Here is a 72,089-nt window from a genome sequence, read left to right on the forward strand (position 1 = left end):
AGCAGAGTCGTTGTTTCCCTCCTGCCTTTTTCTCTGACTTCCTTTAAAATCTCTAAAGCTGTACATTGTGATGGACGTCCACGCTGCTGAAATCCTCAGCAAACACAGGATGTGTCTCCAGACACTGAGGGGAAAGCCTAGCAAAAGGTGTCATTTATTTTGGATACTGTGAAAAGAAAACATGGTATATATGGAAATGCGTCTCACATTAACCCTTTCAGAAACAAAGTCTTTAAAATACTTATTTAAAAAAATATATATTACTTCCTTTTGTGCAATTGTTTTTACTTTGCTTTAAATAGCATTAAATAGTCATGTAAACTGAGAGATATTAAAAGAAAGGCTGTTTTTTTTCCCCAGTAGCCAAACAAAGGGTTAAAATTAAGAGCCAAAAATTTAAGTTTATTTGTTTATTAGTTTGTTTGTTTATAATATTTACAGTCGAGCTTAATTTTGTGACCTGCACAGATGGCACTGACAATCATCAAGCATCCTGCTATAAATGTAGAGGAATAGCACAAAGATAATGAAGAAAAAATCATACTGAAATGTTTGAATATTTTTAATATTATCCTACAGCACTTCTGAAATATATACATATAAATATATCATGCAAAAATCAAACAGCACATATAGCTAAGTGATTATAAATGTGTTTAAAGATATATTTTAGCAGTAATTTTCCTTATATTTCCTTATTTTTCCTAATTTGTCTTATATGGCATTGAATGTCATTCTCTTTACAAACTGTGATTCTGTAATAAGGTCATGTGATATATGGAAAATCATATTATTCAGTATATACTCTGATTTTTAATTTTTGCATCATTCCACCTCAACCTATAATACATTTTGAGACTGTCCTATTTTACAAATGCAGATTTAAGAAACGAAACAAAAAAGGTTCAGTTAGAAAACCCAATAATGTTAACCCACTCCCATTTTTCTCTTTTAGGTCAATCACAAGGCCGCGATCATCTTCGACAACAATTGGCTACAAAACACACATCTTCCCCCCTATCCGCCCCTGGCATGGCCTCTCTCTTTCTCCTTCTCACAACCTATCACAATCCATTACCACAAATTAGGGCTCAATAAAATTGCTATTCAGAGATAATTAGCGGCTGGTTTTGTGTCCCGTGCTTCCACAGGGGTTGTTGTGCTCGGGGTCACAGGGCCTCAGCAGCTGGGGTAAGCGAAGGGTGACTCGAGCCATTCGGGCTGACCCTGCTATCCCGTGATCCCCCGCAGTGCTCGCACACACCAGACCCTCACCTGCCCAGACACCCAGCAGCTCCAAATTAAACAAATTATTTCAACCTTCTCCCCTCTGCTCCTCTCACACTTCCTCCCTCCTCTCTCAAAGGAGCACAAAAAAGCAGAGCAGCAGTGAAAGGCGGCACAATGAGCCGAGGACCGGCGATCATTAACGGGGTGAGCTCGTCTTTCGTTAATTAACACTTTCAGGATAACGCAAGGCTCCTATCTGCATGTTGGTGAAGGAGTGAAAATTTATTTTTTATTTATTTTTTTTTTTCAGCAAGACATTTGAGGATTTGCCTGTGTGCAGCCATGTCTAATTTGGAACAAATTGTCAATTTGTTCTGTATTTATTTGCTGACCAGCTGAATAGAGTGCTGGTTATATTCACAGAATTTCTCCTCAGTTGTTTCAATAACACTCAGCATTCCTGGAACAAGAAAATTTTAATTACATATTGTACTATAATCGTAAAGACCCAGTAAATGATGTCTAAATTACATATTCACGTCTAAAATAATTACACATTCACAATTAAAATCTTAAAAGTATTAGCCATTAAAGAAATTAATGTAATAATTATGAACATATAGCAATTATATAATGACCATAATAATAATAATAATAATAATAATAATAATAAATTATTATTATTATTATTATTATTATTATTAAGAAATGTATTTCTGAATTATTTCATTTTCTTTAAGTATAACAGTATAATAGTAATACAAATAACATGCACTATTATTATTATTATTATTATTATTATTGTTATTTATGAGTGTGTCTTTTTCAAAGCAGGTAATAATTATATAACAATTATATATTTTAATTTCTGAATTATTAGCAATTTCATATTATTTGTTTAACAATAATGGTCAAAACTGAAGGGCATATTGCTGGGCATAAAAAACAATAACAACAACAGCAACAACAACAACAACAACAAAAACAACAACAACCACAATGCTACAGAGATTTCACAAGCTGTAATTTCGTAGCATGAGCTAGGAAAAAACCATGAGGTAGGTTTGAGGGGGAAAGGGGGAGAGAGGAGGCTCCACTTCATTAACAGAATCCATATCTGTGCTCCGCTGAGAGAAACAGGCCAATGAGAGTGTGTCAGGTATAACAGGATATCTTACCTGTAATGTTAGCGCATGACAGTGTTAAATCATTGTATAAAGGAAAAATGAGAGGAAGTAATCTGATACACAAGATCGGTCTCTCTCTGTCTCTTGTTGCGGTTTGTGTGGCTTTTGCCCTCATGTACCCTCATTCTAGACGACACCACACACAGTGGTCATTCTGCATCAGTGCCTCACAGGAATGGTTGCCCTGAACACAGCGTGAGAGGAGACATTGGTGGTCAATAGGGCACAGTGCCACCCACAATCTAGCTCTCCTGCCCGAGGGACACAGACTCAAAGCACTATGGGTAATGTGAGGACCTCACACTACAACAGACAGCACATAGAGAAAGGTAGAAATAGAAAGAAAGAGAGATGCGGGGCTTCTGGAGGGCAGCAAACAAACAAGTCACATTTTATAGCCGATGAAAAGAAACCCCACACTGCTTTGAGAAGCTAGTAGCTACATTCAAGGACAAATGTATGCATCTACAATAACAGTAAGCTTTCATTTTGCCTCGCTGACTGAGGTCTCTCTGACTTGCAAACAGAACAGCATGAGCATGCTGATCAGTAATTACACACTCACGAGCTTTCACACACACCGCCGAACTAAAGGAACTCTCCAGAGAGCCTCAGCCACCCCGGGATCACACTTTCCTTTGGTAAGCCGGTGCAGGCGCAGGCCGCTTATGGACATTATTCATATGTTAAATGCCATCCACACAATGGCAATGTACGCTACTCCATAGGGCTGCTTCTGTTCTCCATGTCACCCGTCATTCCAGTGCTCCCTCCATTACTTATTTAAAAATGCATAAAGCACTTCGACTGCCTTCTCCTCAGTGAGGGTCAATCAATTTTGGGAACTTATTTTGGCATGGAGCGTTAATTATCCTGCCAAATTAAAGTGTGTTGCATTTTAGCTAATTATGAGTGCACTTTAAAGTTCGAAATATGCAAATTGCTATTCATCTTGCTCACCAATGTACTAATTTATGGCTTTTTAAAAATGTATATTCATACGGATAAAATCTCTTTCGGTGTCTCCCTGGGTTGTGGGCCACATCAAAAATTATACATTCAGAATATTAAGATTCATATTTATTGGCAAGTCAAATCAACACAGTGTAATTTAGCAGGATGTAAAGTGTGATCAAATCAAGCACGATGTCCAAATGTGTGCTTTTTCAAATTTATCTAAAGTATGAAGAATTAATTTCACATTAATTTAACATGTGATACTAATGTTTTTTTTTTCACTGCACCTGTCATATTATGTCTATTAGCAAAGACTTGTCAAATTAAGCAGTGTCAGATAAAGATGCAAACATGTTTTTCCATTTTCCTCATCATGCTACCCAGTTGTCCCATTTTCCTCATCATGCTACCCAGTTGTCCCATTTTCCTCATCATGCTACCCAGTTGTCCCATTCAGTTACTTAGATGTCAGAAATTACTGATACACTGCTAAAATCAATATTATGTTCCTAGCTAGTTCAACTGCCTGTGCCACTGGTCTTTTCCACTATTTGTCTTTAACTTCTTAACTTTAATAACAAAAATTAAAACTAGGTGTAGCAATGTTGGCAGTATGCTGCTCAGATCCAGGGTAAGAATGCATGTGAGCAAATTTATTTAGACTTCTGACTTTGGCACAATAGTTAGTCAGTAATGTAAACCTATTCCAAATAGGAAGCTTTGGAAGCTTATCAGCTTGCTTGATACTTTCTGCTTTGCTGTCTTACAGCCACACACATTCTCAGCTCACTTCTCAAGGAAAGAGAGAAAGAGAGTGATTACATAAATATATGTGGACCAACAGGGCTCAGGTAAGCTATGTTAGTCATTACCTCTCTTGCTTGTCCCCACACACCTCCCTCCCAGTGCAGAGTCATGCTAAACCACTCCCTCACCTGCTACATACCCTCCACCGCTTGATAAAGGCCTGAGAACCATCCAACATGTGATAAACTCCCCTTCCTGAAGAGAGATGAAGTCAGTTATTACCATCTGCGACCCTGGACTGTGGACTACTGTGAACTTCAAAGGCTGTAACACTAATTACCAACAAGTGAGCCACATGTTGGAATCCTTCACATGGTGGCATCACTGCAGGGGAGCTTGATCCAAACAGGTAGTGCCCCACGATGTAGTACCACCCACTTGATGGCCAGACACTGCTTTTTGGTAGTGCTGTACTTAGATTCTCAAAGGTAGAGCTTTCACCTGATGTACAGCACAGGGCAGTCCTCTTAATCACCTGAGACAGGGCCTCCAATGCTCTGTCAGACGTACTGGTCTGCAACACAAAAGCGAGCAAAAAGGGAAAAGAGTGAAGTGATGGAGGGAGCACTCACAGAGACCCACTGGCATTGCTCCAACCACTGGACCTGATCAGGCACTCACTTATTAGTGAAATCAGTCCACAAGTTTGTCAGGTCCAAATAGTTAGGTACAAAATGTACAACAGTATCTTGACATTCCCAGGAACTGTCTCACCACCTTTTGGGTCTTAGATCATGGGCTGACCACAATCACAGCAGTCTTAACAATTTGGGACATGCATGCCCATAGCCCAAGTGGAAACTCAGATCCAGTACCTCCACCCATCCAATTGCACACTTTTGCCATGAAGACAGATTGTTTGAAGGACTTTATAACTGTCCTCACATGACAATTATCATTATAGATTATGTCATCTAAATAATGAATGGCATTTGCACTGTGTGGCCAAAGCACCCTATCCATTAGCTGTTGAAATGTATCCAATTGGGATCAGAGTGGGATTGGATGATTTCGCACACACGTTTTGTCCTAGCTGAGCTCTCTCTCACCAGAGACACCAGAGCAGCAGGGACCACTTCTAACTGTCTCAGGAGATTGATTGGTAAATCTGCCGTGTTTTTCCCATCTCCTTTTGAAACACCTCATATTCATATCCATACCTGGGTGTTGGACCACCCTTTATTTATGTCAAGCACTCTCCTGGGCTTCCACATACATGTGAAGTTCTCCACTAACCCATCATTTTAGGGTGGTATATGCTGAATTGGACTGCTTAAATTCTCAACAAGTCATAAAGTGTATGTGACATACATAAATGTGCCCTGATCAGTTCAGTGTGCCCTGATCAGTTCTCGTTCGGGACTTGGAAGATTATGTAAAACAGTGCCTCGGCCATGCTTTTTGTAGAGAGCCATCCTCAGAGGCACTACTTTGGTATACCATGTCACATAGTCCAGGAGGACTAATATGAAGCAATATCCCCATATTGACCAGTCTAATGGCTTGATGAGATCCATATTAAAGGTGTCTGTGGGACTGTTTGTGTCATTTCTGCACACTTCAGAAGGAATTTTGTCCAATCCCATCTGATCTTGCAGACACCACAGCATGACACACACCACTGACATACATCACTGTGAATGCCTGGCCAATAGAAATGAGAAAATAAGTAGTGTTTTTCCACCCCTGGTGTCCAGCAATGGGATTATAATGAACCATACTGAAAAGCATTTGTGTCATTAATAATATTTGGAGAAATGTCAGTCTGAACCCAGCTCAAACATTAATCACAGTGACCTGGTCAAAAACATTCAAAATGTCATCATGTGACTTCTCCAGAGGGACATCCGAAAGGGGTACAAGGCAGATGTCCACCTACCCTGTGAGTCACTCCTACTCGGTCACAGTAATGAGATGTACCAGAAAGAGCATATACTGACAAGGCCATGCACACCTCACACCTACTTGTTGGAACCCACCCAGTCCTAAGTCTGCTGCTAACTGAACAAACATCAACCAATCTGTTACCACCCATGTTTTGTGCTAACACCTTTCCAGTGCTTGAATCTTGAATCTGAGCATGGCCTGAATGCACCAAGTCTGATGTATACCCCCTTGAGTACTGGTCAACAATTTTGCTTCTGGATTGGTGGAGGACCGAGGAGACCCAGAGCATCTGGGCAACTTATTGAGCATGTGCCTGTGGCACACCAAATCCATCCTTGTTCCCTCAGACAGCTCCTGCTGGGCAACAGCAGGGGCACAGGTTCACTGGCTACAGTGTCTTCTTCTTCTTCAGGCACAAGGCTTGACCCAAAGCAACCACTGACCTTCTCTGGAATGACTCAAATTGTCCTCTGACAGCCAGATAATCCAGTTGGATCTAGAGCTGCAGACTACAGGCAGCCAGCTGGGCCTCCCCAGTTAGAAGAGCCTACATTTTGGAGCCATTCTCTTTTTTAGCCAGCCACACACCAAGGGTATAATCCTGGTGAGGGACAGGCAGCTTATTGGTGGAATTGGGCAGGGAGGGTGTTGGGGGATTCAGGCTATGATGACTTGCTAGTGCGGTTGCAGACTGAGGAGAGCCTGATGTTGCTGGAGTCTGGCCAGGACTGAATTCACATTACATCTTTTCTGAACAGCTCCCAAGTTTTGGAACCAGTGTAACAATGTCAACAATACATTACTCAGAGAACACAGCAGACCCAGCGTAAGAACACACATGAGTATTTTATTTGGGCTCATGCAATTAGAGCCATGCTAAGCTATGCCCCACCTGCTACACTAGGCTAAAATATAACACAATTTGAGACAACCATTTTGAAACAGGAGAAATAAGGCTTCCTTGTGCTTCCAGATTACAACCTTCAGCTCTATATTTCACAAGCAGATAGGAGTGATAAACACATGTGTTGGATGACTGTCATTTTAGTGCTCAAGAATCCATCTATTTTCTATAAGGACATGCTGCCATCAGACCATTCAAATCATTAACATCAATGTTAAGTAGAGTAGAAAATACTTAACTATTTAGCCACAAATTAACAAATTATAATCTACTGAAGATATATTTGAGGGACTTACATAATAAACTATTCTAAAATGCGTGAAACAAACAGCAAATAATTACAGACAACCTGATCTACAGACAACATGATCTCTTGGAATTAGTTAGAATGGTTTCCTTGGATTTGATATGACTTAAGTTGCAAGAAAATCAACAAGCACTAACCACATCCCTAATCTTAAACTTCAGTACCTTCAGCAGCCATTCAGTACTGCTTATATGAGTTGACTATATGAATTTATGTTTGTGATACCATGTTGTCTGTTTCAATCTGAAATGTACACTGAATTTACATAGACACCATATAGTCTTATGATAACAAGTACAAAGCTGCAAAGCTTGTAGTTCAACACAGTATTCCCCATGAACTGATAGCTTAACATGGCATATTTCCAACATGGCTAACACTATAGTAACTATATTTGTATTACTCAATTTGTACAACTTAATTTGTATTTTATTCATACAAAATTAAATAAAATCCAGTTACGTCATTCTTTTTTTTTTTGCTTGAATTCATTCATGTTTTCATTAGATATGGTTCCGTATTTCACACTGTGTGATGAGTCCTTTATCAAATATAAGATCAAGCCTTTCTTGCTCGGTAGGTACTACTTTCAGGCTCCTTAAAATAAGCCAAAGTCAAGTACAGTCTCACATTAGGAGACACTGACAAGAATGAATGATGGTCGACATTTGTCACACCTGTCAAAAAGTCTTCTGCCATCCTTTCCCAAGATCTCTCACACTCATATTAGAAGCAAAAGTGCCAAACGTGCCCAGTGTGGTGTGATGCAGAGCCATTCACAGCTCTCAGCTTCTTACACAAAAAAACCCTGCCTAGATTTCCATATGGAAAGGTCGCAAATACCCTTCAGGCTCTGCTTTAATTAGTGACTGAATTAAATAAGAGAGAGACAGAGAGATAGGTAGAGTTATCAAGAAAAGAAAGAGTTACATAAGTTAACAGAAACTGCACAGTGCTTTAGTCTTCAGGATGTTCTCCTGGGGAGAAGGTGAAAAAGAGAACAGGATGACAGGACGAGTCTGGAAAAGTGTGTAATGTTAACAAAAGCCCCAGTGTGTGAAATGTCCTCAGATTTTATAGCATTACTCTTTTTTTCTGAGACCTCACAGTATCTCTTTAGCTTCTACAGCCTCTCAAAGACCATTCAGTTGTGCCAAGTCTGTCTCGATCTCTCTGGGGATGTTCACCATATGATGCTCTTCAGATGACCGAACTCCCATGATCTTCTTTACCCAAACAAACAAATCAACCTTTATAATTCAATGTGACAAGCTGACATGGAAAATGAGTGCAACATTTTATACTTATATGAATTTTTGTGTCAGATCGCTGTCTGCTTGCTTGTTTTGCTCTCGCTCCATAGCCGAGGGCTTCAAAGTGCATATGCGAGTGCACTTTCTTTCCACGCCTTCAGACAGATCGCCCTTCGCCCTAGTGAATTTGGTGATTAATTTTGGATGCTTTCCCTAATTAGCCGCCCAAAGGAAGGGGACACAAGCACAGGAAAAACAAGCAAGGCAGAGGAAAGATGACCCCGAGGAAACAGACCGGCTGATGTCCGAAATGACATTACAGGAGCAATCTGACTCTCTCTATCTCTCATTTGGGATATTTGAAGATAGATGCTGGTGATGCCCGAGGACCTCCAAGGCCTTTTAATCAGTGACTGGAAACAAGCTTCCTATTAGTCTAATTTCATTCTCATTCCTGTTGACAAAGAACAGGCCACAGAACACACCACACTGATGCCTGGACGTGTCTGTGCCAAGGCTGGTGCCACTGGGCAGTAATTGGTGGCACTTGGCAGATTATCAAATGACAGACATGGATGAACTGAAAATGTGATTTGTTTTCAGAATCAAGAGGAATTTTGGTAATTAGGTTTGCTGAACCACCTTCTTTTCCTCTGACAACCAGCTCAAGTATATATACAGCTTTGGGCAACATAGACTGCAGCTTAACCCTGGCACCAAATTCTGAATTTTATAGAAAGTGGAGAGACAGAAGTGGACAAAAATGGCCATAAAAGAATTACTATATATTAAATCAAGAAGAGCTATCATTTTTAATACTTAACCTTTTTACTGACTTGAGAGTGAAAATGAAGTCCATGGCACAAAACAGCATGCAGACTCTAATTACATGTCTTAAGGCATCATATAAGTCTTCGATCATGCTACAATAAACAACAGTCAAGATGTTTATCAATTTTTTTCACTAAAAAAAGCAATAGGAGTCAAATCAAATTGCATATTGGAGCTGATATGCCTAATATTCTATTATTATTCTAATAGTACAGTTGTAGTTATGGTGTACTGTATGAGGTAATATGTCTGCACCTGTGCTCAGGCCATTTTGTGATACACTAAAAGACTACATACAACAAGGTAGCTAATGTGATACACATTCTACAAGTGCACAATACATCAAAGACACTGACTGGACTGCAACTAGTACTGCCAGCGAATCGGATCTTACACGAAAGCCAGTAAAGAACAGCACACAGGCAGCCATATAAATGACACTTTACATATCTCTGGGTCCATTACCGGCCTCAACTGGGGGCCATTAAAAGCTTGAGGTAATTATCCACACATGCGATCCCTTCGGTTTCCTGTAAGAACAGACATGGCTGTTTGAGTCACCAGTGTGACACAATCATTCTCTTTGTGCTTGTGAGGGGGAAAGTAAGCAAAATCCAGCCACAAAAGAACATGAAGTGCCAGTGTAATTGGGATATTTGGGGGCTTCCTGTTTCAGTAGCTGAAATTAAGACTGTAAGAGTAGAGGAGGCAGCTCACCTGGGTGACTCGCGTCCTTTGGAGTGGCCACTGGCCTGGTCCAGGTTCATGAGCGATAGTGACCATGATCGGGAGGTATGAGTAACAAATGAGGTCAATTAAGGAGTCGAAGAGGGGCACCTGGCTCGAGCTCTGGTTGCACTAAACCGATCTGCCTTCTTTGTTTCATCCTAAAGGATTCCATTTTCAGGCCCATCACTTCAGAGTCTAACAATGGCCTCGATTGTTTGTCATGGAGGGAGAGGTTTAGCAAGGTGGCCTCTTTCCCTGGACCTGAGTATCACTGGCATCAGAGCTCCCAGGGCCAAGACAAGTTCAGATACACTCTTTCTGAATCTCTCGCGCCCCGTCTGTGGCCCATGGCCCCACAGTTCAGGAGCTTGATGAGCTGAATTTGCAACAAATTTGTAACTTCAACTTGCTTTAATTGAGGCAATGTGAACCAAACAAGGGGCTGATTGAGGTGAGTAATAGCACCTTTGGGGATTTCTGAAAGGACCAAGAGAGAAAGAGAGGGAGGCAAGAAAGAGATACAGAGAAAGAGAGCGAAAGACTGGATCATAGGCTGACCTGTCCATCTACATCCTGCTCACTGACCTGAGACTCAACATGGATAGAAAACAGAGATACACACACAGCTGAACACTCAAATGTACCTCTAGAGTAAATCAAAAAAGCAGCCATGATATCTGATGCCAACCATCACCACAGTCTATTTTTTACATGTAAAAAATGTAAAAAAAGGGTGTAAAATTCCACAAAAGATATAATACAAAAAAATAGGAAACCATTTTTTCACTTGCCTTAACTGAACTTTGTCAACATGGTAAGTTAGTGGTTTACTAGTCACTAATGCTTTAACATGTGCTCCATATTCTAAAGTAGAATTTTCACTAACTAGCGACTAAAAAGGGCTACGATTCTCAAATCTCTCAGATTCTAAGATAAGGGTTACGCTCTCAATAAGTCAATTTAAGTCCCATAGTCAAGATCGAGATCAATTAATATGTTGTTCCGCAAACCGCTAAAAAAAAAGAAAGAGAAAAAAAATGAGCATGAATTCATCTTATCTAACCTTCTCTATTTATGATAAGGAATAATGCCAGTGTGCTAGAGTTTACACAGAATTGTGTGAAAACAAAAAAACAAAAAAATTTGCAATTTTGTGGGTGGAAACGCCTTGTTAATGACTGAGGACAGAACAGAATGGCCAGACTGGTTTGAGCTGACAGGAAGGCTACAATAACTCAAATAACCACTCGTTACAACCCTGATGAGCAGAAAAGCATCTCAGAATGTATAACACGTTATACCTTGAGGAGGATGGACTACAGCAGAAGGCCATATCGGGTTCCACTCCTGTCAGCCAAGAACAGGAATCTGAGGGTACGGAGGGCACAGGCTCATCAAAACTGGACATATAAATATTAGAAAAAGATTTAACAGTCTTCAAATGTTCTACAATTACACTATAATTCTACTAGATAAAGAAACAACACAAGTTAGGGTGCTATAGGAAAAAAAAAGCAGCTACATGTGCGGTTTTGAGATGAGATGAACAGCCTGGTAAAATTTCTCCTTGATTAGTACTACTCATTTTTACACTGTTGTCTACACTGTATAATCATGTAGATGGCCCACCTGACCATTTACTATTGCCCATGGAAGCAGAGCCCAAAGAGAGCAAACTGGGCTCAGCTCGCCCTCGTCAAGCTGATTTGTTACTGATGGAGTGCTGTCCTGTTATCTTTTGGGCCATAATTTGGTTTCAAGAACTGTGATTTACATTTCAGTTGGCCAAATCCTTTTTAATGTATACACCACTGTGAAGTGCACCAAACAGAAAAGGCCCACCTCCTTCCTCCCACGATCCCCCCCCCCCACCCTCCCCGCTCCCTGTTTTTCGGCCTGGATTTCAAACGGTGCATTTGCAGTCCTTGAGTGGAGAGGATTACAATGACAATTAAAAATCAAAAGCGCCAGCGTCCATGTAACGACTGGACATCACGCTTTGAGCCTTTCTAAAGAGGAGGAGGGAGGAGGAGGAGGAGGGAGAGGAGAGCGACACATCCAGATGCACCGCAGCGTCGTTTCATCATTAGGATGCTGCTCATCAGAATATTACGCAAGGAGTGTTATTTTAGATGAAAGTAGGAACGGTGAATGACATGTAAATGAAAATCATTTGGCAGCAGGTTAAAAAGAACACAGAGCCTGTTAACACAATACGGGACAGCTTGTTATTATTGATACTTGGTTACTTAAATAAAATAAAGTTAATGAATTAAATTACATTTTAAAATAAATATCTTAGTAAGCTAAATTAATATAAATGTTTACTATTTTGTTGATTTAATTATTATGTTGATTATTTCCACATTTATCACCCTTTAGTAAACTTATACTTTTTATCATTCATAGTGTTCAAAGTAGTAACTGTATGTACAGTACATAATATAGCTTCTGTTATTTAACTGTTTCATGTATCTGTTATCTGTTTATCTCTCCTTCCTTTGGGATCCCATGTTCTGTTTCACTTTCTGCTTCAGAGATCATATAAATAAAATACAGTACACACAGGATCTCCCTCTCTATCTCTTGCTCTCTCTCTCTCTCTTTTAGCTTTATCTCTTTCTCTTTAAATCGACAAATTGTATGAAGTTTCAATCACTCTAAAGTCTGTAATGTATGTACAGTATGTAATATGTATGTGTATGTATATATGTAGTACCTATATTCCAGTACTACTATGTATGATTTCTCCTATAAAACAATTATTTTGCATCATTTTGCAAAACTACTGAAAGTTGACAGCTCAAAACAATTTAAAAATAATTTTCTAGGAGTTTCCCTAAATAAATAATTTAACTCTACTATTGCACTATACTGCTGCAGTGTTAAGCTTCATTTGCTGTGCAATTTGAAAATGAGCTGTAAGCAGATACTGTCATATATCATAAATCTTTATGTCTGGTTGTATGCTTATCATACCATGAATGTTTCATCCCATTCAGCCAGTAATAAAGTACTTAGAGTCAGAAAAAAGGAGGAGGAATGAAAAAAAAAGTTTGTATGCACTGCTTAGGAGTGCAACATCAAAAAGAAAAGGGAAAAAAAATGTGCTTAACTGTATGTGCATCACTCTCATAACAAAGATAACAAAGCTGAAATGTCATGTTGAACTGATGTAAAGATTTTCCTCTTCCGTTCGTTCCATGGGCTGCTTAAGATTCAGCACATCACCTTCTGAGGGGACCACACGGCAACTTCATATGCAGCAATAACCTATGATGGAAATCATGATATTTACACTGCCTGCTGATTATTCATGATCATTTTTTGCAGTTACTAATTTCATTAAAAACAAAATGTCATTGAAAACAAAATGGGTGATAACATTAACATAATATTCAAATATGATATTACTCTAAGGCTATTTCAATTAAGTATGAAATTAGCTAAGGCTTTTATTAAACTGAGACAATATACACTACAGTATTTGTTAGATTAAAGAAAGTCAGTACATATTGTTCTGACAAACAGTTTTGCTCTTTTATTGGTTGAGGGAATAAGTCACGTTTCTTCTGTTGCATGAAATACAGTTCAGAAAAGTAGTTTAAAGTGTATTCCTATATCGCAATGTTAGACGGCCAGCAGAGCTAAGCAGAAGAGGGGTTTTCTTCTCCATACAGCAAGTGATGACAGAGTAAGTATAAAATGTGGAGGCTTTGGCCTTAATTGAATACAATGGATTTAACAATTTAATAAACTGATATAATACGCAGTGCCGCACAGTGCATTCAGTTTAAAAAAAATTAATTTAATGAATAGAATTAATCTAGAATTAAAATGGAAACAGGAAAGGTGATACTTGAGGGAGATAATGCTGCTTTATATTGCAACATAGATTATTTTGTTTATTTAATGAAATTAACAGAATAAATAAATAAATAAATAAAAAGGTCTGTTAATTTGTTTGACTGTTTTATTGCTATTTTGTGTCTTTTTTTTCCCAAATTTATAAAGTGACCTTGGCACTATATAAATTATATGAAATTATTATTATTATTATTATTATTATTATTATTATTATTATTATTATTATTACTATTGTTGTTGTTGTTGTTGTTGTTGTTTATTAGACATAGTAATAGTAGTAGTAATAAGAAGGAGAAGAAGAAGATTAAGAAAATTTTATATAATTTGCAAAAGCACCTTTCTTAAACCCGAGGTCACTGGAAAATCTGGGAAAAGAAACAAAAAACCCACAAAATAGTAATACAGCAAATAAACAGTAAAACAAACTAATAGACTGATTTACATAGTACTTCAAATAATAATAATAATAATAATAATAATAATAATAATGATAATAATAATAATGTTTTTGCTGTTAAATGAATAAATCAATAAATTGCTTACAAAAAAAGGGGGAAGGGTAGACTATATATTAAAAACATGTCATAAATGTCATGGTACATGGTACAACTGAAATGAGGGATATAAAGAAGTATTTACACTCAGAGCTTGATGTTAGTTCCCAGGTCTCACTCCCTTTCAATTCTGCACAGGTGAGGCAATGTTCATTAGTGATTCTTTACAGTATTATATTATATAGACATGTTACTAAAGTTTGCACCACATTCCCGTGTGTGTGTGTGTGTGTGTGTGTGTGTGTGTGTGTGTGTGTGTGTGTGTGTGTTTGATAAATGCTCTGTCTCAGTAGCAGTATCAGACTGACACTGGTGTTAATGTTGTGCTGTTACAGGTTCTGTCCACAAGAGGGCGCCTCCTTTAATTTTACACATTAACACATGGTTTATGAATTAATAATCTCAAATATATATATATATATATATATATATATATATATATATATATATATATATATATATATATATATATATATATATATATATATATATACACAAAAAAGCTAATAATGACCAGGGCTTGGCTCTTTCTTTATTCAAAACTTTACAGATCATTTGCAGATCAACAGTGTTCAAAATAAATACATTTTATTAATATTTTATGTTAATAATTGTTTTAATATTGATTTGTACTTGTTTTGTTTTGTTTTATTAGTGTAGCATTTTAACAGTGGCTAAAAGTGTCACATTCTTCAAGTCAGGATCAAATTCAAATCAGACTTATGTTTTAGAACCATCTAGGTTGGTTTGAAAATCTCTGGTCACCACTATTTGAATAAAATTCATATAAATAAATAAAATTCATTTATCCTCAAGGGGGCAGTTAGTGGCTGGACATTTTGACCATCATAATCACAGAAAGATATGTAATTTAGCATTAGACAATTAAAGCAGCAATAGCGTAAGTAATGGTCAGTACAACACTCTTTATATTTCCTCTAACAAAAATTATGCTCATAAGAACTTCTTATTTTCATTTTTTATTTTTTAATATTTAAATAAATACACACATTGTTATTTTATTTATTCCAGTTCCAACTGGCTAAGAGTTTGAAATTATGTTGAAAATGTATCTATTGTCATTCATGTGTATCTGTTAAACTCAACGTCTTATTTTTAAGACAGCCAACACCGTGTTTTATTGGTTTATTTTTAATTGTTTCTTTGCCCTAGACAGAAAAATACATGGTTTGAATAAACTAGCAGCCATCTCTAAGATCCAGATGACCAGGCCTGAATCCCTGAAACCAGCCAGATAATAAAAGTGGGTATGGATACAGATTCAAGAACAGAGCTACCTCCAGCCACATCCTGCTCCTGGATGATATGAAACTGTACATCAAGACTGAAAGAGCTAATGAGTCACTCTTTCACCTGACCAGAATGTACAGCAACGACATTAGGATGTCATTCAAGCAAGAGATGGAAACTGAACTATACGGCAAGGCCTTCGTACAAGTACATGGAAATCGTCTAATGCAGTGCGTCCCAAAATTTTGAGGCAAATGACCCCAAATGGACATTATGAATTTTCTGCAACCCCAAGCCTTGACCACCTACTACTGTAACACTTGAACATTTTATTTTGTCAGAAAATAGAATACTTTGAGACCTCCAAACATGGCCGCCATGGACTACATTCCCGAGCATTCACTAGCAGGTTCACAGTCACCTGATTACTGATTGCACACACCTGGACTTAATCACTCACACACTACTTAAACACACACCAAACGCCCACTCGCTGCTCTATATATGCTCTGTGTTCTTTATATCAGTTGTTACCAAGCCTTGCTTTTGGCACAGCCTTTCTGGTTTTGGATCTTGTTTCCAGTTTCCCGATTTGCTCTTTTGCCTAGCCCAGTTTATGCTGACCATAGCCTGTTCTCTTATTGTTGCCTCATGTTTTGGATCCATCTGCAAGCTTTCGAAATAAAGCTTTTGTGTACCTTTTACGATTGTGACACTTTTTGTGACACAATTTTCTGTATTTCTGCATAAATTGAACTCCTAATCCTAGAGGTTCACATACTTTTTCTGTCAAACATAGTCAATATTGGATCATTTTGCTCAATAAATAAATGTAAAAACTATAATGTTTTTGCCTCATTTGTTTAATTGGGTTTGCTTTACCTAGTTTTAGGACTTACATGAAGATCTGATCACATTTCAGGTCAAATTTATGCAAAAATACAGAATATTGTAAAGGGTTCACAAACTTTCTAGCATCACTGTATGTATATGTAATGTCAGTGAATTAAAAACCAAAGTAATATGAACTGACTTACCAGTCTAGTGGGATGTATTGTGCTCTAATTGGAAAACAATTCACTCCGCGGTGGTGTGATAGAGACCGATGTCATGAGTTGTGTCTCAAAATGAAAACTCCAGAAGAATCCAGAAGTACCTTCATGGTACGCAAAACAGATCTTTTGATACATTTGAAGGCTGCATGACAGATTTTTAAAGCTCAAACACTAACTATAATAGGAAAACCGGTTAGTGTTAATACTCAATAATGGTCTAGAAGAGTACATAGCCCATAGCACATAGAGTACATAGCAAAAGTATACAATTTGAGAGTCAATGCTCGTTTGTTTAGCAGATGGAGTAGATGGATGGGGAAATTTTCACTGCTGTTGTTTATCAGGATAGTGAAAAAGACTAAAATAACATGTACCCTGTTAATTTAAATGTGGCTTGTCTGAATGTGACTCCCAAAATATTAGTACAACATTCGTTCTCAATATTTCTAATATTAATTAGCAAAATAAATGAATTTTTGAGCTTCTCTCATGACCCCATTTGTAAATCAAGTGACCCCTGTGGGGTCATGAGCCCTAGTTTGTGAACTCCTTCTCTGATCACAGGAATTATGAGGCAGGAACCAGAAGGATGTGTCTTTATTGGTTATTTTTATTACATAGTTTTATCACGGGCAGTATGGTAGCGCAGTTAGTAGCATTGCCACCTCACAGCTCCAGGAAACTGTGTTTGATTCTGAGCTCAGGTTACTGAGACTAAGAACACCAACAACTCAAAGACTATCTTGTATTTGTATTGTGTGAGTTGAATTCCTGAAAAACTTAACATAACCTATCTCTTAACTCTGAAGAACCTCGAGTCAGTCTCTCACTCACGAGGATAAGGAGCTGTTTGCATTCATCTCCACATTCCCTGTCATCACAATGCCAGTTCGTGTTGACTTAGAATAACATTCGCTCACAACGAGGGTTTTAGGGAAAACGAGAGGACAAAGCTCCTGCGGCTGGAGACGTACGCGTTAATTAAGGCTTTTTGTTACACACTTGCAGAAGACCAGGTTCAAAGAGACGCTTTATGACGGCATCGTTTGATGAGGAAGCACCGCTGCTTTGATGTCTGCCACTTGTGCATCACTTGTAGCTTTGATAGAGATGAGCACATGAAGAGGTGGAAGTGTGTATGTGTGTGTGTGCATGTGTGTGTGTGTGTAAAGATGGAAAGAGCAAAGCAGCTGAATAGCATATTCCAAAGCTCTTAAAAACTCCTATACATTGCTTCTTAAATTATTATTAATTAAATTAATCAATTATTATTATTATTATTATTATTATTGTTGATAAATTTAATATTAATTAAATGAATCAATTATTATTATTATTATTATTATTATTATTATTATTATTATTTCTGTCAATGGTGTATAGTACTGTAAATATCTAAAAGTAATTTTTTGCAAATTTTTGTTATTAAATTAATATGTATACATATTTAATACAAGTTTTTAAAAAAATATCCATGTAAAAATCTATAGAGTTTGTTATATTATTACGTCTCCACCGCTAGGTGTTCTCAGGGTGTTTGTGTATCTGTCCGTTTGACCTAGATTCTTGTTATCTTAAGAATGAGTGGTTGAATGTTTGCAGGATTTATATGAAATTATCATTGTAACCAGCAAAAGAACTGATTAGGTATTGATCCAGATAGGCTCAATGGTCACAGTAAGGTCAAAAGTCTGAATTAGTTTTTCTTCAATAGCTTCCTTCCTGTTTAAAGTATATTTTAAGGGTATTTAAGGCTTACAAATTAGTGACAAGAAGGACTAGACTTCGCAGTGTATGTCCCAAAAGTCTCCATACATAGGGGAAATGAACACTTTTTAGCAAAACGTCTGAATTTTTCATACTTAGTTTATACAATGTGTATATATATATATATATGGACTTGAACAGGAAACACTGCAAGCACATCACACACAACACTGTCGCCGAACTTATTAACAAATTCAAAAAGACTGGAAGTGTTGTGGCCCAACCGAGAAGTGGACGTCCACGAACATCTACTGACGAAGGCACAACCTACGTGGTGCTGGTGTGTGTAGTCCCCTATGTATGGAGACTTTTGGGACACCCTGTAGCAATCTATCAATGCACAGCTATAGTAATATCTATCATAGTATCACTGTGCACTGTATCACTGTACTGTACATCACAAGTCTGTCAGTAAAAAAATAAACGATATTTAAATTATTCATTTCTGTGCAGTGAATTGACCATGCTTAGGTTCCTGTGGCCACAACGATCTAATTCAATTGATTTCCCTGTCCTACTCATTTTAAAATATAATAAATGCCATGAGTTAAGTACTTCTTGGCAACAAAATAGATCCTGAGAAACTTATGGCCTCTTTAAATTCATTTGTAGCCACACCTCGTTATTAAACATTGTCACCATATCACTTTGCGGCTCCAAACAAAAATTTTGTGGAACAGAGTGACAGCAGAGTGATACGTGTGGGATACGTTTTGTGCCACATAAAGCCTATATGTGGACCTAAGGAAATATGATCCACAAAATAAAGTTTTGTCATCACCATTTTGAGACGTTTCTTTGTTTATACAGTACACAAAAATGAATCATTTTGATTCTCTGCACAACATAATGCATTCAGTTAACATTCTTTTATTAATTCATCTTCTGTAACCTCTTTATCCTGGTCAGGGTCGTGCTGAATGCAGAGCGCTTCACAGATTTGCGTGTCATTCTTTCACAGGGGTCATGCTAATCTTCTCTGTATCGATCCAGTTTTAGTACATGTGCTGTCGTGAATGCAGAGCCTATCCTGGGAATACTGGGCATGAGGCGGGAGTGCAACATGGATGGGACACCAGTCCATCACAGGTCACCATACACACCCACATTCACACACAGAGGCAACTTAGTATAGCCAATCAACCAAGCTGACAATGGTGACAATGCTGCCACTCTGCTGCCCTATTCACTTCATATATATATATATATATATATATATATATATATATATATATATATATATGCATATATTTTTCCCACTATCTATGAACAAGGTGAAGCAAGGCATTATTTGGGTTTGTCATCTGGCAAAAGTATTTATCATGTGCATTAAAAAGGTCATGTTACATATGACACCACATAAGTAAAAATGCATAATGGTAGAGCAGTATTATTGGATATCTGTCATTGAACATTAGTAGTATCACTGCATAACAGCAGCAGAGTCAAAGCTCCCACTAGTTTCCACATCTTCATACCTCACTACTGGCAAGTCTCTGTGTTTTGTTTTGTTTTGTTTGTCTTTTGGAGAATGTCGTAACTATTTCACAAAGAGGTTTTCCTGTTTTTTCACCTAGGTAGCCTTTCGGTAGATAATAATCAGATGAGGATATTAATAAAATCTTGAGTTGGCGCAGCCAGACCCTGATTCCATCCTGAGCTCAGGTTACTGTCTGTTTGCAGTTTTGCATGTTTTCCCTGTGGGTCTGCATAGCTTTTCTACAGGTTATCCAGTTTCCTCCTATCTCCCAAAAACATGTCGGTAGGTGGATTGGCTATACAAAAATGCCCTTAGATGTGAATAAGTATGCGAATGCATGTGTGGTGCACTGTGAGTCCTATCCAGGGTGTATTCCTGACTTGTGCCCTGTGTTCCGGGGGTAGGCTCCAGATCCACTGCAAGCCTGAATAATATATACTAAATGCACTAAATATGAATGAATGGATGATCTGTGTGTAATGTAATCTGGTATCACACAGTAATGATTAGCTAATTTATGAAAAGGTCCAGTGCGAGTTCATTATTTTACCTATTCATCGTACATGTTTTGTACTTGTCGTACATTGTGCAATGTTATGGTAGCGAAGGTGTGTACTGTAATTAGAGCTAAACCAGCATCACCACCCACTCTCTCTTCTCTGTGGTGATGAGCCACGCTGCTGGGTTTGTCTGTTATTGCCTAATTCCTGCTAACAGCAGCCGGTGTAATCACACACCCCAATTAGGCGTCCCTGCTCCCTGCTTACCCCAATTGCTTCCTCTCCTCACCTCTCCTCACCACACTGCCTAATGAGCTTTCATCTGTGGCACTGAGCCCAAAAGAGCACCTCAGCCACTGAGCAGACACTCATAACCCAGCAAGAGCTTGATGAAACCCCAAGTCCTCGCTTGCTCTCTGCTAACTGCTTATCTCTTCCTCGTATCCAAAGTGTATGACAAGAAAGAGTTTGCTGTGTGTCAGGAAGCTGTAACAGGAACATCAAGTGCAAAGGAGAAATTGGGAGAAATAAAAAAAAAAAAAATCTGTAGTAGTTCTGAAAGTATTTTGCTTGCTGTTTGTGAAATGCAAATCACTGCTTTGGCTCAGCAGTAGTGCAATGAGGAATAGTTTGCTGTGGAGGTTTGGGAAGTTGCCATCAGTAGTGTATCTGTGCCATGATTTGCCACCTCTCCTTGCATTTCACCCTCTCTGTAACCTCAAGAGATATCTGAAGCTGAAGTTTCTGGAAATATTTTTGCTTGTTTTTTTGATAAGTACAAATATCTGCTTTGTCTCAGTACTTCTTGTATGAGGAGTACTTTAATATACAAGGTGTCTGACCTTTGGGTGGATAAGATGTTGGTTTAGCATATACTGAAGGTTTGGGGTCAGGAGTGGGATTTGACATGCGCCATGGGGACTGACGTGGCTCATTCTGGAAATTTCTTGCCTGGTATTTCCACAGCCAATGTTTGCTTCATACTGGCCAGTGAGGAAGAGTTTTTATACTATGTGTAAGACTATAACATGTTTGTGGAGGGTGGTACTAATACGAAGGTCTCCAATTGCTTCTGTATAACATGCTGCTTTTTATTTGAATAAGGTAATAAGATAAAGTATTAGTGCTGTAAAACATCTTTCACATCCAGTGCTGTATTGCCCTCCGCTTTCGGGGTTATATTGGTCAAGAAAGCATAATGAAATGAATCACAAGTAACATCCCACTGAGATTTCGCTGAGATTTTGGTAGGCTCTACAAACTGACAGACAATACACACTTTCTCCACCTGATGCCTCTCTGATCTAGAACAAACCCCTGGTAGTTCTTTACTTGGTAAAATGGGATACATCATGGTAATTAATGATGTATTGTTTACTCAAATTCAACGATATTCAATTAATAGTTGTTATAAATGAATAAATTAACTATTTAAAATCTTTCAGGGCAGGCTTTGGACACCCAATGCCATGAGAGACCACTTGTAGATGTTATGAGATCACAGTCTATAGCCTCACCAGCACACTACACAAATCCAAAACATTCAGTCAGTGCACTGATTTTCACATATGATGTGAGGCAAATTTTGAGACATCATTTAACTTTTTAAAAAAAGGCAATTCAGAATTATTTCAGACTGCCTCACTCACTTTTTGATCGTCCTATCATACCCAGATCCCTAATTACCACGATTAGCTTTTTGAAACAGTAGAAATATGATGCAATAGCTCTGTTGTCTGATGACAAAAGCCAATTTAGCTTAATATTTTAATGAAACACTATTAAACTATTAATAGTTTAATAGTTTAAGTTTAAGAATTTCTAAGGGAAAAAAAAACGTTCTCTCAGAAAACCAATTTTCTTCTTGAATCTCTGTTGTGAAAAAAAGTATCTCAAAATCTAAACAGCATTATAATCTGGGGAAAAATAGTTAGCAAAAACATCTCAGCACCCTCTGAACCAGTTAAAACTGTTACTATGTTCTCATTTCTTCAGTTTTGGCATCTTCATTTCATGATTAACTGAGCCCGAAAGACATTACTGTGTCAAGAGCAAGCTGTTTGAGTGGTGGTCTGGGAAAAACTATTGGACGTCAAACTTTCTGAATTCTGGCAATCATCCAGAGAAGACAAAAATGTGTGTTTTCACCAAAAAATGTTTTTTTCTGCCTACATCATAGTTTGACTTTTAAGAAGTCACATATATGTTTCACTCAAACATTGTGGAAATGTTTCATTTTTTTTACCTTGCCTTGGTTATCTATCCTGCAAATGGTAAAAACAGTGCCTAAAGAAGTCAAAACCTTTCTAAATAAGTGTGATTTCCTCATACAGTGAATAGCCATAATGCTTTGATCAAGTTTTTGGATAGCTATATGCAACAGTGGACCAGACATTCAATTCAGACAAATCAATTCAGTTCGTAACCAGATGTTCAAAATGTCCATCTCCACAGTCAGAATGGAATCAGAAATAAAATTTTCTCCTTTTTCACTTCTGGATGTAACAAGATAGACTCAGCAACTCCATGTGCAAGGAGTTTTATTAGGCAGACAAAGTGAAATCCAAAACATGGCAAGGCAGTCAGATATAACAAAGGTTCAGAACATACACAAACATTAAGTATGGCAAGGCTTCATAATGAGACTGAGAACTAGGGCTGCCTAAATATCTAAAAACAGGAAGTAGTTTTAAGAGGTCACACTAATGCTGCATTCGTGGTGCATTGCAACTGGTCGTTTGCAAGTTGTAATGACATCATTTCCCAACTTGGGACGTTTGATGTGCAAAGTGGGGAAAAAAAAACATGGACGCATGAAAGTCTGTCTTTTGTGTGAGCTTGTAAAGCTCATAAAAAGCTACTTGAACCTCACTTTTATAATTACAGGCCTGAGTGTTTGGTGGTACTGTTCTGCTACAGTGAACTTCAAACATTCATGCTCACAAATATTTTGGACTGAAATTGCAGTACAGCAACAACACCGTTGATGATTACCTTCTCAAAACAGTGATTAGTATGGTCAGTGTTATAGATTTAACCAAGTACTGTGTCTGTATTTTAACTGATATACAGTATATTGTAGGAAATATCAAAAATTCGCCATGTAAAGAGTTTTCCCAGGCCACCAGAATTCAGCAAGTTTTTCTCATCTGGGAACAGGGGTCATAAACAGGCAAACTCCTCATATCACCTCTTCTGATATTGGATTTTTCGGTGTTTTCATGCTTGGACCACATTAGATGAACCATGCTTATGCAGGGCTTACCACAATTTTCTACTACTTACTGGTTCTCTCAGCCTATCTAGTGCTCTCCTCACCATTCAGTGAAAATCACAGAGTCTGATGTTTTGTTTTTGGTTTTGTTTTTTGTCAGTGCCATCATTTCCATCGCCATTAGTAACAGGGGATTTATATGGTACAGTATCAACTTCAAACACTACATAATGAGCAATGTGGAGCCTGTTTTGGAATTAATAATACATACAGCATTAATAATTGATCTTATGTACAGTAGATCTGCTTATATGTATATTGGTTTGTCAGAATATGAAAATAAAGAATGCAAAAGACATTGTAAATAATAATAATATAGTGTTATATAGTTTTTTATAAACATTACAATTCACTATAAAACCCATAAACTGTAACACATTGGCCTAATAACACATAATTGGTCTAATAATCACATGCCCCTAAGTATTATTATTATTATTATTATTATTATTGATATAGAAAAATAATCCTGATGAGCATCACAGCTTTGTTATTAGATGTATCTGTTAATCTAATATATATAAATTAAATATAAATTTATAAATATAAATAATTGCAGATATTATTATTATTATTATTATTATTATTATTATTATTATAAACTTGAGGCATCATGGTCTATTATTAGAAGTACTTATTGATTGTCTTATGTAGCTTGTTTTATTATCTGTATAGTTTTTTGTTTGTTTATTTTTAAAACCTGTAGTGCTTTGGGTCTAGAAAAGCACATTACAAATATTTTTGTTATTATTAATATTATCTATTTACCATATATTATGTGTAAAAAAGTATTTTTATTATAACTTCTTATTGTTGTTGTTGATGATGTTGTTATTGTTATTATTCTATACGAGATTATATAAAATCTAGGCATACAGTGAGTTGATGCTTCAATGAGTTGATAACTTTTTGTTTTCGTCAAAACCCCATGTCATAAAGATCCACATCCTTTCACGCTGCATCTCTGAAATGAGACACAGGATGCTTGAGGTGAAGGTAACAGTAGCACCTCATAAAAATCCACAGTATTTGCAAGTAAAAGTAACACCTTGCAGGAACCAAAGGTGACTGATTTTTTCCTAGACTGGGTTAGCAGATGTACACCGGATGCTGGCCTCAGATATCGCCTTGCTGGAACGTTCCTCAGCTGGAGACTGCTGTGTTGGAAACCATCTGAAAACTCCAGCAACTCCGTCTGAAAGGGGCAATAAAAGTGATCACATTAAAATGATATGCAAACATCAGACGCTGAAGGCATGTTTAGCGTTGGGCCAGGCGCCGCTATTTGTGTGTCGACTGAGTGAAATGATGCAAGAATCATTTTGCCTTGATTTGACAATGAATATGCATTTGGTGAGAGTGTTATTAATGACTACTCATTACAAATTCTGTTGAATTTCAAATTTTTCTCTCCATTTCAGTAATACTGCTCGCACGGGAAAAGTTTTTAAAAAGTGCGTAATTGTCTGTCATGGGTAATGATGGCAAACAGATATGCATGAAAAAATCAATGTGGTGGATCTGTCCCTTAGTAGGAGATATTTACAGGTTGTTTAATAAAATATATACAGTGGGGTTGAAATGTTTGAAAATGCTTCTGTTTTGCATTCATTTCTAATTTATTTTAAAAAAAAAGATTCATTACAATTCACCACTAACTTGAGTGAAATGTAAAATCTTTACATGAATTTCAGAATTTCTTAGTATTTGGTACTGTAGCTTTAATAACAGCGTACACACGAGCTAGCATGGACTCCACAAGCTTGTGTTAAACCTGACAATCCATGTTAGAACAAATTCATCAGAGTGTCACCTGAACAAATGCTTCAGTAGAAGGGACTCAAGGAAAATCTGATTTGGTCAATATCACAACTTCGATATGTGGCCTATATTACAAAATCTTGAAAACTGAATATTCGAGATATTGAACATTTCCTTTCTTTGCTTGTAATATTTCAGAATTCTAAAACTTTCTATTTATTTCCAGTTTTAAATAAAAAAAAAAAAAAGAATTTTGAATGAAAATTCACTAAGACCAAGCTTAGCAATCAGACTGGGGTTAGTGAACATAGCTTTTCATACGACTAAATTTAGAAAATCAAACACAAGTTGCTCGTATATTTTGTACGAGTTTGGATTGTAACAGTTTGTTTGCCTTATTTTGAATGCAGATGGATAAAGATATACAGCCAGGTGACTAAAGGAAAATACAGTGGCTCAGTTATGCTCTGGGGGACACTTTGCTGGCCTAGTCTGAGTCCATTTGTCCTCTTTAGAAAGAAGAGTCACTGCAAATCAAAATCAAAACACCAATTGAGGGAATATTCTTATGGAAGAATGGTGTTCCTGTACATTTCCAGAGACTTCTGTGACAGTAGACAGTGACATCTGTGCCAAGGAGCATTGTAGCAATGCCCTACTAAGACGCTTTATGTTGTTTTGTTTACTTTCCTTTTAAATTGTAGACGTGAATTTACATATTATATAAAGAATGTTCTTTCCAAACACTGCCAACAAGTGTTTTGTTCCTCTATTGCTCTCACACTTCTTCTGGTCTTCTGAGCATGCATGACACCATCAACAACTGAGGCACCAGGACATCACCAGCATCACAAGTCACCGACCTTACACTGCTAACCACACACACACACACACACACACACACACACACATACACAGAGTCCCTGCAGCCTCTGCTGAGCTGTTTGTTTAGGAATCTCTGCCTGAAAATTGTATTCCATCGACCATGCTCGCTATCAACACACAATTATCTGGGTTAATCATGTGGAACAGTGGCAAATTCACCTGGGGCTTAGGAACTAATGACATTCGCGTCTGGCCTGCTTTAGTGAAATAGCCTCACACCTGCAGCAGGAGAGACGAGATTGCCAAAGAAAATTTGGTCTCATTTTGCCCCCTCCCTCTCTCTCCCTCTCTCTCTCTCTCTCTCTCTCTCATGTCCCACCCCCACCCCTTTCATTTTTCTTTCCTCTCTTTAAATCTGTCTCTCTTGGTTTTTTTTTTTCTCCTTTTCTTATTTTTGTCTTTTTTTTGTTTTTCTCCCCAGTCTCTTCTTCTTACCTTTTCCCCTCTCTCCTGTCTTTCCGCCTCAATAAACATCTTTTCCTTTCCACCACCTTTCTTTATTTTCCTGTTTTTTTTTTTTTTTACGTCTTTTCATTTCACAGCATGCCCTGGCACTTGTTTCGCTCTCATTGGTGCGATTGCTATCACCGGGTGCGTACCTGGACACATCTGATAAAACATGCATAGGATGGGGGCATCTCTGCATGCATAGACTGGATGCTGAGATAAGTTCACACTGCATAATTGCGCAGAGATCGCGCGAAATGCTGCTAGAGCGCCGTCACTCAGGTGGTCCCGTGGCATTATGAAGTCATTTTGGCTAAGTTGCCACTGCAGGAAGAAAGTATCGTTGCTCATAATTATTTGTCGATATTGACATGCTCTGTCATTTCGCACTGGCTGTGTCCATGTGTGAAATAGCAGCGTGAGGCTGGGACGATGGGGTGCTCTGTGCTCTATGATCTGTTTGCATTGCATTGCATTTCAACTTCAGTCTTTAAGATTCAGTGACCTGCTCAGTTTTCCTACCTAACAACACACATTGTCCATCTCTAGCAGTGAAGCCACCATGAGAAGGCCCTATGTGAATTTCTCCTCTATAATTATATATAAGTGTTAAATCCAGACCTTTGTTTTGCTGGAAATTAATGTGCAATAGTGGTTTTCGCTATACTCTGCATATCTGCTCATTTGTTCATTTAGCTGATGATCCTATAGTAAATTAAAGGAGTTTATAGTAAATGTTTTGTGGGTGAAGATGCATGATGGCAAAAACTGGTAACATCTGATAACAAATATTATCAAAACAATACACTGTTCACTTACTGATTCACCAGCAATTTAAGAATCATGTGAATTCCAATAATATTTTAGCACCTGCATGGTAGACAGCTGGTAGTCAAAAATATCTGTCCAAAAGTCTAAGAGCATTAGTGAAAACACTTCTATTGTGCATTCTTTTCTAATCTAATAAAAAACATTTCATCATAAACTATGTTAGTGACAATAACTTGAGTGAAAAGTAGAATCTTTGAAATATTTACATGAATGTAAGTATTTGGTATTTCCCCTTTTTGCTTCAATGACAAGTTTGTGGAAAACCTTATGATCCATTTCAGATCAAATCCATCAGAGTGTCATCATGAGGGAAATCTGACCTTTTGTACAAAGAAGTTAACATGGTCAATATCACAAATTTGCTTACATTTAAATAGGAACCTAGAAATAGTGCAGAATCTTGAATATAATAAACAAATAATAGATTGTTAGAGGAATAAAACACTTCACTATTTCAGTGCTGTTATAGGAAAATAATCAATTTTAGCGTGAAATCTACCTTCCGCTTCACACCACCCAGTATTTGATTATTTTCCTGTAACAGCACACGTATTTTATTCTGTACTTAATTGCTTTACTTATTATAGTCATTCAGTCTAGCATACTTTTGTAAGATCTATAGTGACATAGATTACACAATGAAGATCCCCTAGAAGTGTCCAGATTCTCTTGTCCAATGTGTTGTAACTTCCTTCTTGCTCTTCACACTGAGCACACGCATTCAGACAGGCGTTTGTTCTCATATCCAGAGCAAATATCCTGTTAATTGAAAAATGGTACTGAGGAATAATCAAATTTAGAGCTTAAACATGGATTTTATAGCACAAGAAGCATAGAACACACATCAGGGTAGGCTGGCGTGATCCTCCAAAGTCCATGACATGGTTTAACGTTCTAGTAGAATTCATAAAACGCCCCTGAAGGCCCACATAATCTCCGTTTTTCTCCCCACTTAATGGCAGACAATACAAGAGCGCACCAGATGAGTCAATGAGCAAGAGCGGCTTTAGTTTGATACTTAATACAGAAGGTCGGAAATAGATTTGCGATTCTTGGCAGCGCAGGTCGCGCAGCGTGATACAGCCATTTCCATGTCCTTTTAGTTAATTTCATTTCTTCAAAAGTGTTGATTCTTTGACTAAAGCCTGTTATCTCATTTAAGAGGCCTACCATGGGATCCGGTGGCACCCTGACATCTGTATTCATTTCCCTCAAAATTAGTCCTGACACAAATTTAATGAAAACACACATACGCACGTGCGCACACACACACACACACACACACACACGCTCACACACACACATTGAAAACACAGAAGATTAGAAGGCAGGCCAAGAATATCTGAAAACGTAAAAAAAAAAAATGTTCCAACATTATTTATTTATTAAGATTATTTTTATTATTTTATTTTACGGTTTATTAAAAATATTTTAATGCTGCCTGTAATGCTGTTTTTCAGTCTTCTGTGTATTGAGGTCAAATGTAAAACAAAGCAAAAGTGGTGGTGAGACTTGTTCAGAGTTTTTGCTCAATAAGGATAAAAGGTTATAATAATTATATTGATCTGTAGCCTTATTAATATTCTCACCAAACCTACCACAACAAAAGGAGCAGATGGCCAAACATCAATATCATCTTGCACAGTACATTTCATCCCTCCTTCATTTCTTTTTCATTGCATCCACATCCCTTCTGTAAAACACCATCCTCCCCTGCATCAGTAGCAGCGCTGATAATTCCCTGCATTTGAAAATAAAGACATGAAAGCAGCCAAGGATGAAAGATTTCATCTTTTTCTCAGTCTCTCCTGCTCTTCCGCACACTGGTTTGTTATCTGTTTGCCCTCCCTAATACACACAATGCTGATGAACTGTCCCTATGCCCAAGAACATGGACAACGGTTCTGATACATTTACGTGAAATACTGTAAGCTTTTATGGATTTAAAAAAAAAATAATAAAAAAAAAAAGAAACTATTTTCTGATATATTTGTGTTCCATATTTCACTCACATCACAGCAACCCCATGGCTAGAAATTCCCTCCTTATCAAAGGAAGCATCTTCTGTTTGTGATGTCCTTTTTTTTGTCCTTCATTATTCATCATACTTTCTTGCTAGCTAGTCTCATGGATGTTAGCTAGCTAGCAAAGCTTCTTTGATCTTGTAGCTATTAAATCAACACGCTAGGGAAAGATATCAAAAATTTCATGTTAAAATTTGTTGTAGAATAATACCTTAGAAATCAAGACATAGTTTCTGACCCTTCTTGATGTATCACAGTCAGTGTCATTTCTGAAGGATACAAAGCATTATCATTAGCTATTATCCATTTATTATCAACTCACACAGGAAAAAAAAATCTAAAAACGAGATCTTTTTATTACCTCTACAGTTTCGCCTAGACAGCAAGGAGATCAAATGGAAATGGAAAAAAAAGAAGACGACAGCTTAAGTCTCCTGCCTTTCAGCTCTTTCTCCTGAGACGAATGAGCCCAGTAATCTCATATACGTCTTCTCTGGAGTTGCAGTAGAGATCTCTGCAAAGTCTCAGATTAATGGGTCATGTTCATTCACACACAAGTTTACTACAAGCATACTAATGTATATTTGGAGAGATGTACAGTTTACTTTTGATATATCATCATGTCTAATTATATTTGAAGAATAGTACACTAGTGTGTTTTCGATATGCTAGTTTAATTACATGGAGAAAAATACACGAGTGTACTTTTAGCGTTCGTAAATATAGACACACTGAAGAGAAGTACACTAGGTGGCCGTGAAAGTATTCTTGGTGGCCGAAGCTATATTCCAACTATTATTTTGTTGTATTACTTTTGCTGTAATACATGTATAACAAGTAGTTGACTACGATAATTTCTCAGGTGTACTTACTTATTGTCCAAATTCAAATTTTCATGTCTAATCCTGTATCCTTATTCTAATATGTTAAGAATTGTCAAGCATTTAAAATGGCATCTTGAGAAGAGACTGCAATTCCGTCTTATTTAAATAATTTTAACTTGAATTTACTGGGCATATCTTCAAAACTTCAACACTTCAAAAAACAACTTTTATTACACATCAGTTAAGAACTTCCCAGACAGAGCATTGGTAAAGTTTTTGCCTGAAGATTGTGTGTTCAGATCCTGCTAATGCCAAGTGTGGCCTTTCAATCTGTTTTGACTCCTTTAATCTCAGAAAAATCTCATGTTGTCTTGTTTGTCTCATTCTATTTCTCTTAAGGACTTTTAGGTGAAACACTTGTGACAAAGTTGATATCTAAAGCAAACATAAATGGGAATCACTATTAAATCTCCTGAGATATCAAAGAGAAACCTTTAAGCAAAGAAACTTTCCTCTGGGCTTAGCCCACACACACACACACATCTAATCAACCATGGCACAACATGCAGAGGTTATGTCTCAAAAATGTCACGTGGCTTGTTTGCTAACTGGGAAGATGTCAGTACAGCATCATTTTGGATCTGTTCTTAATATTCAGCTGTTTATAATTTTTCAATTGCTGACCATGATCAGTCACATGTTACTCAAAATCCATTTTAAACTATTTTATCAGGATTAAAGACAAACATACATTTTTACCTCGATATGCTGTAGAGATTTAGTATACAAACCATATAACGTAGTGTTGAATCTTTTAAGATATCATATGGGCATCTGCTTTCAACTCCACATTTTCAGAGCTTTTTCAACACCATAAACATTCATTTGCAGCAACAGCTCAAGTATTTAAGTATTTAATTAATACTGATTTGTTAGTAATGTAAGATGATATAATTGTTTACCTACAGACTTCTTTAGAGCCAAAGTGGGGACCGGTGAACCACGGGTCCATGAAGCACAGCCACGGGATCCATTTTTGTTTGTTTGTTTGTTGTTTGTTTGTTTGTTTATATTTACAGTGGTTGAAATCACAACCCACCAGTTTATATACATTACTGTCTTTGTACAGTCATTAAACTAATTGACTGGTTGCTTGAATTTAATCCAAACCTCAAAATCAACATACACAAGGCTTTTAATATGAAATGGTATCAGATGTTGGTGTCAGATTATTTTTTTACCAGTACGAGTAAACGAGCACTGTATGGGACTGATACTAATAACGGTGTTGATGCATCCTTCGTTTTTATAGTTATTGGCGTATTTAAATGGTCTGTTGAACTGAATGGGTTTCATCCAAATCTCAATAACTTAACAACAAGTAGGCCTGTAAATAGTGTAAACTTGAATCTAATGACAATTTTACTAGAAATGTGTTCTGTTGAGGATTAAAAAAAGTTCTCTGGCTCCAGTAAATAGCCAAAATAATATTGTACACATTTAAATAATGATCCTAATATGTGCACAGTTTGAATGTGTTCATAAAATAAACCTGTACCGATGGGGAATGTGGATTTTTCTTTTTCTTTCTTTCTTTCTTTCTTTTTTTTCTGCAAAATTTATGAGACCTCCTAACTTATTGTGCTACTCTTAGCCTTTTCTCTGATTTGCACTTTAAAAAGTAGGCTGCCCTGTTTTTCAAGTGTCTTTATTTCAAAGGGTGCTTCACCTAAAAAAAAAAGATTTTTTTAGACAGTATGATATGTCAGGGTATCACAGCAATAATGGTATAACTGTTTCAGCTTTCTCTCACTCATGTACCATTACATCTCTGTGAGCCCTTGAGTCATGATGACATGAAGTGTTTATATTGACAGCAGGGGTTTGGAAAGGGGGACAATGAGAGACACCTGCACAACACTGCAGATTTCTCTGTGCACTGAGACAGACAGGTAACAAACAACGAAAGTGCAGGAAGATAGAAAAGTATACAATGCCTGCAATAGGATAGAAACTCTATAGCTTTATTCATTAAGACTGGGTTAGTGCAAGTGTATAATAAAGGCTCTGATGACTAAGTTAGGTCTAGCTACATGGGGCTGTGTTCACCAGCTTAAACTTCGGCTCTGGTGGAACGGTTTGCAAAATCAGTAAAGAGAGAAGAGATTAAAACAAATTCTTCAAGCTTTTTCCGCTTGCTCTAACATTGTGCTACGGCTAACCAAATTTTCTATACGAACAATGTATATTTGCATATAAACATTATATATACAGTGTCTGCATATAAAAAGGCAATATAATAAAATATTAAATAATAGTTTTTAAAAAGATCCCGTGTTTTTGTTTCCTATTGAATATTTTCAAAACAACTTTACAATTGCAAGTTACAATTTACATTATATGGCCACAAGTATGTGGACACCTGACCATCACACCCATATGTGGCCTTCTTCAAATGGATCCCACAAAGTTAGAAGCATACAGGACGTCTTCGTATGCTGTTTATGCTTCGTAACCTGTTCCAGCATGACAATACCCCGGTGCACAAAGCAAGCTGCATAAGGACATGGTTTGCCAAGGTTGGTATGGAAGAACTCTAGTGGCCTGCACAGAACCCTGACTTCAACCCCACTGAACACCTTTGGCATGAACTGGAACGTAGACTGAGCAAAAATCCTCACAGACATGTTCCAAAATCTAATGGAAAGCCTTCCCAGAAGAGTGGAGGCTGTTATAGGTGCAACAGGTAGACCAACTCCATATTAATGCCCCATGATTTTGGAATGGGATGTTCAACATGCACATGACTATGTGTGTCCACCCCTTTTAGCCATATGGTGCATTTGCATTGCTGTGAAAAAAAAGAGTCTTGAGTCATTGCTAATTACTGACTAGAATCTGAGGATTAAAAGGGAACATAGCATGGAACACACTAGCATTTAGCATACACACTTATTCAGAGTGACTTACAGAAGTGCTTTGTAGTGTCCATCAGTAACACATCCTCATGCTAGGTCACTAGGTCAGGGACTAAGAATACCATCAGTCTAAAAACCATTGGGGAAATTAGTGCAGTATAAAAAGAAAACATTGGATAAACAAATTGATAATTCAGGTGACTGATGAAGAAGCAGGTCTTTAGTCTTCATTTGAAGACAGCCAGTGACTAGCATGTCAACACCTGGAACTAGCGTCGTCATTTTTGATCCAGAATTTTAAACTCATGCTTTTCTCCTGTTTGTATGACAGCAGGCGTGCGGCACTCACTCCTGGGATGGCCTGAGGACCTGAAGTCCAGACATGGCAGCGTCCCACAATGTGACCTCCAGAGGGCCCACTAATAAACAGAGAGTGCATTCCAAAAGGCGGGGAGTTGTAATTGTTGAAGGGACACTGGTCCAACAGTCGGTCCCCAGGTTGAGAGGTCCTGATTCTAGAAAGTGTAATTTCTTCTGCTTGGCTGAGCATGGGCGTGTGGTAATTGCACCCCCTGGGTGGCTCCTCGGGACCATCGGTGCCATCCAAATGAGTTGCGAGATGGCAGTGTGTGAGCTCCAGGCTATCACAATAAATGGTAGATAATCATGAACATGAATAAGGCTGTGAACTTTGGCACAGCAACACTCTTTTTAAACTATTTTTGCTTAACTTAGGCTATACATTATAATTTCTTGTTTGTATATACACTATGTAGTAGGGATGTAACTGAATACAGATATGATAGGAGGTGCACTATTTTTAAAATTAATTTTTTTTTTTTTTTTTTAAGAAAGCTTACCAGAAAGGCTCACAGGGAATCTGGTTGACACCAAAGGAATGCATCAGGACTGGTACATAACAAAAAAGTTGCGTGGGTAGGAGATTTTACTTTCAGATATGAATGTCAGATATGAAGCAAACAAAGACCGCACTAATTAACATAAATTGCATTTACAGCATTCGTTCATTCATTTATCCTTAGTACCTGCCTGGTCAGGGTCATGGTGGTTTAAATTAGGCTAGTGTATTTTTTTATTATAATTATTCTTCAGAAATGGAAACTGAATTTGTTAAATACGAAACTAAATTTATTAAACTAAACTAGAGTGATGTAGCTGAGTTTGACAAACTGTCAGAGCCAGAATCAGAGGTGTTTTGTAATATTTGGCCCTAAAAGACAATTTATTATTGTATGTGCAGGAAAAGAATTAATACTTCATTATCATGCATGAGGGAAACAGTTTAATAAACAATTTTAAAAAACTGAATAAGAAATACATACACATGATGATTAACGTTTTGGCCTCCTGACTGCTCATTATCTTTAAGGCTACTGCTGTCATAGCTAGTAGTAGCGAGCTAGCAGCTTAACATTTGTTAGCCTAACACTTCTTACTCTAGATACTAGCTAGCTAGTTAGCCAATAACTTTTTCCATCTCAATTATATCAACAAGCAGAAGCAAGAACGCAGACAAACTGACTAAATCCAATAATTAGCATTAATTTTTGGGTGTATTTCTGCTCTTCTACTTTTTTCTTTTTGCATTTTTCCAACCCAGATAGATATGAATGCTTCATAATCACCACGTCTTCATGATCTTCTGACTTTAGTTACCTTATTTAGTTGTAAATTGCAGTTTCTATTCTTTTCACACCACAAGGGGGCCCCCCTGTGACTGGCTTTTACATAATAGAAGAAGCCTTTATTTGTCACATATTTACATTACAGCACAGTGAAATTCTTTTTTTGCATATCCCAGCTTGTTAGGAAGCTGGGTTCAGAGCACAGAGTCAGCCATGATACGGTGCCCCAGGAGCAGATAGGGTTAAGGGCCTTGCTCAAGGGCCCAACAGTGGCAGCCTGGCAGTCATGTTTATTGAACCCCGGACCTTCTGATCAGTAAACCAGAGTGAAACCATTTCATCAAATGATAGTAAAGTGTGGTTTTTTTGTATATCTATTTTAAAAATTATGGGGCCATCTGGTGGTATGGGGGACCAAAGCAACCGCGTTTACCACTTATAGCAAGAACCGGCCCTGGCCAGAATTCACAGAAACCATGCTCTCTCATGAGTTTTGGCCATGTCCATTCATGTTTAAATTTGAATACTGTTACAGATATGGATATTTGGAGTACTAAACAGATACAGATAGTGTCATTGTGCTACCCCACTTCAGTGTAGGGAATAAAAAATTACTGCTGAACACAAGCAATGCCAATAGACAGATATGTACATGGCCGACCATTGAAAGCTGTTTTTGTATTTTAGGGGAAGATGACTTTTAAACTGTCACATAATTTAAATTGGTGCATTTTTTAATTAAGCATCTCTATTTTCCTCAACTACACCTATGTTTTCTGGCCCAGCATTGACTCTGTATGCTACTTGGCAAGTTGTAGCTCAGTGAAGGAGAAAGCAATGTTTACTTTCCCATGTACTCTCCCCATGAGCTTTGTCAACTCTTTTAATAGCATCTTGGAGAGAACCTGTGAGAAGATTAAAACGCTGTCGTTAAAGCTCCTGAAGTAATTGTTCTGGACAGGTCTATCACTGCAGGACAAAGGCCTCAGTGATGAGGGCAAGCAACAAAAGCGTGAGTGGTGCAAGTGACATGCTGGCTGTGGGAAGGAAGAGCACAGAGAAGAGGGAGGTGTAGGGGGAGGGGGGCACAAACCGGTAATGAATCTGCCAACACATTCCGCACCACAGAATCATGGAAAAAAATTTAATCTAAGAGATATGAGCGAATACGAATATCCGTATTCATTAAAAATCTACCTTAAGACCCGATTCGTTTGGGTGGTTTGACGAGGCCTGTGCTGACAGAGATGTTCAAGTTGGTTTAAGCAAATGTGACAGGTTCAGGTAGAGGCCTGTAGACTGTAGAGAGTCTGATGGTGGCTGTGATGAGGAGAGTACAGATATTAGTGGAAGTTGAATGTTTTGCAATGAGCTAATCATTAAGAATTTGCCCTTACTAAACAACTCTTTTAAATGAATCATGCACATCTAATCAAAAGTTATTCTTTTATCTATACACTAAAATCTATATGCTAAACTCTGTTTGGGTGTATCTAAACTGAATTCGACTTCTGACACCTCACATAACATCTGATGTACTTAGTTTTCTATTAGTCTTTGGTTTTCCCCTTACAGCTCAGTTGCAGTGATGCCCATGTGTAACCTTCACATATACACTCTCATATAAATATTTTACATATCAGGCACATATGCATTAAGCATATGGCAGGCTAAATGCATCATCTGCAGTATTAAATGCTGTATTATATCTAAGCACCATGGCTGCTTATATTATAGGGTTATACAAATGTTCTTTCGGTAGATAGAGGCTCTTCTTGGAGCTCCCTCTTATAGGCAAAGACTGCTGTAAGATTCTACATAGAATCTTCAGAGATTTCCCCTGAGGAACAAAACTGAAGATCCTGTACATGTGCTAGAAGCAAATCTTTCTGTTTTATATTCCCTGGCGGCGATTTGGACTTTCTTTTCATTTTACACTCTTAAAAAAGTTCCATCTAGTATCTCAAAGCATTCTTCAGTTTGTTGCTCTGGGGAACCCTGAAGGACTTACCCACTAGGACTCATAATCCCGCAATCTGGTGTCACCCAGAAGAGGACGGGTTCCCTTTTGTGCCTGGTTCCTCTCAAGGTTTCTTCCTGTTATTGTCTCAGGCACTTTTTCCTTTCTACCCTTGCTTCTGGCTTGCTTATTAGGAACAAATTTAAATCTATATCCGGAATTCTATAAACCTGGTTTGTGACGATGTATGAGGGTTTCACTTCTAGAAAGCTAGAACCATTAAACGTCTGAAGAACCCAAGAGGAACCTTTTTCTATTTATATGAGAGACAATTTACAGGAGAAACATAATATTTACAATTTTCACTCATTAGTCCATGCTCTACTGATCAGGGTTATCACTACTACTGTGCAATAGTGTTTAGGTTTACTGTACAGTTTGTTTACAGTGTTGTTTATTGCATATAGTTTATTATATAATCTATTGTCTATATTTATTGTATTTATCGAATTTTGCTCTCTTGTTCTCTTGTCTGATATTGTGTAGCATTGTGTAGCACTGGGATTCTGGAAGAACTATATTTCCTGACATTACATCTGTCTGTGTTGAGATGAGTGACAATACTTGACTTGATTGTTAGTTGTGCTGTAATAGAAAATTAATCCATAACTTCAGATTTGAGAATTCTATAGTGCTATGTATGTGGTGTATGTGGACGTCTGATCATCACACCTATATGTGGACCTTCACCAAACTGTTGCCACAAAATTGGAAGCAAATTCCAATAAATGGGAAAGTAAGAAAATAAAATTCCCTTCACTGGAAGTAAGGGGCCCAAACATGTTCCAGGATGACAATGCTCCTGTGCACAAAGTGAGCTCCATAAAGACATGGTTTGCCAAGGTTGGTGTGGATGAATTAGAACACCAACTGCATGCCAGCCAACTTATTTCTTCCCTCCTAACCACCAATGGTGATGAGAATCACTTGGATACCTTCTTTTGTGTGCACATGCCTGCTGAAACCTTTAAACAAAAGTCATGCAATGAATACAACTGTCAAATAACCATCCTTCCTTTATTCTTCTCTTCTTGTACACATGTTGGACCGCATTTAATGGAACCTATTGAAATGGAATGGAAAATAATGGTGCCCACTATCTTCAAGCTGGCATTGTTACCATCACTTATTGGGCTGTTCATTCGTTATTTCTATGAACTTGCCCTATTTTGTTGCTCAGTAAGCAGCACTCACCTTTCATTCTTTCCAGGCCACATACTTGCCATTGATGTATTGCACTGCTGATGTTCTCACCCAACTGTGTGCTGTCCAAGTGCTGAATGCAGATGCAATGATGACACTCAACTGAGAAATTATGATATTTCATTACATGTGCCATGCACAGACAATACATCATTTTCCTGCTGGCAGACATTCATCCCTCTGTAGGGAAGCTGATCCACACAACTCTATGCCAATCTTGGGCAACTCTCCAAAACTCAACCAATATTGAAGTTTATGCATGGTGCCAAGCGTGGTAAGCAAAATTCCACTCCACTGGATGTGTGCAAATCAACAATGGGAATTCTGCCCTGTGGGCTATGATCCCTCTTTGGGCATGCTTCCAAAGAGGTCCTGTTGAAGAGAGCACAGGTTTACATGGCTATTTTAGGTCACCGCAACCTGGTTCCATGTTCCACCATCCACAAAGGTTCCATGTGTGTCGTAAATGATTTATGCTAGGAAATTCTATCTCATGGGCTGGCCCTAAACAGCACCAATAAAGGAAACCTGCCTGTGAAAGGCAGGGGCTGGTGACAGGATGACTTACTGTAGAAAAGATTGCTAATTGCTCAATGGGCAGTGACTACATCCTGAAGACACTGTCACAGGGATACAAGCTCCAGTTCCACCCCTGGCCCCCAACTTTCTCTGGGCTCAGGCCCTCACTGATAGCACACACCAACAAGTTTTTTTCTCTGGCTCAAGACGTTTGTTCTCTGATGGAATGAGGTGCGATTAAAAAGCTAGACCCCATGGATCAAAATAAAGGGTCCAATCAACAAACTTTCTTGTTCTGAAAAATTTAGAGGAGACTGAACTGGTTCTTAAGGATCGTTCCTTTCCATATGCTAAGGATATCAGATGTAATTCATACCTTGCAACCACAGGACTGACTTTTTAAGGTTTTGCCTTCCAAGGACAGTCATTTCATTTATATTAAAGTTATAACCTTCAGCATCTCTCTGGCACCATGGGTGTTTTTGAGATGTATGCAAACAGCCTTGTCTCCCCTGATAGCCAGTGGCATCAGGATACAGCTGTACTTGTACAATTGGCTCCTATGTGGCACTACCAAGACCAAGTCATTCTCATACCTTACTCACACACATCGGAGTGTTTGGTCTCATGGAGAACTTCTTAACACCTAAACAGTCCGCACAATTCATTGGTGTTAAGCTAGATTCATTGATAATACTAGCCACCCTTTCACCGCAATGTGTCAGCCATGATGAGGCTTGCCAAATCAGATTTAGCTAGGTCACAATGTGCTGTACCAGTTTCGTTTTTAGAATACTAGGATTGTTGACCATCAGCTGCAGTGGTGGTCCCAGTGGGCTTGCTAGAGATATAAGCTTTTTACAAGTGGGTTATCAGCTTACATCTGGACCCCAAACACCACAAACAGAGCCATGTCCTTGTTTCAGCAAGAAAGACACAGTCTCTAGGTTGCTGGAGATGCAAAGCTTTTCTAACAAATGGGGTCCAGTTGGAAGAGATGCCCCATTGAAGAGATATAATCACTATGGACGCTTCGTTTACTGACACAGGAACACAAGGGGCTTTCCAGTTGTTGTTTTTTTACCGGTTCTGAGATGTTGCAACATATTTGTCTGATCAGACAATGTGGTGACAGTCAGATATAGCAATCATTAGAGTGACATGAGGTTGGATAGCTCTCTCCACCTTTAATGGATGCCCCTAAGGTGGGCTTGCTGACTGTTAGCTTCACAGAGAGCAACTCATGAACCTGGCATGTACAATGGTGCAATGGATGTACTGTACATCCAGGAGAATTGTATTTGCTCCCAGTAGAGGTCTCCCAGATCTTGGGAAGGTGCAAGTGGATCTTCACCAATGCCAAGACTTTAGGTTCCACTGCTATTTTCGCTAGTGTTCAAAACAACCTGGCTGCTTCCTCCCCAAGCCAGGTCAGCTATACTCGTGGTTTTGGCTCCTCAGAATCAATCACAAACACTCCTGAACAGCTTCCACCTAAGGCCATGCAAGGCTTGAGTACAAAGACCATTGTACTCAAGCCTTGCATGGCCTTAGGTGGAAGCTGTTCCATGAATGGAATCATATTGACTGGATCCAGGGAACAGCTGAAATAGAAAATTAGTTGTGTATAAAATCTGCCAGAGTTCATTGTCATTCGAGAGTTAGCACCACCCACAGAAGTTTCCAGGGAAAGATGGCTGTACGAAAGTGGTATTTATTACAAATTCTGTGTCATAAGTTGTGGCTTTGCTGAGTGGTCTCAGTTCTAGGAAGACATCTAGATGATTCTCACTGCACCATTACTACCACTGCACCATTACTACCCCCATTACTACCACAAAGCATGACATTTTGTTAATGTTTTTTTCAAAAGCATATTTTTCTTCATTCATCAAGCCTACATGAAAGTAAATAAATTGCAATGTTGCAATGTTTTTAATATTAACACGTTTTACTTAGTTTCTAAATTTTTAAATTTTGATTATATAGTCAGTAATATGTGACTGCTGTGAGCATTAGTATAGGAGGAGAGACTGATTGACAGTGAGGCCAGCTAAATGTTTCTGCATGCCACACATTCAATGGTGAATGAACCTCAAGTTCAATTCCTGTAAATGAGTTTGTAGTTTAAAAGAAAAAAAAACATAAAATTGAGTTGTAATTCATATCACTAAGACAGTACTCATGGTGCTCACTCAACATGAATAAAAAAAAATGATATCTGGTATTTGTAAGATCACATGAACTGATTTTATGTATATATGTGGCAATTTGGTTTATCTCTAAATCCTACTGCATACAACTGTTACTGACTTAATCAGATTCTTACTGGATACATAAACTAAGCACATTTGCTTCTTTTTTGGAATACAGTGTAATAGATATTACAGTCTGCGATTTTTCCTCATGTTGCAATACTAAAGCAAGACTGCACCCTGGTGGTATGTTGTTGTAACCATTCTAGGCTCTGTAGGTCTTGTCCACACATTAAATAAGACATAACATTGTGCTCAGCTTTTGTTTACCCTATGCTTGTGGTTGTTCTACACATTTGTCCAGTCTCCTCCATATTTTTGACTGGCTTCTCACTTAAACTGAACCACAACAACACTACTGTCTAGATGTCCTCATACAGAGAATTACTAAAAATGATGGCATCTCACTACAAGTCATTTTCAATGAAAGTTCTCTTTGGTGTGAATATCAGTAAGTGAAAACCAGTAGAAACGTATAATTGTCCTTGCTGTTCAACGAATGGCCGATTTTGCTACTCCAGCATGCTCGCTTCCCATTCCTTCTGTACAGATGGAGGTTTGTTTGCTGCATTTGCTGACACTGTTCCTGAGGCAGTCTGTGTGAGCAGAAGGAAGATGCCACAGAGAATGCTGAAGAAGGAGGCAGGGGGCGCCAACATGAAGGATGGCCCATAGTACAGATTGAGGTGCAGGTCCGGGCACATGGAGGACCTGCGCAGGAGGATGTAACGCTCCAGAGAGCCTGAGACCTGCACCCATACTGCAAATGTCACCACCACGACCAAAAGCAAGAATCCTAAAGACATGGATAGAACTTTTAGATATTATCCTGAATTTTATGGAATTGATAAGAGATGAAGATGATCAAAGCGAAATTGAAATGATAAAGGTTAGGTGTAGGTATATATGTGCTGATTTTCACATCGCAGTAATACCTTAGACGTTCAGCATAGTTTTTAAATGTTGTCCAATTCAATAATGATCCAGACAGATATTGGTCTGATATTGATATCTAGTCTCAGATTATTGCTTCCTTATTGTTTGCATAAATTTGTAAAGAGCACTGGTTCTGTCTACCATGTCACCACATCTTTCATGTGGTGAACAGATTGCCTTTTTATGCAAATTTGGTTGAAATAAGCTATCTTAGATGATGAAGTGAACAGGAATAACAATATAAGTGCCCACAATATCAACTGTGCATGTTGTGCATGCCAAATATTACGGTATATTGTACAACTGATTATCAGAGCATGCCGAATGCAAACAAATTTGAAAGCAAAACTGAATACAATATTGCACTTGCAATCCTGCATATAAAGGAAGGAAGGAAACAGAGATGATGGAGGAAAGATTGCGAAACAGCAGGTATGCTAAAGGAAGAAGAAAGCAAAACAGAATGCATTATTAGATAGGAGTGTATTTACCACCAGTTATGAAAAGAGCACCTCCAGCTTCATAAAGGCGGCGGCTGGCTCTTGGGACGCCACAGATAGTGACAAACACACCGATCATAACCATGGTGAATCCCAGGATAGACATAATGCACCAAAAAGTCCTATGCACTGGAAAACATATTAGATATAAATGTAAATATTTGATGGATATCCATCAACTCTGCAAGCTAAGTGCTTCAGAGGCTAAATTAGGTGTTTAAAATGTTTTCCAGAATTCTTTGTATAGTATATTACTGAAATCACATGTGTTCCTGGATTTTGTTTTATTTTGATATGACAGCAATGGACTTAAAAGGAAAATTCTGCCTCATTTTGACTCGTGTGTGTACAGCCTTAGATATGCATTTTAGTGAAATTCTCACATGTAGTTGTATCTGTGTTTAAAGTGCTTCTTCTTTTCTCAGGTAGAGGATCATGGGAAAGGTAGACAGGCATGCAAATCTTCTCTGTTGGTTGGTTGGCTGTTAGAAAAGGCATATAGCATGAAAATAGATAATTCACTGATCAGTAACACTTTTCATGCAGATTACAACATACAATAAGGCAAAGTCTAAGAGCATTGCATTGGTACTTCAGGTTCAGGTTCCTGGTATGGTCACCTACTGATCCAAAAATCCAGTATGCTCTCCTCTTCTCTGTCTTTTCTATAGGAGCATCTCCAAAAAATGCCTTCATGGTAGGACAAGACTGTGCTTTTAGCACCGTTTGGGTCTTCTTTTAGGCCATCCTTCAATTTTAAACAGAAAACAGCAATCTGTAACAAAAATCAGCTAATTTCTTTTGTTAAAATTAAGTTAAGAAAGCACATTAAGTACACAAATGAACTGGATTGAGAGTTAAATCTCACACAATAGTGTAGTTTCTTGAAGTCTGCAAATTAATCTCTGACACTTTGAAGCAACAGAGAGTCAATACAGAAGCAGAGTGAGCAAAAGATTGGCAGCAGTTTACAAGGCCAAATGTTAATCCAAGAAGACCACAAAGGTTCAAATAACTATAAGGCAGTCATTAGACATTAAGACATTAAAAGGGTGAAAACACAGGGAATGGCAAGACTTCGAAATGAATGGATATATATCAACTGTGTAAATACTCTAAAGCCAGAAATTGATTGTATTCCAATATTGTATTGTATTGTATTGTATTTTCCAAGAGTAGGTTTTTAAATGATACATTCAGTTGCCAGTTTATTAGGTACTACCATATAATTTACTCTTATTCACCGCAGCCTATCTTTTGCTGTGCAATCATCTATCACATTCCCAAAATACCAACACCAGTCAACTCAATTTAGTGAAATCACTAAAACAGTTAGTGCATAGAAGAAGATAAGCTATATAAACTGTACACCTACAAGGTGCATTATGAAGATAGGTTTGTCTAATAAACAAGTAAACCAGAATGTGTGTTTAAAAAATCCCAAACACTTCAGTTTAATTAGAACATAAGCCTACACAAACTGTGGCATCTTTGTGGCAACATAAACAACCAGAGGGTGGTGGAAAAGATGTTAAGAATGACAACTTGGATCGTTTTTGCAATGCTTTCGGTTTTGGTTCTGTGCACAAGGTAGAACTAATTGTCATGGCCATGCGTAACCTATTTGTGTGAGATTGTGCATACAAAATGCTTAAAAAAAAAAAAAAGTTAGAGTCAGTTTTGATCACAGTAATTCAGGCACAAAGTAAATTTAACACTATATACTAAGAAGCTAATAAAGAGCACAAGCTGAAGGTGGCTATAAGTACTATCAGTAATAATGTTTTAAATGAAGTTCTGCACTGATATCTGAGACAAGTTCATCTCTAGCCTAATAACAGTAACAGATACACACACAGCTGTTCTAGGATCTCTCCACTTTCTAATTCCCAAGCTTATAGCTAAAGATCATTTACTTTTATTGGTATAGTACTTTGTTCTATGAAATACTATATAGACATTTTGTTCTTACCTTTCTAATGACTCTCCTTAGTTTCTCTGTGTTTTTGTCCTGTGGATCACAAGACTCCAAGGATAAGAGCCAGTAGTCTGTACTGAGAGAAAGCAGAAAAAACAAGGAGCCCACAGCTCCACAGAAGCCAGCCATAAACTGCAGCACTGCTAACCTCATAACGAAAGAACTCAGACACAGTCACCTACTATAGCTAAATTTCTGTCTGCCTTCCAACATCTGTTTTTCTGTCCATCTCTCAAGTCTGAGGAGTGCAATGACAGCTTGTGATAAAGTTTCAGTTGTAACCCTCCTCGTTATTTTTGGTACCTTCATTACATACCAGTCACAAAACCCACCCCAGTTTAAAACTGAAGTCTAGTTCAAAAATAACAACTAAAGAAAGGAAGCAATAGACACACATGACATATGGGGTGTTGCATTCCCCATGGTGGGGGCTATATAAGGACCCTGAGTGCTGGAGATGAGGTAATGGCAATCATTTTAGAATCTGCTACTGAGTGTTGCCACCTTATGTTATTATTAATAGTCATTTTTTGTTAAAAGACCTGAGTTATCATGTACATCAGAAAACTTTTTTTATGACAGTGTATATACTGAATAATAATTCAGAAATACAGTGGATATAAAAAGTCTACACCACCCTGTTAAAATTGCAGGTCTTTGTGAAAAAAATGAAAGCAAGATAAATCATATAAGATCTTTTTCCATCTTTAATGTAATATAGCAACTGACAAAATTCGAGTGAAAAACAAATATAAACATTTTAGGAAAAAGAAAAAGAAAAAACTTATAATAAGCTGGTTGTATAAGTGTGCACACCCTTTTATAATGGGACATGTGACTGTGCTCAGAACTACCCAATCACAATCAAACTCATATTCAGAAGTATTTATCATACACCTGTCATCAGTGAAGTGATTCTAATTAACCCCAAATAAAGATTAGCTGTTTCGGGGGGATTTTCGTGTTTTCATCGAAACTGCTAAAGCCATGGTCTGCAAAGAGCTTACAAACCATGTACAGGATCTTATCAAAAGGTATCGATCAGGAGAGAAGTACAAAAGAATATCCAAAACATTAGATGTATCAGTGTAACACCGTGAAGGCCATCATCAACAAGTGGAGAAAATGGGGCAGCACAGTGACATCATCAAGAACAGAACATCTCTCCAAAATTGATAAAAGGACAAGAAGGAAACGTATCAAGGAGGCTGTCAAGAGATCTAATGCAACATTAAAGGAGCTGCAGGAATATCTGGCAAGTACTGGTCACTCCCTTCATATGACAGCAATCTCTTGTATTCTTCACATGTCTGGGCTATGGGGTAGGGTTGCTAGATGGAAGCTGTTTCTCACAGGGAAAAAAAAAAACATCCAAGCCCACATAAATTTTGCCAAATCCTGCAGCAAATTGTCTTATGGTCTGATGAGACCAAGGTAGAACTTTTTGGGCACAAAGATATGTTTGTCACAAAAACAAGTCAGGTTATTACCCAAGAACACCATACCCACAGTGAAGCATGGTGGTGGCAGCATTATGCAATGGGCTGCTTCTCTTCAGTTGGGACTGGGGATCTAGTCAAGATCATGGCTAGCTTCAAATACCAATCTATTTTGGCACAATACGTGAAGGCCCCTGTTACACTGAAAACCCTAACAAGTTCACTGTACTCAATTGATTGAATAAACTCGTTCCCTCACTTTAATTGAGTAACCATTCTCCCAAAACTTGCATACTTAAGTTCACTTAACTTGGCGCTTATGTGGACTGTACTTAAATTGTTTAGTTCACTTAACTTGATGTTCATATAATGTACTTAAGTAATTAAGTTCACTTTACTTGATGTTCATATAGTTTACTTTATAGCTTACTGGCGGTGAATTAAACCCGCGTTGCCGTAGTGAGAGCACCACACGATAGCCACTAGTCCACCAGGGAACCAGTGCACTGAAATAATTAAGTTCACTTAACTTGGTGTTCATTACAGGGTGTCCCAAAAGTCTCCATACATAGGGGAAATTAGCACTTTTTGGCAAAATGTAGCTTTATTTACAAATCATTCTCTACATGATTACCATTTCTTTGTAAACACACACAGAGTCGTCTCTCCTATTCATGACAAACTCTTGAACTTCACTACACCAGCACCAGCCTTTTACAATTATCTATCAATCAGAGCATTAGTTCTCTTGTTGAACTCTTTGGAAAAACCAGAGTGAGCTATTTTACTGAATCATGACATTCATTTTGAGTTCATAAAAATTCAAATCTTAAGTTTAGGTATTTTGTAGGTAAATAGATTTTTGATTTATGGGTACAAAATGCAACATTTTCAGTAATGTTTAGTCATGATTACTTGATTGTTCAAGTAAAGACAACATTAGAGTTTACAGTGTAGACAGATGAAGATGAAGGAAAAACATGACCTTCCAGCACAATAGCGACCCAAAGCACAAACCCAAACCAACAAATGAATGTCTTGAGAAGAAGAAGAAGATCAATGTTGTGCAATGGTTCAGTCAGAACGAAGATCTAAATCCTGTCAAAACCTGTGGAATAACTTGAAGAGGGCTGTGCACAGGAAATCCTCTCGTAATTTGACCTATAGCATTTTTGCAAGGAAGAATGGAATAGCATTACCAAATCTAGATGTGCTAAGATGTATAATGAGTGCTGTATTACAAGCAAAAGGTGCTTTATGATAGTATTAGTTAAGGAGTGTGCACAATTATGCAACCAGGTTAAGTTAAGCATGGTTATTTGAGTATGACCATACTCCTCTGGCCTCTCTCATCAACAAGGTGTTTCCCTCCACAGAACTGCTGCTCACTGGATGTTTTTTTTTTTTTTGCACCATTCTGTGTAAACTCTAGAGACTGTTGTGTATGAAAATCCCAAGAGATCATGATTGGCTGATTGGATAATTACATGAATGAGCAGGCGTACATCTCTTCCTATTAAAGTGGTCAGTAAATGTATACACCTGTTATTTGCCCAGTAGTTGGCTACTGTCAGAGCTGTACACTTATAGAAAATGGATCAACACCTTCTGATCAATCAGATTAGAGAATTCAGTAGTGCTATGGTACAAATGAAAATAGTATAACACATTACTGTTATAATACTAACATTACTGTAGAGCTGTATATGGTGAATACTGACATCTACAAGCAGATCTTCCCCAAAAATCCTGCTCCCCAGTCACCCGAATGTAACAGATGGCATACAAACCTATCCCTATGTTATTCTGCAGGGTGCCCAACACAATTCCCACATTCGAAGGATGTGGCATGATGCCTGCCATGATCAGGCCTATGATGAGCAGACATGACTCAGGCAGGCAGATGGCGATCTTCAGATGCATGTGAAAACCTTTTTAATATATTGCATGGGTAATTTTCCAAAATTTTATTCTCATAGCTCCAGGGTCCCTGGTTCGATCGTGAGCTCAAGTTACTGTCTGTGTGGCGTTTTGCACGTTCTCCTCATGGTTCTCCGGGTTCTCCAGTTCCCTCCCACTGTCCAGAAACATGCAGGTAGGTGGAGTGGCTATGCTTAAATTACCTGCTGGTGTGAATGAGTGTGTAAATGTGTGATGGACTGGGGTTCCATCCATGGTGAATTCTCCTGCCTTGTCCCCATTGTTCCCAGGACATAAATTAGCTATGTAAATACCAAACAACAAAAAAAACAGGCAGCAGTGAAGTGATTCCTTCTAATATCTAACTAATGTGCAGCAAATGAATGTGCAAATTGAGAAAAGCAATATATATGCATAATAAATAATAGTACCAAATTGTTTTAGCATGTATTGCAAAAGTGTTTGCTGTGTGTGTTGCACAGTAGAGAAAAGAAATTGCATCAGATCATCACAATGGTGATCACAGTTATACTGTACTGAAGATTAAGAATGTTCTTCAAGGCTCATGACTTTTCATGAATTTAATGGCCTCTGGAAGGAAGCTCTTCATATGTCTGGTTGTTTTGACACTCAGTGACTTACAGAGCCTACTCGAAAGAAGATAATCAAATAAAGTGTGTCCAGGATGTGAAGTGTCAGCGATCAGTAGCTCAGAGCCTTAACCACTGAGCCACTACTAGACAAACTGAAATGTCAGTATGAAATGAAACAAATATTTCATTTAAAAAAAATAGATGCATAACATTGATCTTACATTAAAAAACATCCAAATTATGCAATAGTGTAATGCATCGTTTGGTACATACTTTGTACTCTATGAGAACTCATTTATTATTTATTATTGTCTACTAACAATGACTATAATAATCACTATTTCAAAGATAAAATGCAAAATTCCAAAGATTAAAAAGATTAAGCTGCACTAAATGTGAAGCAAGCTTATTATTTAAGTTTGCTCACAGGTAAATTGAGTCACATTAGACCTGTAGGCAAGACTAGAGAATTTCTTCACTACGAAAAGGATATTAATCCAAAACTAGGCTGAGTTTCCCAAAAGCATCAAAGCACAATGATCCTTGTTAACTAGTGTTAAACAAGCTCCCTGCCAGTTAAGATCTTAATGTTATGATGTTTTGGGGTTTTTTGGGGGGGAAACTGATGCATGCTTAGTGTGATGGATGAGGAATACATCAATACACTGCTGTATGATGGATGCTGAAGACATAAGGGAGACAATTTATTGACCAGATCACATTGTCATATCAGTGAAATTATGTCTAATGCATCAAGAACATAAAAATATGGGATGATGCCTATGTTGAGTAAATATCACTAAATAACTGGGTTTCATATTCCTCCCATTGTCCATTTACTGTATTTTTTTACTCATTTGGTCAACACATTTATCCAAAGAAACTAAATTATAGGATAAAGGTACGATACAACTGGGGTTGAAGGTTTGGTGATGCTGGGATTTGAACTCTTTGAATGACTTTCTGATCAGTAGCCCAATTCCTTGCCATTGAGCCACCACTGCCCAAACCGTCCATGTAACATAATCTATATATTAGGGGGAAAAGCAGATTTTCCTACTTGTGCTATTTTTTTTTTCATATGTAGACACTCAATTAACTTGCTTTGACCACCAAGAATTATTATAAAATGATATTTTGTATTCTAAAAATGAAATACTTACAACCAGTGATCACATGATGGCAGCAGAGTCCTAACTCAAACAGAGTTAGCACTATTCAGTCCATATAGTTCATAAGGTTGATATTCAACTTCATATAACAAAGAATTGTTAACTAATTAATAGAATATTATATTTTTATTTAATATGAGAAAGATTATGCTGTAGTGATGTGGAGAACTGAGAAAAATATGACAGAAGTAGCGTTGCCAAATCTTTTCAGGGGAAAGGAACTAATGCATGTTTCAAAACTCACTAGAAGTCACCAGGTTATGCCACATATTAATTTGAATATTAACTATATTGTCATGATAATTGCATATTCAAATGTATTACATGAAGATGGAAGGTTTTCTAAAGACCGAAAGGCTGGACTAGACTAGACTAGACTAGACTAGACTAGAATAGAATAGAATAGAATAGAATGGAGTTTTATCAGGATAGAAAATAGTAGATAACTTGTTTCTTATAGAAAGAAGAAGTCTTTGATCATATACACAATATGGCCAGAAGTATGTGGACACCTGACCATCACAGCTGTATGAGCTTGTTGAACATCCCATTCCAAAACAATGGGCATTAATATGCAGCCATAATAGCCTCCACTCTTCTAAGAAGGCTTTCTATGTGTGTATCTGTGTGGGAATTTGTGCCCATTCAGTCAAAAGAGCATTTGTGAGATCAGGCACTGATGTTGGGCAAGAAGGCCTAGCTTGTTCCAATTCATCCCAAAGGTGTTCAGTGGGGTTGAGGTCAGGGCTCTGTGCAGGCCGCTGGAGTTCCTCCACACCAAACTCAAACTCATCAAACCATGTGTTTATGGACCTTACTTTGTGCACAGGGCCACATTCGTTCCCCAAAGAACATGTTCCCACATTCCACAAAGTTAGAGGCATACAATTGTCTAAAATGTCTTTGTATACTGTAGCATTAACATTACTCTACACTGGAACAAAGGGGCCCAGAGTCGTCCATCAGACTGCCAGATAGTGCAGCATGTTTCATCACTCCAGAGAACACATTTCCACTGCTCCAGAGTCCAGTGGCAGTGTGCTTTACACCACTCCAGCCAAGGCTTGGCATTGTAGATAGTGATCTTAGGCTTGTGTGCTGCTGCGCGGCCATGGAAACCTATTTCGTGAAGGTCCTGACACACAGTTCTTGTACTGATGTTTCTTTCAGAGGCAGTTTGGAACTCTGTAGAGAGTGATGCAACAGTGGATAGCTGATTTTTATGTGCTACACACTTCAGCACTCGGTGGCCTTGCTCTGTGAGTTTGTGTGGTCTATCGCTTAATGGCTGAGCTGCTGTTTCTCCTAGATGCTTCCATTTCACAATAATAACATTTTTAGATGACCAGTGCTAATCTAGCAGGGCAGAAATTTCACGAACTGATTTACGGCAAATTGGCGTCCTATGACATGCTTAAAGTCACTGAGTTCTTCAGTATGATTCAGTACATTTTACTGCCAATGGCTGTCTATGGAATTTGCATGGCTATGTGCTTGAGTTCATGTACCTGTTGGCAATGGGTGTGGCTGAAACACCTGAATTCAATAAGGAGGGGTTTCCACAAACGTTTAGCCATATAGTGTGTGTATTTCAGTAAAAAAAAAAATAGACAAAATGAACCAGTGGTAGTAAGTAGTTTGGAAACAGACATGAAGGAAGATTGTGATCAGTGGTGATTAGTGATTGTAATCGTTGGGAATTGACTCATGCAGCTCAGTCACACACTGGTGTGAATGTGAGCGAACCTGCTTGCCCAGCTTCCATAACCATAAGCTGTGATGTGAGCTGGACCGCTGTACTGAGTGCAGGAGAGTCACTAATATCGGCTCAAAAAGTCGCTTTTTTTTTTTTTTAGATTTTTAAAAAAATTTAAAAAAAAATTTTGCTAGGCTTTTTTTTTTAAAGGGGTCTAAAAAAGAGGCACCACATCTAGTGACAAATTGACTAAAATGGCATCAGTGAACAGATCTATTAAAATTAAATTTCAAGTTTATATTTAAATTAAAATTAAAATTTGAATAAAATGAATAGAAAGACTCAAAAGTAAACAAATGTTTACTTTTGAGTCTTTTAAATTTTATTTAATTTTTTAATTAAAATTGAAATAAAAAGAATAAAAAGAATCAAATGTAAACAACGAATAAAAACATGCATAAATAAGTGACTATTTTTAAAATATATTAATAATTACAAATAAATAAAGAATTTATTTATAGTTATTAATCGGTATATAGAATATACAAATATAAGTTACATAGAAATAAAGAATGTATTTATGGTGATAAATCAATATGTATAATATATACATTTTGAAAAATAAACATAATGATTTTATATTTTGAAAGTAAAATATTGTCAAGGCTTTGGCTCTAGGAGGCACGCGCGTAGTCGCAGACCGCACGTGCGCAGGGGGCGGGGTCAGCCGGGGACACGTCACGCGGAAGGGCGGGGCGAGGTTATGCGGCGGCGCAGGCGGCGCAGGAGTGTTCTGTATGGAGGAACATGTCTTCAAGGAAATAAGCGGAGCGGGACCATTTTGGATTCAAACATGGACTGAACATGTGTGTCCGCTACAATGTGAGTATATTTAGTTTGTAGTGTGTTTGTTAAAGGTCAGTTTGGGGAACGCCCTTTGCGTCCCTGGACGTTTTAACAGCAGCTGTGTTTACTTGATGGTTGTAATACAGGGAGATGTGCGCAGAGAGGCTAAACTTAGTCAACAAGAAACCATTCAGGGCTTTGAGCTGATTCCTGATTAGAGGCTGATATTTCAGTTGTGTACGTGTGATCACAGAATTCAGCTCTAAAATCCTGTGGTTAGATTTTGTGGAAATCTAGATCCAACTTTGTGTGTTTTGGAAACATGTCACTAACATGAAGCAGGCTTGTGTTTATGGTGTGGCATGTGTAGAGAAATAAACATGTGTTAAATACACAGGAAGATCTGATCATCTAACCAGTGTTAATCTAATTCAGACAGGGCACAGCATGCCATGCAGATGATCATGATAAATGACACTGTAGCATCATGATTTCTTGGGAATTTAACTTGAAGAAATGACTCATCATACAGCTCAAGGAGCAGGATCCCATGAGCCACCTGAAGTCAACTTATACCACACAAGATAATGAAAAAGTCTGTGAAGAAGACTGAAGTGTAATACATGCTGTATGGTAGCTGACTCTCCTGCTCTTAGATCTAACAAGGTTGTGGAAGCTGTTGATAAGTTCAAGGCCAGAAGGTTCGGTAGGTCCTCATGCCGTGGTTCTTAAAGTGGGATCCAGGAATTTCCAGGGTTCCATGAAGCAATGCCAAGGTCACATTATACAGCTGCGGTCATACATTTACATACTCCTTGCAGAATCTACAAAATGTTAATAATTAAGAAGAGAGAGAGAGAGAGATCATAAAAATTGCATTGCTTTTTATTGCTCTGAATAAGCTATTTCACATAGCAGACGTTTCCATATAGACCACAAGACACAATAATAACTGAATTTACACAAATTAACCAGTTCAAAAGTTTACATACGCTTGATTCTCAATACTGTGTGTGTTATCCGGATGATCAGTGACTGGTTTTATGTTTTGTGATAGTTGTTCATGAGTCCCTTGTTTGTCCTGAGCAGTTAAACTGCCCACTGTTCTTTAGAAGAATCCTCCAGGTCCTTCACATTCTTTGCTTTTCCAGCATCTTCTGTATATTTGACCCCTTTCCAACACTGACTATATGATGCTGAGATCCAACTTTTCACACTGAGGACAATTAAGGGACTTGTACACAACTATTACAAAAGGTGCAAACAATCACTGATGCTCAAGAAGGCGACATGATACATTAAGAGCCAGTATGTACAGTAGGCTCACGTTTTAAAGGCAACAAGTGTTGACCAAACTCCCGAGCAATGAAATCAAGTTTGTTAGAACTTAAAGCTTCTTAAAGCTTTAGAGAAAGAACGAGCACAGAAGAGGTTGGAGATATGGCTTAGTGTTGTGTCGAGTAGAGATTATAAAAACTTAGATTTAAATCATTTTAATTTAACATTTAAATAATTTGCTTAATAATTGACTAGTTGAATTATGTTCATTAAAAATCTGTTCTGAGGCTTGAGAACCCCTGAGAACATTTAAATGCACTGAGACACTTTGTTCATCCTTGTTTGATTCAGTACTAATATCTGACATACAATGTAATCCAATACTGGCATCTGGGGCTGCGTGATATGGATATTAAATAAATGGATGTTAAATAATGTGATATGCAGTACATCAATGCTGTAAGGGTGTAAAATCAATTTAAATTATATTTATATATTTAAAAACTGAAAATGGCATAACCAACGTACATGTTTCATGTTCTTTTGAGGAAAAGAAAGCATTCTCTGCTATCTGCATTGCCCTAAAACTAAAACTTTGACTTTTCATAACTTTTTGAAGTATTAAAATCATTCAGTTATGTGACATGCATATCACGATATTTATATTTGCGATATTTTGATCATTTCGATACATTGTGCAGCCCTACTGGCATCCGCTTACTAACCACGCTGACTATGCACAAGCTTCTTTTGCCATGTTTTGCAAACCATCGCAGTCATTATGGCCGTGCACTTTAAGACAATTTCTGTTCTCTGCTCATGTACTGTACTCAAGATCTGTGATGCTTCCCACACTTTCATGGCATGAAATACCTCAGTAGATAGCATGGGTAAATACCACATGCAATCTGAGACTGGTTCAGCGTTTCACAATGTTATCAACCCCTGCTTGGGATCAGTTCAGGATATAGGTGAATAATAAGCGAACTGATCTTTAAACAGGGCTGCTGAAGTTTACTGAAGGCTGTCAGGATGTTGCATAAACCCGAGATGAGAAATCAAGTTTGAGAAATGTGCTACGCTTACTCTCACTCCACAGGGGAAGCTTGCCTGGTAAAGCTGCTCAGAATCAAAATTTGCTCCTTTACTTAGGCCTGAGATTGGGAGCAATGTACAAAAATGCTGTAGTACTCCTAAATGGATGAGTATTTACCAGTGCTTCTGATTTTTTTTTTTTTTTTTTTTTTTTTTTTTGTAATGCAGTTTATACAGAGCTCATAAAGAACAAATAACTCCAGCAATATGATAAGAAGCAGTGCACACAGTCATCTGGCTTCTCTGCAAAACAGCTTGATACAAAGCATTAATCACCTCTGCCATCTCATGGCAAACTGTTTTAGAAGCTGTGACTGGATTAGCTCAAATGAAGTGGCATTAAATTTGTTATCACTGATACTGTAGCTTTGTAAATGTGGCTTATTTATTTATTGGACTTCACATAAATATAGGTGCCTTATGAAACATGACTAGTTTAATTACGTCATTATTATTATTTTTATTATTATTATTATTAGTGGTGGTGGTAGTAGTAGTAGTATTAATAATGCAATGCAACTATCATACTTATTTATTGTACTTCTCATAAATGTAGGTGCCTTATGAAACATGACTAGTTTAATTATGTTTATTATTATTATTATTATTATTATTATTATTATTATTATTATTAGTGGTGGTAGTAGTAGTAGTATTAATATGGCAATGCAACTATCATACTTATTTATTGTACTTCTCGTACAATAGATAAGTATGAAACATGAAACATGACAAGTTTAATTATGTTATTATTATTATTATTATTATTATTATTATTAGTGGTGGTAGTAGTAGTAGTATTAATATGGCAATGCAACTATCATACTTATTTATTGGACTTCTCGTACAATAGATAAGTATGAAACATGAAACATGACAAGTTTAATTATGTTATTATTATTATTATTATTATTATTATTAGTGGTGGTAGTAGTAGTAGTATTAATATGGCAATGCAACTATCATACTTATTTATTGGACTTCACATAAATGTAGGTGCCTTATGAAACATGACTAGTTTAACTGTGTGGTTATTATTATTATTATTATTATTAGTGGTGGTAGTAGTAGTATTATTAATATGGCAATGCAACTATCGTGCTTCATGTTTAAGATTTACTCCTAGGATTAACTCTTACTTCTTACTAAGAGTTGCTCAGAGACGTTTTATTGAACATTTACTCCCTATCTTTAACTTAGATTTTTTTTTTTCCAGTCTTGAGTATTACTTCTGAAAACAAAGCATGTGCAAGGCTCACACACCACTGCTTTGACAGGAGTAGTTGAGAATATAAACTGTTTAGTTTAATCCACTGCTGGCTTGTGTTTGTGATTTATCAAACATTGCTGCACATGATCATTTAATCTGATGATTGGGCTGAACGAGTCGAAGGAGTTGGATTGTCATCTGGTGGATCATAGGCGGAAGTAAAAAAAAAAAAAAAACCTGTCTATAGTTCAGCAGCTTTCATGGTTAAACATTAACCTTGCTGGTTCCTGTATCAGATCCTCTGATGTGACTTGTTGCGATCAATCACGATTGTTTTTTAAAATTTCGTTTACCTTCAGAATCACTTTTGTTAAAAAGTCTACGAAAAAAACAACGTTTAAAGACGATAAGACAGAGAAGCTTGTGTTTATTCCCTGCTTCACTTTCAACGCAGATGTCTTATCTGTTCAGAGACGAAAGTCATAACGTGAAGTGCAGATGCGAAAACTACTTCAAATTGATGAGTCTTATTTATAGTCACAAACTAATCACTAATAAGTAAGCAGTGCTGTTGCCATTCAGCTGTGTCACGTAGCTGGAACTTCACCCACTGAATGTCTTGTAACTGAAAGGAAGAAGGTATTAGTTTAGATGTGATCAGCACTGTATGCTATTACAGAGGGTTAATGCCTCAGCTGATGAGTCCATCCTCTGTGGTTTTTTTAAGCTGTCTTGCCAGAAATCCTTCTTTGGATTTGTCTGGAGAGAAATCCTGTTTGTCACCTTGAGATGACAGTCGCTTCCATGCCAATATTTAGTGCCAGATTTGATAGGAAGTTGGAATCATTCTTATTTTCAGGCCCAATAGAAAAAGCTTAAAACAATCTCACCTTTATAATCGTGAATGGGCTAACGCCATGTAAATATGAGTTGCTGTATGTGTATGCCATGACAGAGAGATGTATTTTATTTTGATCATGTTTAAAGTCTTTCAACACTATATAGGCCTGTGTATTAAGTGACAATTAGTGACAATAAGTGACAACGGTTGTATTAGTTAAACGTGTGTGAAGAGTGAGTGAGGTGAATGTGTGGCCAAGGAGAGTCTGAGGTATTTTGGAAATGCAAAACATTTCGCAAATCAGATCAACCCACACTTTGCACATATGGAATTCACACCCTGTTCACTGGTGTCGAACTAGTGCTGCCTAGTTCAGTCGTGAGCTTCAGCTTCGTGAAATTATTTCCTTTCACACACGATGGTCTGACATGCCCAGTTCATAGGGCAGTTATTTAAAAATCATAGAGGAAAATTGAGTATTTTGATGGTGGCAAAAAAAAAAAAAGACAGAAAACCACAAATTTTCATGTTTATTCAGGTTACAGCCTTGTATAAGTGACATTGCAGTGCTACACGATGTCAACTACAGGCACGAGAATGTAACTACTGCGCATTTAGACTACTGGACAAGTGGGTATTGAAATAAGAACCTGGTGAATAAGAAGCCAACTTCACTGAAAAATGAAATCATTTTAAGAGATGGAAGCATTCCTCAATACACCGCTGTGAAAGTTTCTGCCTTGAAAAGGTGTTTCTGTGGCTACTAAAAACATACGTTCTTCAAAATAAAGATGTAGTATGGACAAATGTTTCATTTAATAGTTATGTAATTAAATTAATAACTAAGTGTTCTGGATAAGGTTTGAAAAATATGTGTTTTGGCTCAAATGGAAGGAAAAAAAAAACAGTAGAAAGGAAATTTCCCTTGGAGCTCAGCCACCCCGACTTTGCTTCTCCTCTTTCACACAAACTCAGGTTTTCATGTTCGGCTTACAGTGTATAAACCCCTCACTGCAAAGGTGAGTGAAGCCAGTGATGCAGTGACCTTCTGCACTGGTCTACTGAGATGTTGGGAAAAAGTGATCTAGTCAGATTAGTCATCTTTCACCATGTTCTCAACAAGAGGGCGAGTGCATGTTTACAGTACATGCTTGACCTCTTACAGTGAGAGGTACGGTGGCTTGGTTGTGCTTGTGGGAGGCATGTTGTTGACATGGTTTTGCTCCACTTGTCCTCCCTGGTAGAGGGAAGCGACATTGCAATTCAGTACAAAGTTCTTCTGACTGATTACGTTTGTTTCTATCTGGATGCGAGCGGTCTCTTCCAGGATGATCCCGCCCCCATCCACAATGCACGAGGGCTCACTGAATGTTTTGATGAGGATGAAAATGGTGTCAATCATATGCTTTGGTCTTCACAGTCACCAGATTTCAACCCAAATAAACACCTACGGGAGACTTTGAAGCAATGTGCTAGAGAGCGCTTTTCCACAGTAATCAAGCTACGACTTTAGGGAATATCTTTTGGAAGAATACCATTTCTCTCTCCAGTAGAGTTCCAGAGATATGTAGAATCAATTCCAAAGAACACTGAAGCTGTTCTGATTGCTGCTGGCGGCCCAAAACCTTACTAAGATACTTTGTTGTTTTTTCCATTCATTTGTCTGTATGTTCTGAGTGTTAAGACAAAATAATAAGCTGCTTTGCATCAAACAAAAAAGTCATAGTAGGCCATGCAAGCGATCCATGCCACATACAGGTGATTGGAAATGTCTGGCCTAGAGAGCCAGAGGTGTTTTGCAAATGCAAATGAGTTTGCAAATAAGATGGCCCAACTGAGGCCTTGAGGCCTGTCAAATACACATGAAATATTATTGCCTTTCCTGTGTTTTATTAAATCTCAGTAAGCTGCTTTCTTTTGTCCGCACACTGTTTGAGAGTATGTTTTGCTCATTATCAGATTTTTTTTTTTATGACTCTCTCTGGTCATTTATAGGAAGAACAGTTATGCAGTCATTTTTACCTGGAGCTTGTTCCATTATTCTGGAGATATATATATATATATATATTTATAATTTTTTTTTTAATATGAACACACTGCTTTTTTTTTAATAATAAATTTTATTTGTCTGATTTTATTTTACTTCAGAGATTTACCCTTTTAAAAGAATATAGCCTTACAATGTGAAATAGACACAGTTTAGTCATTTAAATTTAAAAGAAATGTAAATAAACATTTTTCTTAAATAAAAGTTTGGCTTATGATTTTATGTTATCATATATCCCTGGTGCTGTTTATTGAGAGATGCAAGAAAACTGTAGAACATTTAAGCCCTGTAATGGAGCTGCTCTATCTTCGCTCTCTACCTGCTTTTGGAGTGTGCCTTTAAAGATGACTTTGCAAAAAATTCTCCACAGCAGGCCTCTGTCGTGTTACATAACGTTCGTCCTGATGCTTCCATGGACAGGATCCGCTCTGTAGTCACGTGGCAGGTTGCATCTTGGAAACGGTGTCTTGTGATTAATGGAGAGCTGTCTACGAGAGCTAGTATAGACAGCTCAGCTGCGAAATCGAGGTGTTTTGAGCAGAATAGACTGCTACACATGTAAAACAGGGATCAACTAACATTAACGATGTTAATCATTGTGGAAACGCATTATTACAGTCTGTGAACTGGTAGCTATGGTAACCTGGTTTTGTTTCCCCCCACTAAACCACGCCTTCATTATAAGACACGTTGCCAACTGTATTTCTGTCGAGCTCTATGGGCCACTGAATTGCACACGCATCTACATTTACATTTGAAAGACTGTATTTTAGATTACGGACCTGTCTATTCATTTTGGTGCTTCTCCTTTGAACAGTTCAATGGAATGTTATCATAATAACAATAGAAACATTGAAGTTCAAATCATGAGACATTTTCAACAGAACCAACAGCTTCATATGCCATTGCCTGGCAGTTATGGTACTGAAATTATCAACGTCCTAGCTAGCAAAAAAAAAGATTCCTTGTCTCTGTATGGTGGAAATGACATGATCTATATAAAACAGTATTCCCAGATCTCATCTGAAACATTTCTTTTAGAGGATGTGGGCAATATTGAGCCATTGCCCCCATTCCAAGATGTTGTGCTTGGAGAATCTGGAAGGGATATTCTGTTATCAGTGTAGGATATAGAAAATATATCCTAAGAGACATGTCTTCCAGGTGGCCTGTTTGGCCAAAAACTTGTGCTAAAGTGAATAATCTTGGAGTGATACTTTCTGTTAATAGTTGCAGGGCTGAAAGGTCTGCGTGTGTTTCTGCTAAGCGGTGTGTTAGTACTTCCTGGTTTTAGGAACCAGTTCTAGACTCAAATGCAGAGCTGCGTCCTGGAATCCTAAAAAGGTTTCTTATAGTCACTGTAAAATCTAAAGCATGTACTTTTCAGCATGTTGTTGCAAAGGTAACATGGTTGTACCCTCACCCAGACAGACATTTCTTTGGGTGTCCTGTGGAGGTGTGGAGTTTGCAGGGCACACAGATTGATTCTGCACCAGCGTTCCTACCTGTGGAGCGTATCACAGGCAGATGTACTTAGTGCTTCAACTGTGCAGTTAACTCAGACAAAAGAGAGGGTATCAGTCGTAATCCCACTTTGCACAATGGTTGAGATTTAGGCTTTTGTGATTCCAGCAGCAAAAGCCAGTTTTCATATTGTTATTGACTGGGACCTTTTTTTAACCACCAAATGTGAATGCATTAGCTAATAATTCTTTTTTTTATTACTAGCTTTCAAATTTTTGGACCTTGATTAAAACTAACTTTAAAAAAATTGCGCAGTTTAACTAGTTTACATTCAATATTGTCATACTGTAACAACTTACATACGTTATATGTAATTTGTAAAACTTTACAATAAACTCTTTATGATATTTTGAAATAATGTTTGGTTCATTTTTCTTGATTTGCTAATTTCAGCAATGAATAGTCAGCCACATGCAAGTTGACATAAATAGCAGGTGATCGAATTCAGTGTCACTTACTGTTCTAAATGACACAGTGCCTATTTAATTTCAGTATGTGTATCAGATATCAGCATAAGCATGAGATAACATGTTTAGCCTTTGGCTATATAATGGCTGTCAAAAATATTAAGGCTAACTAAATATGTAAATATTCCATTAAATATTAATATGTTTTTGAGAATATATTTGTACAGATAGGGTGTTTATTTTATTCTGTTTTTATGTACAATAATGTTGTTTGCTGTAAACTAGAGTAAGGCACACCAGGGTCTACTTTAAATTTTAAAGTCACTCCACCCCTGCCTCCCCCCATCTCTGAGAATAAAGCCATTTACGGCCATTAACATATGAAAGGCCTTCACACCTCACAGCCATCACACCTCACAGCCATCAGACCTCACAGCCATCGCACCTCAAGACCATCGCATCTCACAGCCATCAGACCTCACAGCCATCGCACCACACAGCCATCGCACCTCACAGCTGGCTGAATTTCCGCAGTGTATATCTGTGAACATTGATGGATTCCTGTATACTTCTGTATGTGTGAGAAATCTGGTATGTTTTGGAAATATACTTTACCTTGTTACCATTTCTTGTTATTTTCGACATACATCCAGCAAATGCGAAGTTCAGCGGGAGATTATTGTGCCCGTATTTTTCCGAATTTGACTCTTTTCATGCAGTGGGAGAACTTCTCAGCTGGCAGAGTTGAAACAGAGTTGAGACAGAAGCTGACAGAAGTTCTGCAATACCGTGTTTAGAATTGCGTTTAAATACATGTAGGATATGCAAGATGACAGTCATGTGTATCAAGTATTTATTCGATTTTGCAAATATGGGGGTAGATGGTGGTGTATAGTGTGATGTGCTGCAATGTGTTACATTTTGTGTATTGACATTTACTGTTACACTTTATATCGGCTGCAGCGGTTGAGGCCGATGGGTTAAGCGGAATTTTTTTTTTTTTTATCTATATTAGGAAAATAAACACAATTTTGGCCCAGAAATTTTGTTTGCCAGAATTCAGCCACAGTGACATCTGACAGCTTTTCCAAGACCACAACATGCAATTAAAGGCCTTTATGAGTAGCGTGAATCATGTTTATCCTTACATTTACCAGTAAGAATATTTACAATTTAATATCTCAGAGTTGAAATTAAAAACCTGTTCTGTTTATTCCCCCCAGCAGCACTTCAGCACCACAACCCCACCCTCCCATTTAAATACCACTGTTTTATAAGCTCTCTGAATCATTCAAGCATACAGCTTGAGCCATTTTTTTGTGTTCAGACCCTCATCCTATTTTTCTGGTAATCCATCATGTTTGCATGTGCTGAAAACAGCAAACGACCAAAACCGACATAATAAATATCAAAAATGCTAGCTTGTGTATTCATCCTCTGTGGATTCAGAGTCTATGACTTTACCAGAATCATTGTGTAAATGATGAAATATACGCTTTACAGTGACCTTCATCACTGCCTAAAAGTCCCTTGTTAAAGATTTCTGCACTCTTGAGCCTTTGTATCATATACTGTATTGTATTTACTCTTTGCCATTTGCCATAGAGTTTTTTTTTTTAATATGTCTTATATCGAGCCCTCAGTTATTTCAGTAGAGCCATTTAGTAGTTTTCTGTTTCCTTATGCACGACTAATGGTGCTAACCACATCACTGAAGTCATGTCAGCAGTCAGCATAGACCACACACACATCCGTACTCACGCAATCTGTGCATCCACTTCTTATATTTACATGACTGGTCTGACCACACATGTCTGTGGGGCTAATAATGAGTGGAAGCTAGTAGCCAAAATGCTAATCGGTGGCTGTGGCAGGGCCACAAGCGTGTGTCTATTGAAATACGTCTTGCCAGCCTAACTCTGACCTCTAAATAAACCCTTAAGTCATTAATGTATTAATTAACTTAAAACATTAACATTGCTGTGGAGTCATTTTGGATGGTTAACATATTCCTGTCAGTTTTGTTATTCCTTTATGCAACTATTATTTCTGCCAAATATGTACATGAGAGAGTTTAAAGAAAAGCTAAGCATGATAGCTATGTAAGGAAGACGATTTAGCATAGCCAACCCATCTACGTGCATGTTTTTGGGAGAAACCCGGAGGAAACCTACGAGGACACAGGGAGAACGTGCCAAACCCTAGCAACCTGAGCTCAGGATCAAACCAGGGACCCTTGAGCTGTAAGGCCTCAAGGCTACTACCATGCCTGCTTAAGCTATAACTCACAATAACTACAACTTTCAGTTTCTTACTGTACTAGAAATGGCAGCTAGGCATAATTGTAAAACATTATAAGATGTGGCAAATCTCCCTGCCATCCCTTTGCCACATCTTATAGAATTCTGTTTCACTGATTTTTTGTGCATTTTGATTTATCATTAGGAAATCTGCAGTGTTTTTTTCTTATACTTACACTATAGTGTAAGTATAAGAAATGCTAAGTGCTCGGCTCGCTTCTGCTGGTGTAACAGTACACAGCAGCCATTCTTCTCAGTCATTCAGACTTCCTGTTATTCTCAGAGTGAGAGCTGAAGCGGTGAAGTTTGGTCGTTTGCCTCTTCCTACCTACAGTTTGACAGGAACTCTTATGACATGGTAGAGTTTTGGTACAAATAGAGAAAAACAAGCAAAGAACTTTTCCTAGGTCACTCATCGGTCACTGTGTTTCCCGGATTGCCCCTGATCTGATTCACCAATCGATTAACATGGCTCCTCGATGCCTAGCTATTATAGGACCCGTTTGTATTGTAGGACTCGTTGCACTTTTTGTCAAGCACACAAAATGGGTTTGTCGATATGTGGCCGAGAGGCTTTTATCTATAAATTGATTGCAGTGTGACATTTCAGGTGATGGAGCTCATGTTAGATCTCTGCTGTTCATAGGGATAAGCTACTGAACGTGTGTGTGTGTGTGTGTGTGTGTGTGTTATCCAGGCTATGGAGATATTCCCTTGTTTCATGAGTGTTTGTGGGTGTAAAAGAGAGAGCGCGATCTAAAACACATGCTGCTGCATGGAGGATGACCGACGCTCATTTTCATGTGAAAGGGTTACCTCTTTTGAGGCCTTCTAAAGAAATTATGCATGCTCTACTTTGAATAAAAGGCCTTTTTTTTGGTTTTGTTTTGTTTTGTTTTTTGGTGTTACCTTCATGACACATACACAAAGGGTGAGGGGTTTGGGATGCGTTTGTAGCACCAGCACATGATCAATGTCTGCCATCTGGAGAGTCTTCGTGTTGGAGAAACAGAGGCCTAACAAAAGAGAGCTGCAGGCTCGACGCTAAGAGTTCTGGGGAAGCCGCTGAGCCGTTAACATTGAGTCAGGAGCTGACAACAATCATGCAGATGATGATGCAGATCTAAGATTGTGTGCATTTTTGCTTTTGAACTCATCCTAATCCATATTAACAAATTTATTAGCTAGCCCACTAGGCAAGTAAAAGCTGCAGTGTGCCAAATCTAGTGTTTTGGTTGCCTGGAAACTGGTTAAAATGTGGTAGATAAAGTAATGCAATAAAATACAGTAAGCTAGTTAGCTGGTTAAGTGCATTAATACAGATAAGGATAAAGAATAAGTACATATTCATTATCTTCTCCTAACAAAGTCTCTAATGTAGCACACTGTCTTCACCCTCAGCAAGTCATTGGCCAGCGTTTTGGCTATGAGGTGTGCTGATTTATCTTTGCATTGCATGGAAGAGATATTATTAGAGTCTGGATTGCATCTCGATATGTTTAAGCTGCTCTGAGAGATGAAGACCTGGTTGTGTTTCTCTCCAGGCACAGCGTGTAACACAGTAGCACATGCGAGAGTGCAGCCTCGCCTCTGCTTTCATTAACCACTGATCGAGTTTTGCAAAGGAAACAGCTGGGAAAGATTGACACACTATTGCAGATGTTCTGAGCTCTGTGTCCCGTTTTAGAGAAACCACAGGGTGTGGAGTTTGACAGTTGAACAAGGTTTCATTTGTGGTTTGATGTGATCGCAGCGAAACCTGTGTGTGATGTGTCCTCTGGAGAAAGAAACTAACGCATTTATTATTTAATAGTGTATTGTATTACCCTATCAAACCCTAAGAAACCATGGAGTACTCCACTCACTCAGATGGCAGAGTAGGTGTGCTGTTAAAGGAAAATAATCAGCTACAAGGTGGTGGGAGGCGGAGTTACTGTTATTATCACAGATTTGATTCTTTTTCAATGTGTTGATTTTTCAATGTGTGACATTAATGACTTGATTTTTCATGTGTTGGAATCTTCTTATACCATCATAAATTTCCCTACACTAACTTTTATTATATATTACAGAACAGCACGTGGTACATTTTATTCATTTATTGCTATGTTTATTGTGCATGGTTAATTCCTTTTAATCACTTATTTTATAGCAGCTATACACATTCATTCCCTTAACAGCCTATCTTTTTCTTTCTCTTAAAGTTGATAAGACAAAACAAATGCTGTTTGTCATGTTACAGAGAAACCAGAAAGTCCTTCATGCTGTTAGAAAACGGACCTCTGACTGACAAATTGTCTCCTTCCAAAAATGCAAAAACACAAAGCATTCACAGTATCAATCATTACGAGTATTTTTTAAATCTGTTAATGTGGAATGTTACTATTGACATGATATATATCTATATTAGGCTATAATATCTATCTATCTATCTATCTATATATATATAATCAGAAGGAGTGTATTAATAAAAACAGGTGATCTACTGTCAGAGCTGCTGTTATAGAAAATGAATCAACACCTTCTGACCAATCAGAATTGAGAATTTAACAGGGCTGTGTATGTTGTAATGTAACAAATGTAATGTTCATGTAATTATTTTGTATCCTTAAGAGCATTGGAGAGCATAGATAAGCCTCACTAAGCCATACCTATTTGTGTCTTTTTCCACTTGCGTAGCTATCGCATGTCAGCACACTAGAACAGGAAGTTGCTCCCCCTGTATGTGCTGCCAGTTGCATGTCAAGTCAAGTGACTTTTACTGCTCAGGATGCACTCGATAGTCCCTCTGTAGAATATGATGAGGATGGAGGTGGGAGATGGGCTTTTCTCAGCCTTTGTAGAAACTAGAGACGTTGCTGGGTTTTCTTGGCTGTATCCAGTATATTCAGTTTTTGGTCAGGTTTTGCAGAAAAAAAATCAGGTATATTAATTTGAAATGATGATTTGTATGTGTGTGTGTGTCTGTGTATGCACAGAGTGACTGTGCAATAAAAGTTAGTGCACGTGGGCTGACGACCAAAGACCTGCAGCAGAGAAAAGCTTGTTGAGTTTAGTGCTGCATTTCTAGTATTCAGTGTGGGAGTGTTGGATAAGCGATGAAATGTCATTTCTGAGGGTGGTTCAGGTCTCTTTGCCATCCTCGTTGTTAACGCATGTGTATGTATGCATAAACGGGAGGTTTTGAGGATTGGCTTGCAGACAGAAGCAAAAGTAGGGTTTGCCCTTTTATGGTTACTGGGCTCTGCTCTCAGTCCAGCAGCCTGTGGAAAATGAGACTCTTTAAACAAACATATCCTCACTTTTTCATCATTGTCCGTTGATATTGGATAAACGCAGCTTTTTGTGTTTATCTCGGATGCTCTTTGCACGAAAAGGGATGTTAATTAATGAGTCACAATCAGAATTAGCATTATATCCGTACGACGTATCATCTGCATCGCATTTTTACCCAGAAAGTTGAAATCCTGTCTCTGACCATCACAGCATCGTTTATTCATTTAATACTTACATACGTTTTAAAGATGTTTCCATTTGGTTGTGTAACTGCAGCATCTATGTAACTTGTATGTTGAATGTTGAACTGAACCAAAGCTAGCAAAGAGGCGTTTTTGTTGTATATGTGTAAAGTTTAGTAAAGTTTAGTTGAGCTGAATGAGTGGAATAATAGCTCATTTTTTTTGTTTTGGCACTTTATAATGAATTACGACAAATTTCACTACAAAAAAAATTCACTACGCATGGTCTCACTTTTCATGTACGCAGATTCGAAGGCAAAACTCGACATTTGCATGTTAAGGATCTCATGTTCTACTTTAAATAATCTAAAGAAGTAATGTACAATCACAGAGCACTTTATTAGGAACACCTGTAAACCTAAGCATTCATGCAATTATGTAATCAGTCAATCATGTGGCAGCAGTACAATGCATAAAACCATGCAGATACGGGCCAGCAGCTTCGGGTAATGTTCAGATCAACCATTAGAATGGGGGAAAAAATGTGATTTTGACAGTGGCTTGACTGTTGGTGCCAGATGGTTTAAGTATTTCTGTAACTGCAGATCTCCTGGGATTTTCACACACAACAGTCTACAGTTTACTCAGAATAGTGCAATAAAGAAAAAACATCCAGTGAGCAGCAGATCTACAGACAGAAACACCTTCTTAATGAGGGAGGTCAAGGGAGAATACCCAGACTGGTTTGAGCTGACAGAAAAGGCTACAGTAACTCCAATAACCACTCTGTGCAATTGTAGTGAGCAGAAAAGCATCTCAGAATGCACAGCACATCAGACCTCGAGGCAGATGGGCTACAACAGCAGAAGACCACGTCGGGTTCCACTTCTGTCAGCCAAGAACAGAAAGCTGAGACTGCAGCTCACCAAAACTGGAGAGTTGAAGACTGGAAAAACCTAGTCTGTTCCGAAGAATCTCGATTTCTTCGGAGCCACACAGATGGTAGGGTCAGAATTTGGCACCAACAGCATGAAACCATGGACCCAACCTGCCTTGTGTCAACAGTCCAGGCTGGTGGAGGTGGTGTAAGGGTGTGGGGAATGTTTTCTTGGCACACTTTGGGCCCGTTAATACCAATCAATCATCGCTTGAATGTCACAGCCTATTTGAGTATTGTTGCTGACCATGTGCATCCCTTCATAGCCACAATTTACCCATCTTCTAATGGCTGCTTCCAGCATGATAATGCACCTTGTCACAAAGCAAAAGTCGTCTCAAAGTGGTTTCATGAACATGACAATGAGTTCAGTGTTCTTCAGTGGTCTTCCCAGTCACCGGATCTGAATCCAGTCGAACACCTTTGGGATGTGGTGGAACGAGAGATTCGCAGCATGAAAGTACACCTGAAAAATCTGCAGGAATTGCGTGATGCAGTCATGTCAACATGGACCAGAATCTCAAAGGAATGGTTCCAATATCATGTGGAATCCAACCACAAAGAATTGAGGCTGTTTTGAGAGCAAAGGGAGGCCCTACTCAGTACTAGTATAAATATAGTGCTCAGTGAGTGTAAGTCTATTGTACATTTCATAGACTATTCGGTTTAAGGTCTCTTGTCGCTTGGTGTTGCGTTATTTTTACATTTTTAAAATGGTCTTGTTTTCTAATTAAGAAAAATCTCATTACTTGTAAGCAAAATTATCAGGCACTCTTCTTCTCTAACTGAATCTCAAATGCTCTTGTAAAGGGCATATAGTGCAAGTAGGTTTGAAGATGGCAATATGAAGTACCCTATATAGTGTGCATAAATAGGGATTAGAAAGATTTGGGATTTGGCTGAGTGTGTGTTGGAGGGGGCAGATTTTATGTGACTCTCTGGTGTCCTATGAAGTAGAAAATCTAGCTATCAGCAATATAAACATTACTATTGGGAAATAAATAAAAATGAATCTCAATCAGTAAAGTGATAAAATTGATATTGCATAATTGGATAGCCTTCCTTTTCTTAAAAAGTGTTTTATGAACTATGAAATTATTATTATTTTTTAAAAATAAATTAACTTTAAATATTAAATATTTTAAGTACTTGAAAGTTAAGTGCCACTTTTAAATAGTTTTTTAATGTTATATTGCCATGGTTCTTGTATGGTTCATGTATACTTTGATATAATTTTGTTTCAGACTAGTACATGTTTTTTTGGCACTCATCAAATAAGGACCCTAGTTAGTATTAATTAAGTCAGGGACGTGAGGGAACGTTGTGTTTAGCTCTCTTTCCCCGGTTTAAATAGTGACTATAAAGTTTACATGTGCAAGTTCATGCAGTTAGGCTGCTAGTCTTGTTGTTTATAACATTAGCAAGTTTTAAACGAATTGCATTTGCTAGCTGCATTAGTTACCTTGGATCACGTTTCACGATTCTGTACAGCTGTAAGTAAAGTACGTTTCATTGTCTTCACTGCGTCGGAATCCCTCGTTTTCAATGACTGACTGTCAAGAACAACAGAGTAGGTAAGAGCTGCTATGTTCACTTAATGTGCATTGTGAGTAGGCATTTTTTTTTTCTCACCTCGCCAGTGTTTTCTGCAGCATTGGATGTTGTTGTGTGCTGCTAGCAATGAACTCCTCATGCTGAGTTTGATCTTTAAGCTATTGTATCAGGTTACATGGATTGTAGGATGATGCTGTAGTGATGCTTTAGTTGGTATTGTTTGTGTCATCTGTTCATTAGCACAACAACATACACTAGGATTTTACGCTGCATACTATCACATGGTGTCTGATGTTGGTAATCGTTAATGAGCACTCTATTGGTCCGATTATCAATATCAATGCATCTGTAGTGTGTCTCTGTGTGTGTGTGTGTGTGTGTGTGTGTATATATATATATATATATATATATATATATATATATATATATATATATATATATATATGTATGTGTGTGTGTGTGTGTGTGTGTATATTAGTTATTGGCCAATTTGACTAGTGTATTTATATGAATGAACCTCAATATCTCAAAAACAAGTCAGTCTATTAATATAACTTGAATCTATTAACAAAATGAAAGTGTGTTCTGTGAGTGGAAATTTCAATGGGAAAAATGAAAAATGTTTCTGGCACCAATAAATAGCCATAACAATACTGTACACATTGTACAAGAAGTGATTCCAATATGTGGCTGTGTTCATCAAGGGTTTTTTTTTTTTTAAACAGTTGAAATGTTCCCTGGCTGCATACATTTACATTTACATTTACATTTATGGCATTTGGCAGACGCCCTTATCCAGAGCGACTTACAATACATGTGCAAACCCCTTGCTATAATGAAAAAGATAAAGTTAATTGTCTACATTGTGAGTAGTCCCTGACCAGTTTTTATATTTATTTTTTTCATAAACGAAATCTTGCCTCTGTTTCCCGCAGTATTTTGCACTCATACATGGCCAGTGTAATGATTTCCAACCCTTAAGTAGCAGGTATTTATTAAAGGCCGTCATTATCACTGGAGGCTCTAATAGTGAGAGTCGTGCAAGAAGCTAGAGACAGTTTTGTGCATTCTCTTGCCAGAGGTTCACACATAGAATAACGTAAGGGAGAGAACGTTCACACCATCCCTCCCAGGAGTGTTTTAGTCTACTCCAGCAAGCCTGCTGCTCAAGCCAACTCTTAGCAGATTTTTATAGTAAATTTAATGATGTGCGCCCCTTATTTCCTCATTCTCACCCTGCAGATATGGTCTCCAGGTCGAGTATGTGTGCCACTTTCAGCAGGTCATATGAAAAGTGTGTTAGGCAGTCTGTGGGGGATTAGCTTAAAAAAGCTTTCCCCAGATCCTTGTTCTAGTTCACTGAAAAGGTCCTATAAATGGCACTTAAAATTGTTTCTAGTTTTTCCTCATTAATCCTAAGAGTTTAGCTTTGCATTTGGCCAACCACGATCAGCCCTATGATCAGGATTCACATTCATGTGGAATTACTTCATCTAGATTATACTGAAAACTGGCGAGGAGAACATTTTTGAAAGAGAAGCTGCCATAATGTGCAGAACACTGAGAAACATGTGGTATCACCAGGCACAGTGCTGCTAAATCTGAATTCTTGAATCTGATATGTTGGTGTTAATTAATAGTTCTGGCTGCAAAGTAAATCACACGTTTATAGATAACAGTTAGTAGGAACTTGTAAAATCATTGTCAGTAAATCATTAACCATCACGTAGACGGACAGAGTTGTAGAAATTCTAGCAAAGTCTATTTTTTATCTGTTTTTTTTTATCCACCAATAGGAGGACGGCATATGATTACATACAATTCAGTAGCAATGGCAAAGCATAAACAAAACATATTGCAATTATTAAAAGAAGAGCAGTTTGTTGAATTGCAGCAGCAGACAGAATGTCTCTATAATGTCTCATCACAATTATATCATGACAGGACAAAAAGAAATGTGACATGGAAAGAAATAGAGGATTAATTACAGCTTGCAGGTGTGTAGCTAGCTAATTAGCATGCACGCACTCTGTTTGTAGAGTTTATTTACTATTATGACAATGTGAAACTATTTTTATGCTTTCTGATTGAAGGGCTACAAACCTGCAGTGCGTCGCTGTGCACCCAGTATAGCAGAACATAGTAGCTATCTTCATCATTTAATCTGACATGAAGAATACATATTATAGCACAGTCGGTTATAGAATTCTTATTGGGATCAGTGTGACAAGTAATAATCGTAAAAGACCGCTGAAATTGCAGAGTGTAAAACCGGCTTAAGCTGATGATGTTCCAGGCATTTCACAAGAAATAATCAGAGCTTGTATTTGCATAGTATTTTTCTCATAGCCATGGACACTTTGCAAAGGAGAAAATGGAATGGAATGCAATGATACAATGAGATGCAATGAGATGTATTGAGATGCAATGAGAATGTCAACACTGTAGAAGCACATAAGTGAGTTTATAAGTAACTGAAGTTAGAGTGGTGGAGATTGGAGACTAAATGGGCATTCACACATACAGCCACCTGAAATATGGAGCGACTTGTTGCAGCAACTTCCAATGGGAGTGAAGACAGTAGAGCACGCCTGATCCGTCTTCTGTCAGATAGTGTAGTGCAGGAAAGATGGAGGAAAAATTCATTCTAGTGGTTAGCAATTGGCCAATTTTTTATATGTCTCTGGCCACATACAGAGATACAGGTAAAAATTATGTGTGGAAAAACACATCCAACGTTCTGGGCATTCCAAGTAAGTTGATTAATGCATTTAATAGCCTGGAATATTAGAATTTAATTACTACCCATGTTGACCATGTGTGACATGACAAATAACATAATACACCATGATTCGCTCAGAACCTTTAGTTCATAGGCAATCAGATTTGGTTAATTAAATCCTAAAAGAATGCATTTCAAAGTGAGTCCTGTCCAACCTGAAATACTTCTCGAACCAGACCTTAATCAGCCGCAATTCCTATACCAGCCAGTGGTACTCGCCATGCTGCCTGCGAGTCCTAATTGTTTTGGTCTGGCGCTAGCACTTTCATGGCAGATAGGTGGCCGCAATGGCAAAGGGCACACACTGCTTCTCCTTCATCTCATATGATATGATGCATATATACACTGGTGAATTTTATATACAAATGCTCTCCCTCTAAAATGTTTAATTTTAACGGCAAGA

At 37.8% G+C, this 72,089-nt stretch overlaps 2 protein-coding genes and 1 non-coding gene across 9 annotated transcripts in view; 1 reads left to right on the plus strand and 2 right to left on the minus strand.

The window, feature by feature from the left end:
• Positions 1-19,502: 19,502 nt before the first annotated feature.
• LOC113538529 (U6 spliceosomal RNA) lies at positions 19,503-19,606 on the minus strand. The gene has a single exon (XR_003403858.1). It is a non-coding gene; the product is annotated as a U6 spliceosomal RNA (small nuclear RNA).
• A 20,911-nt stretch (positions 19,607-40,517) lies between these two features.
• tmem182b (transmembrane protein 182b) lies at positions 40,518-44,926 on the minus strand. Of its 2 annotated transcripts, none has more exons than XM_053226972.1 (5): positions 44,582-44,926; positions 43,234-43,384; positions 42,993-43,091; positions 42,601-42,738; positions 40,518-41,969 (listed from the first exon to the last, which is right to left on the minus strand). In XM_053226972.1, the coding sequence occupies exons 1-5, from the start codon at positions 44,738-44,740 to the stop codon at positions 41,686-41,688; spliced, it is 831 nt and encodes a 276-aa protein (XP_053082947.1). In that variant the 5' UTR covers positions 44,741-44,926; the 3' UTR covers positions 40,518-41,685. The 2 variants fall into 2 exon arrangements, with proteins under 2 accessions (XP_053082947.1, XP_026789355.1); XM_026933554.3 differs by having other exon boundaries at positions 40,521-41,969; positions 43,234-43,357; positions 44,582-44,919.
• A 7,236-nt stretch (positions 44,927-52,162) lies between these two features.
• inpp4ab (inositol polyphosphate-4-phosphatase type I Ab) overlaps positions 52,163-72,089 on the plus strand; it is a 70,229-nt gene continuing 50,302 nt past the window's right edge. For 4 of the 6 annotated variants that reach the window (XM_053229384.1, XM_053229392.1, XM_053229393.1 and 1 more), the window contains exons 1-2: positions 52,181-52,289; positions 52,689-52,959. The gene's annotated coding sequence lies outside the window, so the exon portion shown is untranslated. Of the gene's footprint in view, positions 52,290-52,688; positions 52,960-58,883; positions 61,247-72,089 lie in introns of those variants that run through there. The other 2 variants (XM_053229372.1, XM_053229377.1) reach the window with 2 other exon arrangements.

Source organism: Pangasianodon hypophthalmus, chromosome 2, assembly GCF_027358585.1.
Source record: "Pangasianodon hypophthalmus isolate fPanHyp1 chromosome 2, fPanHyp1.pri, whole genome shotgun sequence".
Lineage (NCBI taxonomy): Eukaryota > Metazoa > Chordata > Actinopteri > Siluriformes > Pangasiidae > Pangasianodon > Pangasianodon hypophthalmus.

Excerpts from the sequence above, each read along its gene's own strand:
- tmem182b (XM_053226972.1), bottom strand. The coding sequence starts at position 44,740 with ATGAGGTTAGCAGTGCTGCAGTTTATGGCTGGCTTCTGTGGAGCTGTG. Across the intron at positions 43,092-43,233 it reads CATACTGGATTTTTGGATCA|CCAACCAACCAACAGAGAAG; the intron begins GTAGGTGACCAT and ends CTTTTCTAACAG. Across the intron at positions 41,970-42,600 it reads TGCTCTTTTCATAACTGGTG|GATTCTTGCTTTTGGTCGTG; the intron begins GTAAATACACTC and ends CCATGTCTTTAG.